Source organism: Vespa crabro, chromosome 18 (genome assembly GCF_910589235.1).
Source record: "Vespa crabro chromosome 18, iyVesCrab1.2, whole genome shotgun sequence".
Lineage (NCBI taxonomy): Eukaryota > Metazoa > Arthropoda > Insecta > Hymenoptera > Vespidae > Vespa > Vespa crabro.
The window spans coordinates 3,502,334-3,574,422 of NC_060972.1; the positions used below are offsets into that span (position 1 = coordinate 3,502,334).

At 35.3% G+C, this 72,089-nt stretch overlaps 1 protein-coding gene across 1 annotated transcript; it reads right to left on the bottom strand.

Moving 5' to 3' along the window:
- Positions 1–42,088: 42,088 nt before the first annotated feature.
- On the bottom strand, positions 42,089–43,190 carry LOC124430462 (EF-hand calcium-binding domain-containing protein 1-like). Its single transcript, XM_046977054.1, has 5 exons — positions 43,064–43,190; positions 42,673–42,833; positions 42,513–42,593; positions 42,337–42,447; positions 42,089–42,271 (listed from the first exon to the last, which is right to left on the bottom strand). Exons 1-5 carry the CDS (start codon positions 43,188–43,190, stop codon positions 42,089–42,091), a joined length of 663 nt encoding a protein of 220 aa, XP_046833010.1.
- Positions 43,191–72,089: the final 28,899 nt, after the last annotated feature.

Genomic DNA, 72,089 nt, shown 5'->3' on the forward strand with positions numbered 1-72,089 from the left:
GAAAAATGGGCCAGGCTGCTCGTCGAGAAGCAGCAGTCCAGAAGACCGGTTTTTCGTGTTTAGACGTTCTTGGGACTCGCGATTGTCTGGCATTAGATCTTCCATGGTAGATCGAACGAATCGGTTACCTCTTTTATCACAATCGCCTTTTCGTGATATCGGAACATAATAATAATTTTCAGCATGAAAGTGATGTCTACATTTAATGGGAGGAAACCTCTTTTTAATTTAATCTGAATTCGATAATCTTTCATTAGAGATATAACGTGCAAATCTAAGAGCTTGATATTATCGTTTAATCGTACATATTAAAAGTGAATTTAATAAGAACGTTAATCGTTAAAAATATACTTATTAATTGTATCGAATTTTAAACGCATGTGCGTTTAATAAATTTGCGTATTTTTTACATTCTCTTTTTTTTCATTTTTCTTTTATTTTTCTTTTTTTTTTCTTTCTTTTTTTTTTTTTTTAATCCAATCATATCTATCCTTTTAGTCGAAGGGCAATCTCTTACATGTACATTTCATTGGTACCGGTAGTCCAACATGATCATAAGTTTTAAGCGAAACGATGGGATACAAGTCCCTACTGACTCTTACTAATTATGATTCCTCGTACGGGTAAAGATATTTGGGATATATCGAATAAACTTTAAGCGATAAGACGTTGCGAATGTAGACGATAGCAATTTGTAGTTTTTGTGTAATGCTCGTTCAAGAAGAGAGGAAAAGAGGAGAAGAAAAGAAATATATTCGGTGGGTTTTAAAAGCACGCGCCGAAGATACTGTTGAATTAGTCTTATTTTATTCAGTTTTTTTTTTTATTTCTTTTTTTTTGTTCTTTTTTTGTTTGTTTTTGTACTTCTTTTTTTTTTTTTTTTTTGTTCAAACTCGCTTCCACCGAAAAGTCCGACTGAAATTCTATCGTCTTTAATTTATTGACCATTAACGATCCTTCGATCGACCGTTCGCAAAAGCTGCTAATTATCGCAACGGACTTTTATTCGATAAACAACCGAAAAGCACTTAGCACCTATATACCGAACGATCGCCGATATTCACCCACCAATCTATGTCCAATCTTCCAGTCAATGAAAACCATAAAAATCGGCATGGCGTAACCATCGATATAGGAACCTAATTACACTCCGCGCCAATCCGTAAAGCCGCAGCTAATGACAGCCTTGCGGCCATCGAATTGGTCGAATATTACGAGAGTGAACGATCGATGCCTCGATCGTGATCCAGTCTCTTTTATATCTTGACTCACGTGTTCTCTATTAAAAAGCAATAATAATATCGAGGTACGACTTCGAGAGCCGAACATCGATCTTTTGGTATAACAATCCAGACGATTCTTAATAATTTCAAGTATCCGATCTCTATCGCTGAGAACGATAAGCACCCTTTTAAAATGGAACTTGGTGCTTGTGTCTTCATTACCAGCCAATTACCTTATTGGGGGGAAAAAAAAAAAAGAAAAAAAAAAAAAAAAGAAAAAACAAAAAAGAAACGACTAAGTCGTCGTAAAAGAAACTCGAGAAGATTTTCAATCTTTCGATGAAAGATGATTATAAATTAAAATAGATAATTTATTTGTAGATATCTACAATAGATATTGGACTCGATAATCTTAAATTTTAATGAATCAAGCTTCTATAATTTTTCCTTCGTTGAAAATATTGTTTTTTTCTCGATTAAATCGTTGAACATACAACGCGAGACTCAACGTATGAAAGCGATTAATATCTAAAAGCGTATTCTCGTAAATTGAAAGCTCGCTTAATACGATTTCGGGAAAAACGTTTCCGCTAACTGCTTTAATTTTCGATTAATTCAACGTGGTTGATTGGAAAGAGGATAGGAATGGAGAGAGGAGAGTAAGAGAGAGAGAGAGAGAGAGAGAGAGAGAGAGAGAGAGAGAGAGAGAGAGAGAGATGTGGAAACTATACGATTTATTGCGCCCACGATATTAGCATTACGCTTCGCAAATGCGACACGTTTATGGTCGTTTAAATCGTGCAATCAGGACAGGATTAACAGAACCAGGAAATTACGTTTGCAATTCGGACGCTTCCAAAAGGGTTCTTTATCCTATTTCTACGCTATATTCAAAGGCAATTCCAAATATTTATCTTATATATAAAAATATAAAATTATTTTGTATGAGGAGGGAGGATTTATACTTTTCTTCCAAGATACGTAAAATATTTTAGCAATCATTTATCGAAAAACAACACAAAGAACTTTAGATAAAGAATCCTTAAAGTAAAATTCTCTTATGTATAAGTTTTATCAAAATAATGGTCCAGCGCTCTTTAGTTTCTGAAAATTACTTTCAGAAATTGGCCATTTAATCGAAATCACGAGTCTATAGAGATTGGAGAAATGCCATTGAAATTTGTTTAGAGTTTGAATCGTTATCGTTTGTGAGAAAAATAGCTTGTGGATCTTTACGATTATTTTGTTAAGAATTGCAATACTTTTCTGAAGATCATTCTGTAGACCACTTTCAAAGGTATTCTCGTATACGGAGAATAAAGAGCCAATGGTGGAGAGGTCGAGTTCGAAGAATGGCGTACACGATCGAAAAAACGATAGCGATCGAGATCGCGATACCCGATATCGTTAAACTGAAGAAAATCGATAATCTTTGGGTCCTACGCACGTATACGTACTTAATGAAGTGGTGGATCCTCTTTATAAAAGTCTCTTATTTCAATTACCTTCTCGACCTGATCTTTCTTTAAACACATGCGTTTAATCGAACTTGTGGTAGGTACTATCCCTTTTTTTTTTCCTTCTTGGACAAAGAATCCTTTTATCGTGATCGCTGATCTCCAAGCAATCGTTGGGAGGTTTCTTCGATACCTTTCAGCACTTACTTTGAACGTCATGGTTCTACAAACCAAAGTTTATCTTATCGACAACGTTCCAAGGATTTTCGATTTTTCTCATTGCCCCTTCCTTCGACTTTAACGATCCATTTTTTTTTTTTTTTTTATATTCTATCAAATATTCGATGTACGATAACGATCTATAAGGGTGAGTCAATATATTTATCTATACCTCCTAAAAATGATTATAGTTTTGTAAGATATTATTATTTTTAGAGATTGTAAGAACTAGTTGTGACAAATATATGACTCACGTTTGTGCCTTGGCAAAGCTATAATAGAAGATGTCGTCTTGCAAGTTCATTACCGTCGTAAGAGTTGAACGGACGACCGGTTGATCCACATAAATTCTTGGAAAACGCGTCCGACGACGAGGGAATACTTACTTGAAGAAAAAAAACACAAAAAAAAAAAAATACTAACCAGTACGTGCCGCTATCTTGAAAACCAAGCACGTTCCAAGACTTACGAACGAAGCTGGTTAGAGTTACCTTCGTGAATGGACGCCGACTTAAGTTGATCCGAGTAGCACTTTTAAAGACGGATATTCCCTTAAGGCTGTACACTACCCCTGCTTTTATAATGATTTACGCCATCAATGTGAACAGGCGTAATTCTTGAACGATTTTGATGAACGAGGTCTCATTTTAAAGGCGAAGGTTTAATCTAAGACATATCTTTTTTGAATTGAATTCATTTTTGGTGTGAACTATTCTAAAATCAGTGATGATTAATAACCTTAAGCAAACAGTGCAGAACGAATTTATTCTCGAATAAATGGAATAAGTGGAAATAATATCGATTTAATGGATGAATGCATTCGATTTTTTGAAGTTAATTAAACAAAAAATGATAAAAATTGCAAGAGGAGGAAACGCAATTACGTTTTAGGTGATTAAGCAATTAAATGAGAAATATCACACGTATTTTCGTATTGAGTTCTCTCTCTCTCTCTCTCTCTCTCTCTCTCTCTCTCTCTTTCTCTTTCTCTTTCTCTCTGTATCTGTCTGTCTCTCTTTCCCGTTGAAATTTAAAACCATCGGCGATTTATCGTCCGATTATCATTCGAATACGCTAAATATAGACCGGTGCTCACATATGTTGAGACAAAATAATTGCGACAATTAAAAAGGTGGCTTCTTAATCTCCGTGCTTGTCCATGTCGCATTTTAAGGATATGCGAGTGAGATAAAGACGTCATGTAAATTATGGAAATCGTATATTACGTATAAACGCATAGTATTTTAACGAACCACATGGAATTAATATGAATAATTATCATAAACATCGTAAACGCAAAGTTACGTATATAATACATATGTAACAACGTTCGTTAAATTATATTGATTAAAGGAAAATAACATATAAATACATTTAATTTAGTAATTAATATTAACGTTAATGGATATGTTACGAAATATTTAAATATGATAAATTAGTATAAATCCTTTCTTTTTTTCTCTTTTTTTTTTTTTTTTCGTTTTCTCGAAGGATCGTACTTTCAAGCAAATAATAACGTTTCAACGTTTACCATCGTTAAACTCGAAATATCAAGTCATATCGAAAATATGACCATTAAAGGCAAATCTCACGTATACGATAAAAAAATAACGAAGTAATTTTGTTCTTCGGATATCAAAATTGATCTTTGATGGTAGTGAGGGATATCTCGAAAGTTATCTCCTGAATTACGAATAGCCATACACAGCGGGATACGCCATTACATTCTCTACGTATGATCGCAGAATCTTTACGATTCAATTCGATCGAGAAAGGCCGTCTCGAATTCAAAAAAAAAAAAATAAAAAAATAAAAAAAAATAAATAGAAAAAGAAAAAAAAAGGAAAGAAAAAAGGAAAAAAAGAAGAAGAGACAAACGATTTTGACAAGACTATTGATCCTTTAGAATCTCTATAGGAACATCTTCGATGGAAGGAATAAAAGGATATGTGAAACTTTATGGTAAAAAAAGGACTCTTTTGTGTGTTCGTCGAATCCATCAAAATCTTTGATAAATAGTTGAGAGAATAATTCTTAAGATAAATTCCGACAAAAAAGAAAATAAAAATGTGATAATTCAATTGCAAAAAAAAAAAAAAAAGAAAAAAAAAGAAAAAAAAAAGAAGAAAAAAAGGAAGAAAGAGGAAAAGAAAATGAAAATGGAAAAATATTAATCGACATTCAAATACACGATATTTCTTTCGTCACGAATGAGATCGAAGGTATTGTTTTGTTGTTCGACTAAAAGCTAAGCAAAAGGGACTCTTTCTGAGGCTTATACGAGAGGGTACCTTAATTGGGTTTGCGCCTCGTCGAAACGGCAAAGTTAATCTAAAACGCGTTTACGATCGCAAAAAACTATCGAGTGAAATTGGAGACGCACATATTAGAGAGTGGCTTGCCTAGCTATACGTATCACGGATAGAATATTGGCGGTATCCGATCAAAAGACAAGGGCCAACGAGGCCAAGGGTTGTAAAATTCTTTTCATTTTCTTTTCTTTTACTTTTTATTCCATTTCTTTTTCTTTATTCCCTTTTTCTCTTCTTCTTCCTTCCCTTCTCCGATTTATCCTTCACTCCTTCTTCTTCGTCTTTTTCACCTTCTTCTTTTTCCTTGTCTTTTATCAAAGCACCGGTCTCCTTCGCAGAATGAGTTTTCAGTATGGGATACTCGTTCCAGTGATAATCTCCTAACAGCTACTGGTTATTGGTCCACCACTCCCTCTCGTCTTCGACACGGAAAGCAACGTAATCGGAGCCGGGCACTCTCCGGATTATGCCATTCGACCTCTTTCCAAGATACTACCAACCGTCCAACGTTCTTGTTCAAGGTAATCACCTTTTTATTGCTTATTCTAATAATCCAAGCATACTCGTTTTTGCTAATTTATGACGTGGTATCAAGGGAAGGTATTATAAAACGTGTTCGGCCGCAAAATCGATACGATTATCGAGATGGTATAAGAAGGATCGATAGAATTTTATTTGTATAATTTATAACGAATTTTTACATAATTCTTTAACTTTAATAAAAGAACGAATAAAAATTAATTGCTCATAATTTTACGTATACATCTATATGTATATATATATATATATATATATATATATCTACTGCTTGTTTCATTTATATACATATATGAAACTTCAATAATGACTTTACAAAAAGGATTAATTTCTTCGAATAGAAAGGAATAAGATTTTTTTTTTTTTTTTTTTTTTCTAAATAGCAGAAGATCTCTAATCTAAACTGAGAGACGAGAGTTAGAAGTGCCGATGGGAAGATCGAAAGAACTCAAAAGGTCTTTTCTTTTCGAGTAACGAGTTTTCGATCGATGAAGGAACATTTGTAGACCATCGTCCGATCGACCAACTGGCCATCGCTACGCTTTAACATCGTTACATTGACTTTCTAGAAATGGTGCATTGCGTTTTCTAAACACATAACTTATCAACTTGGGTAACGCCTATGCCAACTGACTTACGCCCGAGAAATTATCTACGATTTTTTCGAACCTTTTTCCACTTCCCCTTCTCTTCGAAGGGTGTTGCAGGTACTCGTGCGAACACATTGGCCCTTTTCCTCTTTTTTTGCCTTGTCACATAAAGCATAGAAACGCTTTGTTTGGGTCTACTCTAATTTTCCGAAGAGTATTTCGACCGTGAAAACATATCGTTTATGTCACATAATTCAGAATAGGTTGAATTCTGAGAAGAAAGAAAATCTAAAGATTCTCCCCTTCTACCCCAAGAAGATCATAAACAAACGTGGTGTTATTAAAGATTAAGAAATACCGATGCAACACAGAAGAAAAAGTTTTCGTTCCGCTTAAATCACTCCCGGTCTAAAATCGAATAACTTATAACAAAGAAAGCGTCAGACTTTATTTTTCTATTATATTTTTTCTTTCTTCTTTTTCTCTTCCCCCCCCCCTCTCCCCCACCTCCACTCATCCCAATGTAAATTAATTTTTAAATCAACAAATTTATAATAAATATTCTCGTTCAATATGAATATGTAAAAGTTATTAAAAGAAAATACGAATTTCTTTGTTGATCCTTAATTCGAAATCTGAGATCTCTCTCGTTCTTGAAAGGATTTCTTTTCGTCTAGGATCGTTCGTTCGATCGATCGATCGATCGATCGATCGGGCGAACGATCGATCGATCGCCACTCGAGATCGTAGGGATTCTTTATGTTAGGGCCGGCGTGTTCCTCTCGTGCCGCTTACGAGCGCTGCCATCAAAGGGCTCCCCTCGAAGCGACCTGTCTGTAATTACAGACACGAGGCGTGGCCCCCGTGGAAGAACAATAGGGGCCGCTTCTTTTCTCTCTTCTCCCCCACCCCTTTCTTCTTTCTACCAGAAGCAGCACCACGCGTCTTTCTCTCCTTTTTCTCTCTTTTTCTTCCTCAGATCCCATCTCTTCAATCCTTTCGGCTTCTCTGCGATCTCATCTCGATGCTGAGGAATATCGATCGAGTATCGATCGCCGATAAGAAGGTTTTAGGCGCTAAGGAGTTTCCATTCGGAGCAAGGCTGCATATATTAAGAAGACCATGTTCACTTTTTCTTCTTCTTCTTCTTCTTCTTTTTCTTTTTCTTTTCTTCCTGTTGCCCTTCTTTCCTGTCTCGCACTTTCGAGACGAACATTTGTCGAGATAAACGTCTCGACGGACATTAAATCCTCTCCCGTATGTATCTTCTTTTTTTTTTTCTTTTTCACGAACTTTCATGTTCATGCAATTGAAAATATTAAATGTTGTATACTTCTTTATAATAATTTCTTCGTATTTTTGATGAATTATTTTAAAATTGCTTAGTATCTATCTAGACGGATTTTGTTATCTTTTCTTTTTCTTCCTTTCTTTCTTTTGTTTTTTTTTTCTTTTTTTCGTTTTTTGTTTTGTGTTTTTACAGAGTTTCATTATGATAAATATTTATTCTTCGTACGTACACACATGTATTGATGTTATACATATCTCGTTACGTGACTCAATCGATTCCTTTTTAGGGTCTTATCTCCACGTGCCGCCGCCCAGAAAGTCGATTCCTACCACGGCTACTGTAGTTATAAATTGGAGGATAATTATCGTTGTTGTGTCCGGGATTCATACCGGTATCATGTCCCATCCGTTCGTTTCACTTTCGAACGGCCTCGTTACGCCCGTACAATCCCATGCAGTCATTTTTATCGAAATGATATTAAACGAACGTAGAAAATTTTCATATAGGATTTCAAATCGAACAACAATTATCTTACGATATACGATTTAACATTTAATTTATTAAATACGTTTAAAATATTTAATTGAATTAAATCGAAAGAAGTTAAGAATTTGATACGTTCTTTGTCTTTAAAAACGAATAATTTTGATAGAAAAAAGTACGGAGAACTCGTTAACGATGTACTTTAAATGAAATGAAGGAGAACGTTTAAGATTCGATACTCGATGATCGACACTCTTGAGCCCTTTACTACAACCATATGTATATTCAAAAGGTTCGCTAATTAATGATCCGCGAACAAAAAGTGAAGTACAAGAGAGATGGATAGACAGAGAGAGAGAGAGAGAGAGAGAGAGAGAGAGAGAGAGAGAGAGAGACAGAGAGAGAGAGATGGTTGATCAGATGAGCCGAGCAGCGTATCGAGCGTCATATCGCGCTCAATTTAGATAGCCATCGAATGGATCAAAAATTTGAATGGACGAGAGAGAGTGTAATAGACCCCCGTCAGGACGATAATTAATGAACTCTTGGCCGACGACGAAAAGAAATAGAAGGAGAAGAAGAAGAAGAAGAAGAAGAAGAGGAAGAAGAAGAGGAAGAAGATGAAGAGGAAGAAGACGTGGATAAATAAGAAGAAGATAGTTGAAAAGAAAAGTAAGGGACGTCGGCACAATTCTTTTTACTCTTTTTTTTACCCTTATTTCGCTCGTCACTAAGACATTGTCCAACCCTTGATAATCTCCTCCCTCCTTGCTTCTCGATAAATCTTTCTCTACCTCGTAGAAAAAATTTCATCTAAAACAAGGTCACTCAATGACGCGACTCTTTCCAAACAAAGAACTTCGAGGAGGAGTCTCATTAGGCGAGACAATGGTTAACGGAATGTTGTTCTCGGCTACCGGCTGAGATGCGACGTGATTGAATATTTTAATATATAGGCTACGAGATCTGAACGTCGACTTCGTCACGAGCTCTTCTTTCCAATTAGAGTTTGATAGGGTCCTCGTAACAGAGAAATACTTCTCTCTTTCTCGATGAAGTTGATTTTTCAAAAGGGCAGGTGTTCCTTATCGTCGTTCGTCACGCCATTTCTTTTTGCGTTTATTAACTAGTTAAGAAAGAGAGCAGGAGTATTATTACCGTTCATTCGATTCGGATCGTTAATCCGTCGAGAGGTCGTATCTTTGAACGTAACTAGCAAAATCGAAGAATCGAGACGTTCGATTTGGCAACGGGAAGAAGAAGTTTCGCCGAAAGGGTTTTTTTTTCTTTTTTTCTCGTTCGAAGATAAAGTCCTTTAGACTTTCTTGCGAAATGTCCAGTCACGGTATAAAATTGACGTACGAACTATAAGTTCTTTTATGAAAGACGAGGAGGGTGAGATATTCGAGGCAAGGAAACCGTTATCCTGGCGCCCAGGATATATGGATAAAAGGATAAGAGAAAGAGGAAGAGCTTTTCAACGCTCGCGAAAATATCGATTTTATTCTTTTTCTTTCTAACGTACATATGTATCGAGAGAAGCAAATATCAAATCGAGTGGCTATCTCATTCGTCACTTTCCTTAAATAAAACATTTCGCGTTCTCGTAGAACGTACATACATAAATCGTCGATCGGTAAATTATCTCTCTCTCTCTCTCTCTCTCTCTCTCTCTCGTTTGTATGTGTATGCGTCTGTGCGTACGCGCCTTCGAACGTTCATGAAATATACATGACGAAGCATTGTGAAAGTGTTGAGATCGATCGAATTTTTGACAAATCTCTTCTCACCAAGTCGAAGCGAGAGAGAAAGGGTTTAAAAAAATGTGTCACGAAAGGGATCCAAGGTTTTAGGATTTCAGGATATCAGTCTTCTTTAAAAGATGTGTCGTGAAAAATTCGATCATTTATTTAGGACGAATTAAACGATAATGATCATAGGTTTTCATAATTTAATATTTTTTAAAATAAATTATATAAAAGGATATTGATAATTGTAAATGTATAGAATTCATATTTATCTAATATTTTATTGTATTTTTATCTGTCACAATAATACAGATAGAATTATGATACATGTTATCATAACCACGTTATAGAACGTCCAAATATTTATGCGAAAGAGATGGAGAAAGATAGATAGATAGATATATAGAGAGAGAAAGAGGATGTATAGGGGACTTTATATCTTTCCATTTTAGCTACGACTACTCTTGGGATTTACGTAATAACATTCAGCACTGAGGATTCATTACCGCTGCCACACTCAACCATAAAATCCGTCAGTGCTCTGGGCATCTCTAAGTTTCATCAAAGCTCTCCGTTCATATACGGCATCGTCAAATTTTAAACAGGTCTCATTTGAATTATTCACAATTAACAAGTTCACAGGAAACTGCTTTTAATTATAAACTAAGTAAAATTAAATTATGATATATGTTCGATAAGAAAGAAATTTCAACGATATTATGAAGAATTCATTAAGATTCTTTTCATTCTTTTTGTAAATGAAAAGGAAATAATAAAAAAAAAAAAAAAAAAAAAAAAAAAAAAAAGAAAAGAAAAAAAAAGAGGAAAGAAAGGAAAAAAGGAAGAAAAAGAAAAGAAAAAACGGAAAAAGAGAAAAAAGAGGAGAAAAGAAGAGAACAGTTTTGGAAGATGATCCAGACGGTGAAAGTAAGCTGGCACCGTCTGGCTCTTCTCTCATCCGTTTTCATAAGTCTCTCCTTCATTCAACCCCGCGAGAGTTAAAGACGACGAGCTTGGACTACCGTCGGCTTCCCCTCGTTGTTGCTTCTCGCGCGCGTGTGCGTCTTTGGTATAAAAAAGCAGTGGCACGAAATGATCTACCCACGAAGGTAGCCTCGTAATAACAGCTAAGTAGGATCTTTATATTCTTAGCCGTGAGGCAGACCAAGAGAGTTGGCTTGTGGAAGAGACGAGGAGGTGGTGGTAGAAGGGAAAGAAGACGAAGACGAAAGACAGAAGGCGAAAAGAAATGGAGAGAAAGAGAGAGAGAGAGAGAGAGAGAAAGAGAGAGAACGAGAGAACGAGCAGCCAAAGTGAGCCTCATTTTAATTAGCATCAGTTGGTGCGACGTGTACTTAACAACTCCCGCTGCCAAGAAGCTCAAGCTGTCTCTCTCTCTCTCTCTCTCTCTCTCTCTTTCTCTCTTTCTCCGTCTCTTTTCCTTTCTCTTTCTCTTTCTCTATCTCACTTATTTCTTTTCCTTCGGCCTCATCCCTCACGCGTTCCTTCCCTCTCACGGACTGAAATTCCGCGCGAGATGTTTTATTCAGAGACACCGCGGGCTTCTGCCAGCTCAGAAACGAGCTGCCTTACTACGGTCGCTCAAATGCGGCGGCTCAAGTAGCCGCTACCGCAATTTGCATACAATCCACCTTGATTCAGCTTTCTACGTTGCAGCAGCTCTGTGAAACAAGGGAAGGTTTCGCCCATTTTCTCTACCACTCGGTGTTCCCCTATATTTTTTGTTTTTTTTTCTTTCCCTTTACAATGGACGCGAAACGTTAGATTCACTCGAAGAAATTCGCCAAATTGAAGGAACACAGTTCGAAGATTTCTCGAAGGAAAACTTCTTTTCTCGATTCGACTTTGCATCCTTTCTTATATCCAATGTTACAATCCTTCGGTGTATGTGTACGCGAAAGTGTGAGTGACAGAGAGAGAAAGAGAGAGAGAGAGAGAGAGAGAGAAAGAGAGAGGGAGAGAAAGAAAAGAGAGCAAATTATCCTATCGGAATAATTTTTTTCTATCGAATCGAGAAAGCTCCTCGAACTCTCTGAAATGGAAATGTCTTTAAAGTTTTCCCTTTGCAATTTCGAGAGTTTCTCACTGAGAACGTGAAAATCCTTCCTTTCGGGGTTTCTATTCCTTCCTTTATCGAATCGAAACGATTAGTTCACGGAAATTATATTACTTCGTGGAATTTATTCGACTTGGAAAATGAAGTGGAAGAAACGTTTTTATGGTTTCTCTTGAGGAAAGAGTGAAAAAGTAAAAAGTGTGAGCAAGAATGAAAAAGAGAGAATGCGAATTTAAGATCAAAGGAACGGGAGAGAAAATATTTTATTGTTTATCTCGCATTCTGAGAGCACAAGTCTCTCGCAATTTTTCTTGTTGTCGGCGAGACACTCAGATATGAAAAACGGATCTTCTTGGAGATTCCTCGGAATTTTTATTTTGTAGTTTTCTTATTGTTGGCCTTCTTCCTCCAAAAGAAAACTTCTCGTAATTCATAACTTTAGTTTGCTGTTGTATATACCGATTTAATATTTCGAATTAACAAAAATATCGTAATACATATATATATATATATATATATATATATATATATATATATATTACGATAAATTTGAAATAGTTTTATACATTTTAATAGAAATAATTTTCTTTATCGATCGAATTGAAATAATCCTAAGAACGTGTTAACGTATCATTAAAATTTTCATATGTATCAAAGCGTCCATAATTAAGAAACAAATGTATTCTTAAACGAAATATAGCCGATCTAACGACGCGTCCTCGTAAAAATTGCCTAATGCGAAAGAAGGGCAACAGGAATTGGACGCAGAAGAAGACGGCGGCGTGCCATCTATGCATTATTCATTTCCGCTTTTGCCCTGAAGGGAGCTCGCTCCGGATTGGATTTTGATGAATTTAATCTCGAATTTGCTCAAGGCTGAGGCGAACGCAAAAGCGCTGAGTGGGATTAACGAGTTCCAACGCGTTTCGACGGTTCCCGTGTTCTTTAGCCACGAGCTATCCACCCTCAAATCCATGTGTATTTTTTCCACATAATTTTCTGAGACTTCCAACTTCTTCTCCGTCGAAGTTAAGTAGTTTCGAAATTTATTTATCCTCGTTCAAAGATTATACTTTTCTCTTAAATAAGTTCGAACGTGAAAATCATTTCTTTTCTTTTTTTTTTTTTTCTTTTTTTTTATATATACACATACATATATACATATATATATATATATATATATATATATATATATATATATAGAGAGAGAGAGAGAGAGAGAGGAAGAGAGAGCTTCGAGTGTTTCTTATCTCGTTAATTAATCAGTATCTTCTCTAGTCGGACTTTCGAACGAGATTTCAACTTCTTCTTTCGATCTTCACCTCGCCAGGAATCCACGACAAAGATTAGAAAGCGTGGGTGTAAGGTTTACGATCAGCTTCGCGTGGCGTCCATTCGTTATCCAGCTTAAACCACAGCTATAACGGGCTGCTGGAGCTAACATCATCCCACAGCTTCTCCCCGAGTCTTCGATCTTCTCTCTCTCTCTCTCTCTCTCTCTCTCTATCTCTCTCTTCTTCTCTCGCCGGTGTATCGACGGCAAAAAGGAGCACACGAGGAATTATTCGAAGAACGAAAAAAATTGAGCGTCCAGAGCGCGCGTGGGTAATTGGGACAGGTATAAATCTCATTCGGGGACAATAGTTTTTCTGGGTGTAGTGTATTTACAATGCATCTCGGTATCTGCAGCTGCCGCGTACGTCTCATTAATTAAGCCCCCTTCGTTCTCTCTCTTCTCTCTTTCTCTCTCTCTCTCTCTCTCCTTCTCTTATTCTCTCCCTCTGGACACTCGTTGGCATCCTCTCCTTTTCCGCCGGCTCGTCCTTCGAACCAAGCCAACGGACTCTCTCCGCCTACACCATTCACCGTCCAAAGACTTTCGTCTCTTTTGCTTTCTTCTTCTCGATACTATAACTACCTTCTTCTCGGATTTTAAATCTTCGATTATTTTAACTTTTACTTTTCCATCATTTTTCGAATACTTACGTGGAATTTATTTTTATTTTCCTATGATATCGTATTTCCTCCTTTCCCCCCCCCCTCCCTCCACCCTCTTCCTCCACCCCTCAAAGAATTTCTTCGTTCGTTTCTTTAAATCGAAATTTCTCGCATAGTTCATTCTTATATTGTATATTTCTCTTGAATTATTTACAAAGAAATTCCTTACGGAATAACATTAATTTACTCTCCTTTCTCATTCCTCGTGAAAACATTTTAAACGTCTTCTCGTCGATCATCTTTCCTTAGCGCACAGAAATTTTAGTGACGCGGTAAGGACCCATGCCGTTCTTCATCTCTCTCGCTTTCTCTTCTTTCGTTCCCATAAAAGGGCGATAATTTCTTTGGCGTTTCTCAGTGGCGCACCGCTGTCAGCGCGTAATGATGGCCTTAAACACCGCAAGTGATAGCCCCGGAGACACGATAATACCATGCTATTACGTCCTCGGCGTACTTTACGCGACACGCGCTTTACGAATACGCTTTTAACTGTGATATTATTAGGTGGTAGCTTGTGCTACGACTTTGTCGGTATATAATCCTTCCATTTATCTTTGCAAATCTTTCGTTAAAGTAAACGTGGTATATATATATATATATATAAAATGTATAATTTATTCATTAGTAGTTATATTCATTTTTATATTGTTAATTATAATTGTAAAAAATTCTTTTATTTCCCATAAATTAATATTATTTTTCTTTCGAATCTTTTTAAAAACCTTTCGAACGAATTGAAAACTTTTGGCATCCTCTGTACAACCGGATGTTCCCGACTCATCCTATCTACGTATAAGTTCGAGTCGACACCTTTAATCCATACTTCGCGAGAGCAATATCATTGGCACTCTGATAAGCAATTAACGTCGGTCGAGCGTGCAACTAACGAGATACACGTTAATTGGTGAAATCGTATAAAAGACGCCCACGAAGAAATGTTCGCCGATTGTAAGAAGATTAATATTTACGAGCCCATGAGATTTCTTGTGAAATATAAGGCTCCTCTGCCCTCTATCCTCCCTTCTTCCCTCCCTCCCTCTCTCTCTCTCTTTTTCTCCCTTCTTCATCATCACAAAGAGATAATAGCTACGAAAAAATACATGTTGAACATTCTCTTTTTCTATTCTTTATTTTATTTTCAACATATTATCTCTTTCTCTTTCTTACTCTTGGCAGCTGGTCGATACGCCGCCAAAGTGTTCTCCTTATTGATTTACGTTGATAGCTTCTTGGATCTTTAGAATGTTGTTCGGTGAGTGCCTCCCATACGTTGCTGACCACTTCGTACTCAGTGTAAACATTGCGTAAAATTACTTTCCAAGGGGCCTCCGACAACTTGCACGTTGAAGCAAATTACTCGTCCCATGAGATTTACAGGGATAGATCGTTCTCCGACGTTTTACATTCACCAAATTTCGTCTTCCCTTGTTCTATCTATATCTTTCTCTTTTTTGTAATTTTTTTTTTTTTTGTTTCTTTCTCGTGCGATCAAGAGGATTTTCTAAGTAGAAACTGTTTACTTAATTTTATAACAAATTTTCATGAATAAATTTCATTATTTTTGAATCGAATTTATGTCCCATTCTTATTGGAAAGAACAAGTAGTCTTTCTCGTTTTACAATTACACGTTCCTTAATTTGTATTCTGTCCTCGTTATCGGTTTTCTTCTTTCTCTCTCTCTCTCTCACTCTCTCTCTCTCTCTCTCTCTCTCTCTCTCTTTCTCTTTCTTTTCTTCTCTCAGAAGAAGAATCGATTTTTTTTTAAGCGGTATTTTCTACGACATACCGTTGTCGATTCTCTCGAAGCAAAGTAAGTCCAGAGAGAGAAGTCTCTCTCAGTAGTAGCCAAAATGTTCTCCTCGTCTCACCGGATTTTTCGAGTTCCAACTAATTACGCCTTGTAAACACGAGAACACGAGAGACGGATAAGAATTTATGTACCTATTTACCTTGTTTCGTTGTAACAGAGGAAGTTACGTACGATTGTATAGTTTACGTCTTACTCGTTTCTTCTTTCTTTTATTTTCAAGGTTTCAACGAGAGAAGAACGCTTTTAGTAAGATCTTATATTTCTACTTTATATCTTTCCTTTTCTTTTTATTTTTTAAAAATTAAATAATATCATTTTTCTTGTTTTTTTTCTTTTTTGTTTTTTTTTTTATTGTTTAAATAATATCTTAAAATTTATATATTTTTCTCTAAACAAATTAATTTCTTCGTAAATGTTTTTATCTCGTAATAATATGGAGATATAAGAGAGAAGTCTTTTAAAATAAAATAATATCCATTATATAATTTGCTTTAATGTTTTTGTTAATCATATCTTTATTTCATTTCAATGAATCAATATATCCTCTTATCCATTGTTGAATGGTAACATCTATACAGTGAATAATAACATATAAACAAACGTAAGACACGCATTGATATATTCCAACAACTGTTTTTCCATTTGTTTATATGCCGAAGCTGTTTACAGAAGGTGACTTCTACTCGTCGTAACGAGCAGGAGGGCAAGGTCGTGACTCATTGATTTATACATTCAGTCGTTCGAGGTCTTTCGTTCCGTTCATATCGTTCTCGTAAAGGAAGCCGTGTCGTACGCTATTAAATTAATTTACGTGTACTTACGTTACATTAATATTATAAAATCGTTAAGGATTATTATTATAATAAAAACATCTTCAATGGATTATATCATAGTTCCTGGGATATATTTTTATTCGATTCGACGTCATTAATATCATAAGTTATTATCAATTAATTGTATATTATTATCGACATTTTACAATGATATTTTATAATATTATTTTCAATACTTGACGATATAATATTTCCGAAGAAAATATCGCTGAGACCGATCGAAGACCTTTACAGTTCATTTAAAAGGGATGTCAGAATTTGAAAAGCCATTCGGCGGTAGCTTCGTGCGTGGCGTACAAAGGGCTTAAATTACGTCACACAATAAATTGTCTGCTCTCTCTCTCTCTCTCTCTCTCTCTCTCTCTCTCTCTTTTTCTCTCTCTTTTTCTCCCTTCCTCGAAGATATTGGTAGCAGCAATCTGTATGCATAGAGTAGCCACAGCCACGTTGAGTTACACGCCGGAGGTGCCGACTGCGTGTTCTCTCGCACTGGAAGCATCAAAACCGCAAAATCTTTTTTTTCATTCTAAAAAATCGAAACCTGTTCTTAAAAAGGTATATTAATATATTATCGATTTATCTAACGATTTCTAAATAATATATTCCTTTCTAATTCGATCAATGTTTTCATCAAAAGTGTTCTTATTGATTCGTTAAAAAATGTTTAATGACTTCAATTTTAATACTCATCTCTGTCTCATCTATATATATATATATATATATATATATATATATATATATATATATATATATATATAATCATTTTATTGATATTTACTTTATATAATGTATCTATTAAAGAAACATTTATTCAATCTTTTTCAAAGCAATGACTAATATGTAATGACGGAAGAAATATTTCTTTTTCTTTTTATTAAATTAATATTAGAAACAGTTAATTAGGTTTATTCAAGTCAAGAAGAGAATAATATATGAAAGAACGCAGAAGATCAACCATTGTCCGAGAAGATATTCAACTGCTAAAGTGATAATTTGCAGAAGGCGAATTAAGACGTGGGATTATAAAGCACGTCGTGGCACTTTTCGTGTGTGTCTCCCATCGCGTGACTCATCGACCATTAAAGCTAACGTCGAAATCACGCGAGAGGTGCCGGGTTAATTTGTGAATCGTGTTATCCTTCAGGACCAGGACCAGACTCCAAAATTATTTCACGACTACCTATTCACACGCTACCTTCTACCAATCTTTCTCTCTCTCCCTCCCTCTCTCTCTCTCTCTCTCTTTCTTTCTTTCTTTCATTTTCATTCAAACTCACGAATTTTTACTTTTAGAATGAAGACAAGCTGACGTTTGAGTTATTATAAAGAAACTGAGAGATAAAGTCGACGTGTAAATTCAATGTTTCATCGGCGTTTCCATTTAAAATTATATAGACATACGATGACATTAAATTTTTCAAGCAAATATTACTCATAGAAATATAAATGTATTACAGAAATTTATTATACCAATTTCGAACTCGAATTAATACATTAGATATACGAGATACAGAGTCAATATGGATTTTTTTTTATTTCATACTCGTAATTAGGAAATATCATAAGTAATTATTTTTTAATAATTCACATTAAATTCTATATGAAAACGAACTAATGTTATAATGAAATAATATTGTATTTTAATATATATATATATATATAAAACAATGTGTACAATCGATATATTTTATTTAAATTTAATGTTAAAGATCGTTCTTTCAATTGAAATTCATTCTCGTGTCGAATAGCACGTGCCATGGAGAATGAAGTATTTCAATTATTTCTTTAGAATTACATCGAAATAATACTTACATTGATAATGCAATCGAAATATTTATAAAAACGTCCAATTAATCTTATTCTCTCTCTCTCTCTCTCTCTCTCTCTCTCTCTCTCTCTCTCTCTCTCTCTCTCTCTCTCTCTCTCTCTTTCTCTGTTAAACAGTATCTTATAGAAGGCAATTGACTTTGTTCTCTCCTTTTAACATTTTAACAGGATCATTTAACAAAACTACGTTCTCGGAGTTAACACGTTAGGAAAAAGAAATAATAAATAAAATACAAGAAGAAAGCCGAAAACAAAATGAATATGGGATAGCGAGAATCGATCATTATTTCAACTGCGGCGTTCACGCGAACGAAGGAACGCGTGCGTGACGTGATATTCCGATTGGCTTATTCGCTTCAAAGTTTCGCCGCCTGGTTCAACCGATCGCGAACGTAATCCCATGACATCTGGCAAGCTCTCCGTAGGAGCTCCGAGCTCGTTTGTCTCGTTGAAATCGACGTAATTGGATAATCAGCGCGCAAGGCGAAGAACTTTCACGCTCGACGCTTCTTCCTCTTTCTCTCTCTCTCTCCTTCTCTTTATCTCTCTTCTTCACTCTCTCTCTCTCTCTCTATCTTTTTTTTCTCTCTCCCTCTTTCTCTCTTTCTCTTCTTATGTTTGACGTAGCGAAATCGTATCGCCTTTTTCGCATATCGAATCGACGTCCAAAGAAAGCCTGTCCTTTCGACGACCATGATCGACCAAGAATTCTCACCACCTTTTCTCTTACCTCGCCCTTTTACCAAGCAAGCAAATTAACGAGATACTTTTTATCATCGTTTCTTACCGTCACTTTCGTAATTTCTCGAGCAAACGACAGGAACGTGAGAATCCTAATTTGGACATAACCTTATCGGTCCTCTCTAATCGTTCCACTTACAACCGGTATAATTTGCTCGATTTTTATATACAATTATTCGCACTGAACCTCATACGAATTTTTTTTTCTCTCTTCTTTTTTTTTTCTTCTTTCTTTTTTTTTTTTTTTTTGTTTCATTCCGTACGGGAATATTAAAATTTCATAATGATAACAAGTTATTCCTTTAAATAGGTCATTCCTTATCTAAAGTCGTTAATTATAATTATTATACATTGAGACGTTAAAACATTTGGGATGTAATTTGTTCGGCTTGCGATTAAAGTGTGAGGACGACAGTATGTAATTAATAAAGAGCACATCATTTAAGTATATATGTATATACATACATACGTACATATATATATATACATACTACATATATACATATATATATATGTATAAATATATATATATATATATATATATATATATTTAATCGTCGTATTTGTGAGATCAATTAACAAACTTGATACGCGGTTCATTAACCGATTTCAACTCGTACCTAAAACGATCCCATATAACAGCAATACAAGGAAATTCATTAGTCGGTCGGTACAGTTCGGTTATACGGACTTCTTCTTTCGTGTGCTCGTTTGAAAAGCGACAAGATAAAAAGAGAAATTTTATTCGTATGATTATAACAGAATCGCGTCGCGTGGCTTCATTCGAATGAGTTCGATGGTAGAGGTAACGGAAGAAGAAGATCGAGCTCGTCGTCGTACAATTTACGCATCATTATGCCAGGCATACGTTGCTAACAAGGGAAAAAAAGAGAAAAAGAAGAGAGAGAGAGAGAGAGAGAGAGAGAGAGAGAGAGAGAAAAGAGAACAGTACATGTATATATATATATATATATATATATATAGATATATTTTATTACACACAGAGAAGGAGCTTCACTGTTGAATATTATAAACGCATTCGGTTTTTTTAAAGCCGGTACCAAAATCGAGGAAGGTAGTCCGCGTTAAAATCCACGTGCGATGAATTCGTCGGATTATGGTCGTCCTTAGAAAGGGATTTTGTGAAAAAAAGGGTGGGCCCTTTGGAAGAGCGAGAACGAGTTCATGCTGTGATATTTCGAACGTACGAGGGCTATCCTTCGAAAATTACGAAGTAATTTCCATGGGATTCTTCTTTCGATGAACGTTTACGGTCGCGAGTTGGAATTTTTTGGTGAATTGCGAAAGAAAGAGAGAAAAAGAGAGATGAGGGAGAGAAAGAGAGAGAAAGAGAGAGTAGGGGAAGATCGAAATCTAGTTTCGATTACGATGCAATCATATTCCAGAGTCGATGTCTTTACGATTCGTTTACAGCTGCTTCTCCACAGTATTTGGTATTTTTTATTATTTTTCTTCAGTATACATATAAATATGATTTTTAATTACCATCTCAAAGTTTATGTTCTCTCGTAAAGTTTTCGGCGATATGATTTCGTTCCATGCCAAAAGTTTAATTTATCGTCCTTTCATTTTTTTTCCCATTTTTTTTTTCATCATATCACATTTTTCATCTTTTAGGATCATATTGGCGAAGATTTTTTTATAGAGTTTCATTATCTCGATAGTATAAATATAATATTTGGAAAAGAAAGTTTTTTTTTCAATTTCGAATCGAGATATTCATTATTCTGATAGAATGTAAAATTTATTATATTACTTTTCCTTTTATTTTTTTTTTTTGTTTCTTTTTTTTATACTAATAAGTCGGATACGTTTACGTTATATTAAAAATCCAATATTCGATGAAAAATAAATATATTAGCTGAAACTAAAGGAACGCTTTTTATCTCTAGTATAAGTGATTCGTTACTTTGTACTTTCTCGTATCAGTTTAAATTAGCTCGCGAGCACAATGGGGAAGAGTCGGCTGGGTGAGAGGGCTGGGTTTGTGAAATGTGAGAAAAAGAGGAAGGAAATGAAACGAAAAAAAAAAAGAAAAAGATGGTTTTTTTCTTTTCTTTTTTTTTTTCGTAAAAAGAGAAAAAGAGAGGATAGAGAAAAATATCGTGGAGAGAGCCATTGCGTTTCATGCGAAACGAAATCGTCAGACGGCTCGAACTTTTCACAAATTTAAACTCACGACTCGGTTCTGTGAACATGGACGAGAAAACGAGTGGGCAGCAATGATCCAGCACAGCAGCAGTAGCAGCGGCAGCAACAGCAGCAGCAACAGCAGCAGAAGCAGCAGCAGTAGCAACATCCAGAAAGAGAAAGAGAAAGAGAAAGAGAAAGAGAGAGAGAAAAAGAGAGAAAGAGAGAGCCAACCAACGGGTTGATGCATCTCGAAAAGATTCCTTGTTAGCTAGTTCGCTTGTTGCTGGCTTTTATACTATAGCTTTCTGCTCGTGTACGCGATTTTATGAACCGTAGAACATACCATAGAACGTTTTGATATAAGGTGGGAGTATTGAGATACGGATAAAGTGCAATCATTTTATCTTTTTCTATTTTCAAAGGAGATAAAATGACTTTTTTTTTCTTTTAACGGGATCCTTTGATTAGTTTTTTTTCTCTTCTTCTTCTTCTCTCTTTTTTTTCTTTTCTTTTTTTTTTTTTTTTTGGTAACAGATCAAATACGTATCCAATTATAATACATTATAATTTTTATAGATCTTCTCTAAATGTTTTAACTCGTTACTATTGATTTTCATTAATCTTCTTTCTATAATATAAATTGTCGACAGATCAATCTTATTAAGTGTAAAATGTTCTTTCATCGATTATTAGTAAATATATATGTATATGTTACTTGTATATATTTATATTAATTGAATAGAATGTCTTAATTAAGAGTTCGCTAATAGTTATCTAAAATGTCAACGTTAATTAGAATTTTTCTTTAAGATCAATAGATATATGAAATGAGATTATTTCATGGGAGATCACGAAACGTTAAACGAAACGAAGTCTCCTTGTTATTTAATCGATCGAGTCGAACGCATTTGGCTTTCCCCCATGATTAGTATAGTATGTATGTTGTACGTCCAAGGAGATTTCTCGTTTTCTAATGCCGTCTCTGCGGGTACCAGGCGATAAATTAATGCCGATACGGTCTACGATAAAGTGGGAGAACTCGATCGAGAACCTAAGCGAAGTCTTGAAGCGGAGCTGAGAATGAATTGCAGGCGCGTGTTCCTTCGCGGAAAACGAAGAAGGATGGGGCGCAGGTGTAAATGCCAATAGGCCTAACTAGCTGGACGAACGTAAATACCGTCGGTAGCTGAGTTCGAGTATCGTAATAACTCGAAATTATATTTTCCATATGGATTTATTGCCTAACATGTATTTATCTTTCTTTCATTAATCGTCCAATAATTTATGTACTGTTATGATTTTTTAGAATTCAAGCTAACTGGATTAGAATTCAATGATTTATCGAACGTTTAATAAATTTTTTTCTTTTTTTTTTTCTTCTTTTTTTTTTTTTTTTTTTCTTTTTTTTAAATACGTTTAAGCCTTTATTTTTCTCAATTTTTTGTCATGCTTATAATAAAATTTTACAATAGATATTATTTCTGTTTTCCATTTGCGAATCTAATCCAATCGTGATTTATACAGAAGAGATATCAAAAAAAAAAAAAAAACAAAACAAAACAAAACAAAACTCTTGAAAAACAATTGGAATTTTTTTTTCACGTTGAAGGATGAGGAGAAAGAAGAAGAAGAAGAAGAAGAAGAAGAAAAGAAGGAAATAGGAAGAAGAAAGAAGAAGGCAGGCCCTTCTCGTTCGTTCTCGGCGAAGCATGACGGCCGTGGCAGGACCACCAAGGCTTAACTCTTCTTTCAACCTCAGCGAGTCTTCAAAATCGATTAGTTAGCGTCGAACGGGACGATTTTCACGGACCTCGTGCGCCCTCAGCGTGGGAGAATTAATCCGATCCTATTGTTAAGAGAAATTTTATTCGTTTCACATTCGTTCGATGTACCCCCGTGATTCCTTTTCAGTTCTAATAAAAAAGTCATTCGTTATTAAGTAAACCAATTGTCACGGCGCACACTTGTGCTACACCCATGATAATCACGATTACTACTAGTTCTTTCATTTTATTCGATAGATTTGAACACATTTTGTTTTTGTTTTTGTTTTTTTTTTTTTGTTTTTTTTTTTTTTTTAATAGTCATTAAATAAAAACAAAAAAAAAAAAGAAAATTCTTTTACTTTTAATCTAAGAACAAAACAAATCGTGACAAATATTTATGATAAACGTTTCGTGAAAATTCGATCGTCAATATATTAATTTTAAATTTCATAAGTTTATAATAAATTTGACATGGGTCAAATATTTAATATAGTATTTGTAATTCTGACGATATTTGAGAAACTAAAGAAATTCTTTCTGAGTATATTCGAAATATATAATTCTAAATTCTGTTTAGTAACGAGGATATATAAGAAAAAAATCTTTTCTTAGCCATCACGAATGTTCCCTCTCGTAGAACAGAAAAGGGCGTTTGGCGAAAAAAAAGTAGGCCGCTGTGAAATCTGAAATTATGCAGATTGCAGCCTCGTAACCGTGAATTTTGATGGCTCTGTGCTCTAGATTAATATTAATTTAATTCTCGACTTGCGGCTATAAGGGAGTTCGTAACCATCCGACTACTTTCAAAAAGGGATTCATCTATTTTTTTTTTTTTTTTTTTTTTTTTTTTTTTTTTCATTTCGCGAAAAGACTAATGATTAAGTGAGCGTACGTCGGCCAGTTGTTCAGAAACGATGGAAGAACCACCTTTGTGAATTCTTAAATTTTGACTTCGCGTCTATTCAACATTAAACTTTCTTTATTCCTTTTTTGAAGGAAAAAAAAGAAAAAGAAAGAAAAAGTAAAGAAAAAAATACGAAAGAAAAATAAAGTTAAATTTCAAAGAATTTATTGAGATCTGATTCGTTGAGTTGAATTCGAAGCTGAACGATTTTCCATGGCGTTTCTCACGGCGAATCGTAGGGGCAACGGAGGCCGTTGAGATCGATTAATCGAAGTCCGTGGTGGTACGCGCGAGACTGGACGGTGTGGGAACGAGGAAGTGAAACTTGTAGATCACGAGCTCATGACTAACAGCGTCGGCATTAAGATCCGATTCGTGGTGTTGGATACCTTGGGCCATAAGTGAGCCGTCTATCGTAGTTAACTAGACATCTACTATTTTATAATGAATACTTATGCAGTATCATTGCATTCATTAAGCTTTCTCAACGAAAATTTGCATTTATTATAGTCTCGATTTTAAATAATGATTAAATTAATACCTTAGTTCGAATTATTTATACAATTTTTCTCATTAATTTAATTGTCACATTTATTATTGATAAATATAAATGTGAAAGTAGTCAAATTTCGATGAGAATGATCTAAGCTCCTATAAGCAGTCCACCCGACTATCGAGCTTGCATTTCGTTGTTCGAAACCTAACTTGAGAATAATCTATACGAGATATTTGGTATTATCAAAATTATTAGAAATAATATTGATTTTCCCATAAAGATTTATAATTATCGCAGCAGCATTTATGTTAAATATTAAAAAAAAAAAAAAAAAATATAACATTATCGACAAGAAAGTAATAATTAATAGAAAAATTTTTAAATGATATGTACATAAATAATAAGAGAATTCCTTTCGAAATGGAACATTTTCTTTATCGGCTGGTTTGCAAACTATCTAAAGATAAAAAAAATGGTGATTGCAAAAGAGGAATGCGAACGAGCTGCGGTGTAAACGGAATCTCATTAGCCATTGCGAGGTAAATCTCGTTTGTTGGTGGTGGTACAGAGTAGAGGGGTTGGGTAGAGGGGCGTAAATGCGTAAAAGCGCTGAGTACACTTGGACACGCGAGATGCGTGAGCCGTGACAGTGCAGGTTCGTAGCGTGACCCCAACGGACGCACCTGCCTGACCTCGACTTGCCTTCCAACCACGTCCAGTGACTTGACTATGGTAGAGAGGGAAGAGAGGATTGAGAGGAAGAGGAAGGAGAGGGAGAGAGAGAGAGAGAGAGAGAGAGAGAGATCTGTACATACGCTCGATGCAAGCACCTCCTGCAATTTTCAGCTACCCACGCGAGTCTTTTCTCTCTATCTCTCTATCTCTTTCTCTCTCTTTTGCACTCTCGCACTCTCGCACTCTCTCTTTCTCACTCTCTACGCAATGCTTATGCAATTCCAAGAAGTATCCCTGAGGGCTCGTGACCTGGACGTTCTTCATCTCCTCAGAGAAAGGGCACGATTTCATCTCCGATATATTTTTCTTCATCTCTTTTCTTTATTAAATTTAATTTCTTCTTTCGTAATCCTATCAAATATTGATACACAAGAAAATTTGGAATCTTGGAAAATTTATTATTCAAATATAAGTAACTCCTTTAATTTTGATCATTCTTTGAATATTATTAACACGTTTGTATCAATTAACTCGAAAGAAATTATATGAATTTTAACGTGATCTGAAAATATGTCACAGGATTATTATAAAATTGTTATCTATTTATAAAAATTGGTTTAATGTGCCAAAAAAAATTCAATAATGTTCGTGTAATAACTGTGTTATTGCCGTAGAAATGAAAATTCGAGGATTAATTGACTAAAAGCATTGATTACAAAAATTTAATCAAAATTAAATACCTACAACGTTATAATGGCTTTTAATGGAACTTGAAAATGATTCGCATCGCGTCCTACATACTATGATATAATTGATTTATGAAAATAATTCATTTTGGTTTTACATTGAAATTGAAAAAAATATTTATATTAATTGTTTCATTTTTCCTTTCCTTTTTTTTTCAAATTAATCACTGATTCCATTTCTCTGATTCTTCACTCTTTTCAACTATTATTTGTATATATATATATATATATATATATATATATATATGTGTGTATGTACATACATAAAATATTGTCATTGTAATATTGTTACTTGTATAAAGAATTTTAAAAAACGTCATTACAGAATATTGTTAACAATCTTTAATAACAAAATGATTTTTCGTTTGAATGAAATTAATTATCGAGTATTACTAAATGAAACGTACATTCGTCTAACAAGGATAGCAAAAAAAAATAGGAAGAGAGAGAGAGAGAGAGAGAGAGAGAGAAAGAGGGAGAGAAAGATAAAGAAGAAAGATTTAGTTGTACTCGAATTACAACGAGCGGCATATTTTTAATGTTTCCACATTTTTTCATCTTTGTAACGCAACACCGTCACACGACTCCGACATACGTTTCTTTCTTATTTTTCGTAAATTATAAAATTACATCTTGAAGAATTCAACCCTTTCATTTTATCGATAATTCTCTCACAAGATTGATTCAAAATTTTACAAGAAATTTCTTAGACGATTCGAATAGAATATAGAAAATTTATCGTCATAGACGATAATGCCTGATGTTATCCCTGTATAATTAATTAACATCGAAATTAACGTTCCTCTTTTATGAGGTTCGAACTATGAATTTCATTTCATATAATATCATAACGATCGGTTTGCGAAGTCGATTAATCTGAAATTCAAGGCCTTCAATCTCGACTAATAGAAAAATTTTAATTAACGACGTATCATGTTCACGATAATCTTGGATGTTGAAGAGAAAAGCGAGTCTTTAATTCGGCACGCAACCTAAGGTACCAAAGTGGTAATTCTTCGCACTTCAACAGGGAGCTCCTGCTTGAAAGGATAAAATGAAAAAGAAAAAAAAAAAAAAACAAAACAAAACAAAAAAATAAGAAAAAAACAAAAAGAGAAAAGAAAAAAGAAAACAAAAGAGAAAGAAAGAAAAAAAGGAAAAGAAAAAGAAAAAAAGAAAACAAGAACGAAAAGAAAGAAAGGAAAAAAAAAAGAAAGACGTGAATTGATACGCCGCTGAAGGCAAGGAACGTAAAATTGATTTAAGTTCGGCAACGTTAAAAAGTGAAGAAAGGGTGCGTTCGATCGAACCAGACGCAACCCAGACGCTTTATGATGATTGGAATTTTACGGGACACAGTGTATATATCGTCGTCACACCCTCGTCTGGTACAAGCTAAGAATCCTTTTGCGAACATCAAGCGTGCGAAGATTATTAAGGTTTCTTGGTAATTATCCGGCAGATTGTCTCTCGGATTAGAAAATCTTAATTAAAATTTTACAGCCACTAATTTTTGCTGGATGCCGCGTGACGGGGATATTGACGACTTCGTTAAGAGTATTCATTAAAAACGTTCTTATTACGTATTCTAATACTATTAATTAATCAAGATCGAATTATTAATGATCGTTTTTAAAAATCTACAAATAACTCAATTTTGTAATTATTATTGAGAATATCTTTATTATATTTGACAATAATAATCGTTATATTTATTGTTAATATAATAACATATTGTTATTTGATATAGTAGATTTTGAAGATCTTAGATGTTTTACGCCTATGACATGCAACCGGACGAGCACGGATGTATCATACATTTCTTAAGATATAGTCAAAGAATGTTAAATGAATTATTAGAGATTCGATCGATTATTTTCTTTTTTCCTTTTTTTTTTTTTTAGTTTAACTAACTCGTTCGCGTTAATCATTAAAGTATCTGTTATTATAAATAAACGAATTATTCTAAATGATAAGAAAATTTTTTGAATATATCGAAGTGTCGCTTTATAAATTTATATATCATGGTGAAACTCGATAAAGAAAGCATCGATTACCATATCATTGAATTCAAGGGAATAAACTAGGACGCATCAAGTAGAGGAAGAAAGGAGAGAATCGAACGGGCAACCTTAATTCTGCAGGTAAAAGAAATTCTCTCACGAAAAAATCGATGTAACGAAGATCGTGCATCGATCGGTTTGGATCTCTCGGCTCGGCGTACTTTTGATTTTCGAGCGTTTCACCTGGTGCTCGGTTGACCCATTGACTCCCCACGTCAAGTACGTCCGGAGAAGGAAGCGAACGAGATGGAAAGAGATGGAGAGAGGGAGAGAGAGAGAGAGAGAGAGAGAGAGAGAGAGAGGGAAAGAAAGAAAGAAAGAGAAGGGTTGGAGAGAAGGCTATGAAGCAGCCGAGGAACAGGAAAATAAGAAGAGGGCATGATTTATAATGGTGTAATGGGAGCGTCGAGATGATACGGCTGTTATTGTTGCTCCGGGGCGTTATTGCAGCGGGTCTGACCTCGAACTGCATCTCGACGTGAACGAGACTAGATGATCTCTCTTCATAAGATCGAACCATGATCCACGTCGTCGAGTAGATCCTCGATCTTCCTCAAGAGAACCGAGGACATCTTCCTTTTTTATTACTTTTTCCCTTCTTCCAACAACAAAATAATATATGTATGATAATTATGATGGTTTATCATTATGTTTATTATTATAATGAGTTTAAGAGTTTTAATTTAACATTTTCTTTTTTGTCCTCTCAATATTTATACTTAAATACTTTGAAGAGTTTAATTTCGTAGAAGGTCGTTTTTTATTCGATGGTACTTTTACATGAAAACATGAGGAAGCATCAGACGTATTACAGGGATGTTGGAAGCAACGGTGTATCGCAATTCCGAGGTCGAAAATTAATTTTAAAGTACCGGATACTACCACGCCGTAGGCTTTTACTATTTCTCTTCCGTAAACGCGTTCGCGACGAAGGTTATTACCGTAATGACGTGGCCCACGTACAATTAAGTACATTTATTATTGGGTAAGTAGCGTTCGCTTTAAAGAGCACGCTTTAACATCCACGTAAGCGCAATTTCTCCGAGTAAATCGCAAAGAAAAAGAGAGAGAGAGAGAGAGAGAGAGAGGGAGGGTAGTAGGGAGAGAGAGGGTCCTCATCGAACCTTCGGAAATTATTTTGCAGTCGATTCTCGTCTACCGAACGAGTACTGTAATTTATCGAATAATTTATAGAAGGAGGAGGATGAGGAAAGGGCCTTCCGTGGTTTTCAAATATTTCTCGCTGGTATTTACGCATTTAATAAATTAGCCTTACGCTGTAATCAAGTCGATCATTTCCAGTGGACTGAAATTATCCGATGATCCACGCGATCAATACATTGCGGCGTTGTGCCGGTTAGGACGCGTACAGTTTTTCGAATTAGTTTGTAGCTCGAGTTGGGCCAACTTTTTTTTAACGGTTCTAACGTGCCAGTGGTTCCTGGATAATGTGAAATTCGATTTTATTTCGAACGAGTAAACGTGAGTAGATTTCGAGAAAATCGAAACGCGATGTTACATGTTATCGTTTAGATTTCAAGAAAGTCGTACGCTTGCCAATCTAATCGTAATGATTGTTTTCCTAAATGAACGAGTTTTGATCCTATATTTAACTATACTTTATCAATCTCATTGTTGAACCTTCGAAATATGAATTATAATATCAATGTTATTATTTATTTTCCATTAATATAAATCATTCTCTAGGCAAGTCGGTCTCTAACGTCTGTATTTAGACTAGAAATTACGATTCCATTATTCACGATCTCGGCAGCTGGGTGCTCCTTCGAATGTGAAAACTTTTCAGGTAATAACCCGCGGCACTTGAAACGTCGAGAGACTCATAGAGGACCATAAGTTTGCAATTTTCATTTTTTCCTTTACTCTAGTGATCGTCGGTATATTTCTTTTGGAAAGAGGAGACGAGTCTCACGAATCGTCGTTTTTCTATGCCGCATCCCCTTTCCGCTATATTGAGCAATGTTCCGCATCGAGGACATTGTCCATTCGACTATTTCATAAATAACTATTATTACAACGTTTTTAGAAGAGACGACGAACCCTTGGCTTTCCTTCTTTTTTTCATGTTTTACATTGGGAGAACGAGCCATCATATTTTTCGAGGACGTTGTTGGATTACGCATTTTTCTTAGAACACGTTTTGGCCTCTTGTCAAGTGTCATTCTACGCTCGGTCGATTCTACAATCGACGTGAAAGAAAAATTTACTATGATTGTATAAGAAAGTATGAAACAGGCAGACAGACAGATAAAGAGAGAGAGAGAGAGAGAGAGAGAGAAAGAGAGAGAAAAGTGGTTCGTAAAAATAGACGAGCATGAACTTTACGGATTCCACTCTAGTATTTTGATATTAGTTACGAACAGTTGATATTGTATTCCAACTTTAGCATTCTAATGGAATGCGAACAATGCGGCTGAAGGAAACCGTAGTAGGTATATCAGCTTTTTCGTTTCGGATGAAATTCACGTTCCGAGAATAAGGGAATCATACAAATGCGATTAACCGTCGTAAATTTATTACTTGCTAGGTACGAGGAAGTTAACGTTGCCGGAATTGTTTTCGCAGAAATATTCATACCGATAGGAGAGTTAGTACCAACCTTTACGTTAAAATAAAAAAGAGAGGAAGAAAGGAAGAAAATGAAAAGGGAAGAATGAAAAAACGGGAAACCGTTTAAACACAGAGAAAGGTACAAAACCGTAGGAATTTTTTGTCTAACGTCCATTATACCCATAGATAGTTCGATCGATCACAGTGTTAAAATTCCGACCTTTTCCATCGCCTTTTATCTATCTGAATTATTATACAAACTTGAAGAAAGATATCTACTCGGCGAATGAAATTCTTTGGATTTCATACTGACTGGGAAATATCTTGAATAATCCTATCGTCATTTTCTCAGATAACCCGACTTGTTTGTAGACTAGAATATTACAGTCTTCAATATTATAGTCGATCATTCTAGCTGACAAGACATTCTAATAACTATGATTGATAAGTTGCCATATCACTGTCCTACGAGGTATCAAGATTGAGTCATTTTCATGCTTTTTCAAGATATTCATCCGAAGTATATTCAGTCTTGTCTTGAACATCCTGGAATGCCGTATCAATCCCAGGGACCGATCATTTTCGAGCTTGCGAGAAAATTACACATTCCACCCTGGCCGTCGGGTGAGCACGCACGAGCTCCCCCTCCCTCACCCTCTCTTTCTCTCTCTCTCTTTTTTTTATTTCAGTACTCTATCTTCCTTTCTTTCTCTCTCTCTCTTTCTCTCGGTCGGTCGGTCGGTCGGTCGGTACGGTAGGCTACGTGATTACCAGCAGCCTCCGTGGCAGTGGACCCACAAGGGCCCAAAGGTCGAAGGTCGGCCCGCCTCGGCTTACCGGGTAGACTGCGCGAGTAATTGCAGCAAACTGCAATCCCAGGAAACCGCATCCTGCCCTGACTACACGAAAAATCGAACGTGCCACGTGAATGGGCACGGTATACGTTACTAGAGTTCTTTACTAACTCTCACAGATTACTACGAGGGTTCAAATAGATTTAAAAAAACAAAAAAAAAAAAAAACAAAAAAAAAAGAAAAAAGAAAAGAAGAAAAAAGATCGAACGATTCGTTTTAATCTCTCACGATCGTTGTGGACCAAAAAGAAAAAAGAAGAAAAAACAAAGAGAAAAAAAAAAAAAAAAAAGAAAAAAGGAAATTGTTCATCGATGAATCAGGAATTTTAGAAGAAAATTGAAATAATTGTTTCTTTTGTGAGAACAGATTGATGTATTGATGTCCAATATTCGAGGCACGTCATATCCAAGTATAATCATACACTTCTAAGGGATATCAAAAAAGTGTAAGATACCTTATCTAATTGGAATCGATGGGAGATGATCATAAGGAAATGCTATATCATTTATGATATCCTGTTATGTAGAAGTCGCGGCAAATCGCGGCAATAGGGTATGAACGTTAAGTAACGAGCTCCCGATGAAGAGTAATGTAGTAAGGCGTATTGTAATCATGTAATTCGCGCGAGGCGAATCGCTTGTGGGTAAGGCTCGTGTTGGCATCCATCTTTCTCACTCCTTCCTTCGTATTTCACTCTCTTTTTCCAGTTTTACCATCGAGCTAATCGAGCTCTCTTCTCTCCGATATCTCCCTTTTCTTCGTGGCCTCGATATCCGGTAAGGCGTATACATATACTCTTCTGACGTCGGTAATAATAATTATCGATCGTTTCCGTGCGATCAACTCGACCGACGAGGTCTCCCCTTGTCGAGGTCAAAAGTTAACGCAAAACCAACCTCTCGGTTCGCTCGAGAAAGACCGGAGAGAGAGAGAGAGAGAGAGAGAGAGAGAGAGAGAGAGGAGAGAGAGAGGATTAGCAGCATGCTTTCAACAAAATTATAATATTCATGTTTCGTATACATATTTAAATGATCTTTAATTATTTTAAATATAACTATTAGGGTGTCTTGATAATATCGATAGAATCGAATAATCGATTATATAAAAATTATTTATATCGTCACTCGTTCATTACATGTCTCGTGCAAAAGAAGAAGAAGAAGAAGAAGAAAAAGAAAAAGAAAAAAAAATATTGTGAAACTTTCGAGGTGTGGAAAAGAGCTTTATAAAGAGAGAGAATAATATTTGTAAAATCAAGATTTCGTTCGTGACGCCTCGAAGGCATCACGCGAACATTCGAACCATCACCTGCTGTAATTTACGTAAGTGAAACCTTAAAAAGGAATTATTAATAACAAGTTCATATATGAGCACTGAATTGTTATTGTAAGTACTTATCCCTTCGAATGGGATCACGTTATTGCTAAAAATCATTAAGAAAGTTATTTCTTCTTTTCACTGATTATAAATTTTATCATTATTCAAATGACTCTAGAAATTTTTATAATTCTTTTTTTTCTACCTAACTCGAGAAACTCCCGTAAATATTCCCCATAGGAGCATAGAAAATATATAAGAAATAGATAATAATACTTTTTTGGAAAATCCTCAGAACGTTGATTCGTTCCGCGAGTCTGTTAAAGTTACGGAAAGTTTTGATGTTGAACTCGTGTCACCGTGAATAGAAACATTTTGTAAAGTTTGCCTCAAATCTATTGTCGAATAGTCGAATCGATAGATTTTTGCTAGAAATGCGTGACGACATCGGCATAATGCATTGCTAACGATTCCGACGTTCTTTCGTTCATTCGTTCGTTCTTTCGTTCGTCGCATCTCGCAGGAACTTGAAAATAAATGACGTAGTTCGTGGCACCCTGCAGAGTGACGTACAGATAGAGGGATGAGTTTTAGGGGGCAGGCCGGACGCTATATTTAACGTGTTGCACGTGTCAGCCGACAAGTCTGGCTTATTATACACGATTAGCGTTTTAGAGAAAGAACAAAAAAAAAAAAAAGAAAAAAAAGAAAAATAAAAAATAAAATAAAATAGAAAAAGAGATGAACGATGAGTTATTCAAATTAAACAAAATATTAATCTTGTCACACGTACTTTTTTAAAATATTATTTTTAATCGTTCGCATCATTTCCTTTCCTTTCTCCTTTTTCTTTTTCCTTTTCATTTTTGTTTTCTTTCTTTCTTTTCTCTTTCTTTCCTTCCTTTCCCCCCGTCCCCTACCCCAATAATTTCACAAAACATTTCAATCGATCATATTCATATTCGAATAAACTTAGGCAAACAATATTAATGCACAACTTGGAATATACATTTAAACTCGATAGAAATCTTGTCATGTTAGTCTTCGTAATATTTCAGAAATTCAATCAGTATAAGCTTTGAAATTTTTCTATACCGCGCGATAGATATTTCAATCGAACAACGATTGCTTTGATATTCAGAGATAGCTAATCTTAGAAATAGATAGATATTTAAATTGAAATAGTTTTCTTCGGTATCTCTGAATTTCTGAAGTACTTTGATGGAAACTTTGGTATCCCTTGAGAGACTGCGGAAGTCTGCGTAACAAGATCTTATTCGAGTAAGAAGAGAGAAAAGTTTGGCGAACGTAGAAGGAATAAAGGTAGGGAGGTTGATACGTAGGTAGGTAGGTAGGAAGGTAGGTAGATTGGTAGGTAGGTTGGTAGGTAGGTAGGTAGATGGTGGACAACGGCGACGGAGGCCGGTCTAAATCGCGATTGATATGCAAATCGTTGGCATCATTAGCACCATGGTTGGCACGAACGAGTGAGCGGCAAGGAGTAAAAGAAAGAAGGAAAGGAGATACGAAGTAGAAGGTGTGACCGTTCGTTGGAGCGGAGGATTCAAAGGGTGGCCTCCCGCGTATTCATCGTGCCACCGAATAAAGAAAGAAAGTGTAGTGTGAAGGAGGTAGCCCTCCTTCTTTCTCTTCTCTCTCATTCTCTCATTCTCTCTTTCTTTCTTTCTTTGGCGGTGGTCATCGGTCGTTAAAGTGAAAAATTACACTTTCATACGATTGTCGTCATCCTTCCATCCGTCGAGACTCAGTGCCGACATCGAAACTGTTGCATCTGCAGGAGAACGATGATGATAATGATGATGATGATGGTCAGCTGTAGGGTCAAACCAATTAGATTCTCTCGTGAGAAAGCGTAGGGGAAGGGGGTTGAGACTACTACTACTACTACTACTACTACTACTACTACTACTACTATTACTACTACTGCTGTAACTGCTTCTGTTTGCTGCTACCGAGTACAATGCCTCTAGAATATAAATAGCCTCTGACGAGAAATTCCTAGAGATTAATAATCGGCCTAACTGGTCAGCTTGTCGCTGACTAGTGAACGGTTTTGTCATTTTCACACGATCTCTGAGTTTTCCTCGATGTAAATCACTTGTTTGTTTTTTGTTTCTTTTTTTTGTTTTCTTTTGTTTTTTTTTTTCTCTTAACGTCTGTTCTAAGTATGAACCAGTTTCTATATATAGTTACATGTAATATATTCGATTGGCTCATAAATAAATTGCATTTTATTTCTGTAATACATTCCTTACTAATGACGATACCTATATTTATGAATCAACAATAGAATGTAGAACAAATTATTCGTAATAAGACACTATTTTTAATGGCTAGAAATTCTATGAAAAGCCAATACTTTAAAGTATGTACTTAAAAGGTTCCTATTACAAAGTGAAAGGTAATCGATCTTAGTTATCCATTCTCTGACACAAAAAAAAAAAGAAAGAAAGGAAGAAAAAGAAAAAAAAACGAAAAAGAAGAAAATAGGAAACAGGTAGAATCCTTTTTACGATAGAATCGATATATAGGAAAAGGAATAGAAGCAAGGTAAGATTCGATGTTTGGATCGTAGAATATTAGGAGAATCCTTGGCTCGTCTTCGATCTACAGATTCTTTAGTAATTATCGCGTTAGTTGCGCTCGAGCAAACGAAGCACAGCTTCATTCTGTATCCGGGCTACGGCAGGGACACGCAGCGGGAATAATGAACGTACTTCTGGTATTTAGCGTGAGGAATGGCTCATGTCAGGGTGATAAATAAACTTGGTTTCTCACTGTATTTTATTGCGAACTAGCCCGCGCGCGCGCGATTATATAGAGAAAGAGAGGGGTTGGGGATTATTGCGGAGGCGAAAACACAGATGGTTTGCTACACGAGAAAATATTCGGACTTCCGAGCGAGAATATTCTCTTGGGAATAATTAGAGTCATTCGTTTTGTCACTAGAGAACTGTAGACAGAGAGAAAGTAAGAGAGAGAGAGAGAGAGAGAGAGAGGAAGAGATAAAAAAAAAGAAATAGAGGAAAGCTTCATTTATTTCTCTCTAGTACGTTAATTGCGCACCTACACCTAGAGAAAAGTTCATTTTACCTATTTACAGTGTAATATCTACATAATTGTGAAAAAGTTATGTTAAATGTGTAGGTATAAAACATCTTCGTTTTAAAATATAAATTTTTCAGCGTAAGCACGTTTAATCCATTTATATGATTGCGATAAGCATAATTTTGAAAATTCTATTAAATATAATAGTTACGTAATAATCGTAAATTATCATCATTGTTGGTGAAATTCGAAATTTTTTGAAAAGGATTAAAGAAAGATATACGATCGATTTTTGAAATTTTTAAGATCTCGTATGTTATTAGGGTATGGAGTAACGAGGATTGAGTAAAGAATGAAAAAAAGAAAGAGAGAGAATTATCTTTATTCCTAGATTATCAAATGACTTTAAGAACTTGTGCTAGGAAAGACGTCGTTCATCCTTTTTACCTAAAACCATAAAACTAAGTCGAGACGTATTTCAAGATGATGAAGGAAAGAAGGTCAGACGCGTCATCTCTTCTACCCGAGTCAAAATGTTTCTTCTTCTTCTTCTTCTTCTTCTTCTTCTTCTTCCTCCTCCTTTTTTTTCCTCTTTTTTTTTTTTCTTTCAACGTATCCTCCTCATTATGCTAATCCTCCGTATTTTAAATCTCATGCCAGACACAGTCGACCTACATCGTCAAATCCTGTCGTTTTCCCTTTTCGAAGTTATCCTGACAAGATAATGAGCCATCTTAGGAGACTCCGATTACATTGAAAAAATGTTAAGTTGGTTGGACTTTCTCTTAAATCATTTTTCTTCCTTCCCGTTCGTCTTATATCAAAGAAATTTGATTTTCTCTTTGGAATAAATGAAATAAATGACATATCATAGGCAATATCTCGATTAAATTTGATACGATTTGAGATATTCTCAATGTACTTTAGATCTTTTTCAAATAACTTTGATCTAGGTGGCATAGCTTTGCGAAACAGTCGTTTCTTTCGAAAATTTTTTTTTCTCTCTACGGAAATGTAAAGAAGAAAAAAGAAAGAGAAGAAAAGAGAGATGAAATTCTTCTGCAAAATGTACGTAAGAATCTTCCTTTCTTCAATGGGAGCCATTCGAGGAGGGAACCGATCGTGTGAATAGTCCTCCTCTCCGTTTTGTAGATCGATAAAAAGCACTTGATATCTTTGAATGGTGAGAGCTAGGTGAGGTAGGTGGGCTAAGCAAGACGAAGGAAAAAAAAAAAATGAGACAAAAATGACCGGATGTGGATGACGTTAGACGTTAGTGGAAAAATAGATCCTTCGCGTTTCGCAGATTTCGAGGGTAAAGAAATAGAATTGGAGATCCGATGAGAGACGCGATAATCCTATTTTGAAAACTCAGAGCTTATTGTAAAACCGTGACAAACTCGACACGATTAGATAGTTTATGGCTGTTTCTTTCTTCGTATAATTGTATCTGCGACGTTTCGTTCATCATCAAAACTTTGGACTTTATTGAAAACGAAACTACGTTTCTTTTCTCTTAACGAACTTTTTCCTTTCCACCAAATTGTATATACTACCCTCGTCTTCATTAATTGACTTTGCGAAGTCGAAGATAACTTATTGTACTTTGAAGAACAAAGATAACTTCGGACGAAGAAAAATAATTAATTGGATTGAAAAGTCCAAAGTAATCGAGTTTTATTAAACGAATTTATTTGCTTTTCTTTCTTACAATCCAATTATGTGATAAAATATTCGTGATGTCTTGTTGTTCCTGTTGTCAAATAAAAATATATGTTCAAGAATTTGATTACAATTATTATCAAAATTTTTTACTCTTACGAATCTTACTTATGATTTATTTTTCATTCGAATAAAAAAGTCTCTCTCTCTCTCTCTCTCTCTTTAATTAAATTCATCGTCGAGATGTTCAAATTTATCATTAAATTTATTTAATTTCGTAACGAATTTAAACAAATGACTTCATTTGCAATGACCAACTTTCCCATAGGGAAGATGAAAACAAACGGAGCTTGAAGATAACGTCGAGGAGGAAGTGAAGCCTCCGTTTGTGGTCCAAGCGAGAAGGCGGGCATTATGTCAGTCGTCGCGAGGCGTCTTGGGTGAGGCTCGCTTATATCCACCGATTTGCGAGACGTCGGGGAGAAAATTGAATCTGTTCTGCGAAGAAACAAACAGCTGGAAGAGCCGCTGCTTGATTTAATGTGGCCGTCCGTCACGGTGCAACGTAACTTTAGTTTCTACGTTGAGAGAAAGAAAGAAAGAGAGAGAGAGAGAGAGAGAGAGAAAGAGAAAGAGAGAAAGAGAGAGAGAGAGACAGTAAGAGAAAAGGAAAGAAAAAGTTTTACATTTTGATTTTGTTCTCTCTCTCTCTGTCTCTCTCTCTCTCTCTCTCTTTCACAAACTCTTAACACAATCTCCCGGACTATCGACTTCGATTTAAATCCACGGAACAAACCTTTCTCTTCGAATTCGTTCCCCACACATATGATCGATTCATTTTCATGTGCAGCGAGTCGCGATCTCATGGTTGAGAAATCACGTTCATAGTACGTATATCTTTTTCTTCTTCATTATAGCAAAGAGAACGACGCGGGTGAGTTCTCGTTAAATCCGCAAAATAAAAGAAAAAAAAAAAGAACGTACGACTCGTTATAGAAAGAAAAAATTAAAAAAAAAAAAAAAAAAAAAAGAAAAAGAAAAGAAAAAAAATGAAAAAAGAAAAGATAGAAAGAAAATCATTATCGATGAAATCATTTCCGTTCGAAGGGAGACTCGAAGGGGGATAGAAAAAAAGGGGGAACAAAAAAAGATAGTTGGAGAGAGAGAGAGAGAGAGAGAGAGAGAGAGAGAGAACAAGGGATGGAAAATCTCTGGCAAATTGGAATAATTGAGGGGGATAAAAAAAAAAAAAAAAAAAAAAAAAGAAAAAAAATAAAAAAGGAAAAAAAAAGAAAAGCAGAAGAGGAAGAAAAAGTAGGAACGCGATAAATCAGCGGATTCGTTAGCGGGATCTTCCTGAATCCATTTGTCCCAGAGCTCGTGTCAGAGCAGATCCCGCTGTTTCGACAAGACGGTGTCGTGTTCGAACGGGTGACCTCATGCTGCTGTTGCTTGCCTGGCTGCTGCCTTCTTCTTCTCCTTCTTCTTCTACTTCTTCTTCTCTTTCTTATTCTCCTTCATCTTCTCTTTCTTCTTCTTTTTCTTCTTCTTTTCCTGTTCGATTCCAACCAACAGAACACGTGGGTTCCTCGTGCGAAGTGAAACCGAGTTAAAAGAGGAGAATGAAAGAGAGAGAGAGAGAGAGAGAGAGAGAGAGAGAGAGAGAGAGAGAGAGATGAAGAGAAGGAGAGAGAAAGGATGAGGGAGAGGGGAAATGTAGAGGGAACGCATCTGCACGCTTCATTGAACATTCCACGCGCGAAACATTGTGCAAGCTTGGCCCTCTCTCACCCTTCTCTCTCTCTCTTTCTCTCTCTCTCACTATCTATCTATCTATCTATCTATCTCTTTCTCTCTCTTACCTCTTCGAAAAGCATCGTGCGAGCTCTCGTCGTCGTCCTCGTCGTCGTATTTATGGATGCGATTCCGAAAGGCAAACTACACGAGGCCCGTGGCGGGACACGGTAAACAATATTCTCCTTTAATAAATCAAACGATCTCGCACGATCCACGAGTATATAGGTGTAGGTAATGTATATTCCTTGAATTATTCGCGATATCGAGCTGGCTCGTTTCTGATATCTCACTTCTTTCCTTTTGATTTTCTCCAAGATGATTTCTTCGATCGGTTGCGGATCGTTAAATTTCTCATTTCCTTTCAAAGATCTATATATATATATATATATATATATATATATATATATATATATATATATAATTTCTTTTTTTTTTTTTTTATTATATCACACTTTTATAAATGTTGTTTATGATTTGTTGGCATTTTAATTAAATTGTAAGGTATCTTAATGCATTTTGTAGATACACCTATGATCGTAAGAAAAGATAAAAAGAATAGACAAAGAAAGAAACGTTTAATTATATTATATTTCGAATAAGAAAATTTTTATCCTTTCATCGAATAGAAATGATCTTTATAATATCGTATTTGATTTTTTTTTTCTTCTTTTTTTTTTTTCTTTAACACAGACATTGAACTATTCAATGTTATGCTTTATATTAATGTTAAATCAAATGTTAATAATACGTGGAATTTTTAATCATTAGAAGAATTTAATTCTTTTTCTTTCCGTTTGCTTCTTTTTTTTTCTTTTTGTTTTCTTTTTTTTGCTCTCGCCAGTCTTGGATTTTCGAGGGATCCATTCCGAAACGAATCAGGATCAGGGATTTACCATCCTGGAGAGATATATCTGTATCAATATAAATATCTCTCGCAAAAGATACTTTCGTAATCGTTCCACACAAGACGAATCGTGCCGGTCGGGTTCCTTTGATGCGTGGGCGTGGGCCACGCAAATCGAATCGGAGCTCGCGTCTCATCATCGCGTTCCGTTCAAATCAACGGTTATCCTCCTTCACCCGAAGCAAGCATGTACACACTTTCTCCCTCTCTCTCTCTCTCTCTCTCTCTCTCTCTCTCTCTTTCTCTCTCTGATTATAATTTATGTAGATACATATATATGTATGTATATACTTATACCATTGGACCTTTCAAGAATTTATTTTTTTTATCACATGACGAAATCGACCTTAACGAGGGAAAAAAAGTTCGGTATTTAACCTTTCGAATTTTCATTTTATAAATAATCAAATTTCTACGTCATTATTATTTTAATATATATATATAAGAAATTTGGCTCTGGGCGTTTGAGGTTGTCATCGTCTATGAATATCTATACCAGATAATAATCAAATTTTCTGGTAAACCAAATTTCTCAAGCCCCGGTTTCCTATCGATAGATTCGTAAGGTACATAAGTACGAAAAGAGAACATTATATACACGTCACGTAGGGTCGCGTAGATAGGGTGTTTCATCGTCGACACGCCACGGGCATGTTTTCTCAGCTGGTGCCCTAACTCTCCGGCGATCATTCCGCGTTGCTCTCACTCTCTTTCTTTCTCCCACACGCACCAGATCCTTTCAGGACACGGTCGGCTACCCACAAAGGATTTCGCCTTTCATACGCACGTTATTATACTCTTTACACAATATCGTTCCACCTCCAACCCCGAAAAAAAGACTTCGTGAAGAGGCGAACACAGAGAAGACACTTATACATAGAGAAATACTACTCATACATTTACACCACCCACGCTAACGCATCTTCTTACGAACTCCTTGTAAGTGGAATTTACGGTTGTGTGTTGGTACTACAACGAGTATATAGTGTTTGAGGCCACGTTGTTACACGACGAAAGCTTCGAGAGATTTTCTACCTTTAATTTGTTGTTATAGCTGCTTGAGACGTGTCTGTGTGCTTCGGCTCGTTCAAACCTCAGCGGATCGTCAAACATTCATTATGTTTTTCCGTAACACGTTCAACGTACGGATTTCGCCAGCCAAGATCGAAATGCCCGAAGGGTTTGAAACGGCGTTAGACGTTCCTTTTGATTCCTCGATTTTGTGTTTACCTCAAATCCTTTACTCATGATATTAAACCTAAACGACAAGAGAGAGCCTGAAACATATTGTCGGAAAGAAATTGTTTTGTCGTCTAATAATACGTGATGAAAAGTAATAGCTAGATAATAAAAGAAAAAAAAAAAAAAAAAAAAAAAGAAAATTATTTGTCAATGTATATTTGATTTTTATTTTGTTATTAGCGTATATTTTATCATCGAATATTTTTTCTTTCATTTTTTTTTCTTTTGTTTTTTTTTTCTTTCTTTTTTTAATAAAACACGGAATACAGAATACATTAAAGCATTGTATTAATAATTATTTTCAAAAGTACAAAGAAATTTACATTAATACAGAACGACAAAAAGTATAAACGTACAATTTAATATCGATTGATTTAATATATTTAAAAAACACTATTATAATGCTTTATTGATGATTGTTTACTTAGGTAAACGTTGCTACTTTCGATCTACTTTCCTAAATCCCTAAGATACGCTCGTAGATTAGATCGATGACTTGGAAAACTTAATGGAGCGTTTAGACGGATATCTTCTGTCTGATTTGAGCGAATTGATGCGTTCATTGGCGTGAAAAAGAGACGTACTTTTGGATTCGTCGATTATATATCTCTTGACAAACATAATAGAATCTATTATCTTCTATTTATATTATATCGACGGTATAAAAGAATTTTTATTTCCCATCATTTTTCTTATTATTAATCTAATGAAAGTTCAAATTCATTCGACATTATCGGTGAATGTAGTTAAAAATGCGTGTTGTGCTTCTCTCGAAGGAAAAACAGGACCCATGCATTCCAAAAAGAATTCTCCTCTTTCTTTAACTGCCGTTCGAAAATCATTTTCAGAAACGAATCCGTCGCGATCTACGTCGAGTTTCTTGATCATTAATTCTATCAAATCCTATAGAAAAAATATTCAAAATTATGCAGCCTTTTTTGATAATATAGAAAAATTGAAATATTAACCTTTACTCCATCATCTGGATCTTCGTCGGGTAAATGAGCGATCAAGCATCCTCTCATCATTGGAAACATTTGTTCTTTTCTTAATCTATTTGTTCTTAATAAATCGTAGACCTGTTGAAATTTACATTAATTTACAAATGAAAAGATATTTCGTATTAAAATGTTAATAACTATACTTTATAAGCAAAGTTTATTCTTTCGTCCAAAGTTCCACGAAGGATAATAGAGAGAGCTTCGATCCAATGATCCATACGTATCTAAAAATTAATTATCATCAATAGAAAATTTTGTGTTTCTTTAAAAAAAAAAAACAAATATATATGATTATTATCTCACTTGAAGAGAATTCGTTTTGTCGATAACGGCAAATAATCTATCTATATGTTGATGACGTTTATTTTCGGTAAAATCGAATCCAGAATGAAATATGTCGCGTAAAATTGAACGATTTATTGGACCGCAAGTTCGTAAAATTTTTCGATGTATCACACCCAGAGCTGTGAGAAAATAATCGTTAATAAATTTTAAATTCAAAATGTTTGTCGTTTAATCCATTCGGGACCGCAAATTTTTTCGAAAACGGTCCCCAGGATCCAAATTTTTTTTTTCATCATTACTATTGCACCCCCGGTGTGCAACCGGTCTCATAGCCTCGTAAAGGCATTGCACACACTGCGTGCAATTGGTCTCAAATGGGTTAATATTGTAGAATTAGTATTTACTTAACCTTCCACTTCTCTGTACGTGAAATGTGTTCTCTCAGCGATTTTTTTAAAATTATTCTTATTTTTACTTCGAAAAGAGTATTCAATCGATGGAGAATTTAGAGCACAAATAGGAATTTCGGCTGGCATTTTGTATACACTTTTTTTTTTTTTTATTTTTTAATAAAACTCACGAATAATTTTTCAGCTTGTTCTAAATAAATGTTAACCTAAAATGAACATATCGAATGATCGATTGTTCTCATTCTTTTATTCTCATAGTTATGAATTTTTTGATATGCGTAAAAAAATTGTCCCATTTAATGTAAATAAAATATTTAATACAGTTAAAGGATCGTGATGTATGAACAAAGGATTGTAAAAAAAAAAAAAAAAAAAAAAAAAAACAATTTATACCTTTTAATTTCATTTTTGAAAGCTGTTAAAATTTATATATAAACATTTATGGTTTCCTAAAAAAGTAATAAAAAGTGAATAGCCGGTTCTTTTTCGCGTAGCTGTTTCCAGAAAGAGACTAAACTGAAATGTTCAGTATACCGAAGGACGACGATGACTCGTGAACCATAAGTTTCTTAAATTCGTTTCACCCGGGAGCCGTTCGACCAGCATAAAGGACGACTATAAAGTCTCGCCTAAGTATATCTAATGACATCATTTGCTCGGGAAACGTAATAAACAGGCACAAAGACCTCGAGGAGGATTTCGTCGAGAATGTAAAAACGTAGGAACGGCTTAAAGAAGAATCGTTTTCGTTTTCGAAAAAAAGAACACAAAGTTATGTCTCTTTTTTTCCCCATTTTTTTTTCCTTTTAGATTCTCTGTTTCGTTGTATCCAGAAATGAAATGAATTTAAAGGTGTTTGATAACGTTTGAAGATTTTAGAAAAAAGTTAGAGTTAAGAACGCTATCAAAATTTCTGCCGAATCGTACAAGGAAATCCTTTAAAAGTTGTTTCAATATATCTTCAATTTGATTTCATTGAAATCGAATGAAATTTAAGATCGATCGGATAAAAAAATGTTAATGCAATTTTTTTTTCCTTTCTTTCTTTCTTTTTTTTCTGTTTTTTTTTTTTTTTTTTTTGAAAAAGAATATCATTCGAAAGAAATTGAATTTTTAATCCTCGAAAATGTTTTATTGTTAGACCAAATTTGATTTGGAGGTTCGAAAGGTGGAATAGAAGGTACGGGTTGCAACCTAAGATCCTGTGTCGTACATCAACTTTTAACAAAAGGTGGGCGGACGTCGTGTCAGCCGCTGACGCCCCGCGAAATTGAATCTAAAGGTCCGAGTTGGAGTCACCACCCTCTTTACCCGTTCCTTACCTTATGGGTATCTTCTCTCTGTCTTTATCTTTCTACCAGCCCGCTCCAGGGAGGTCGCAAATCATCACCTCGCTACGTTCGCTACGTTAGATAGCCTAAGATTACAGTCATACTGTGCTCGAGGAAGCTTGGGAAGAGAAGAGAAGAGGAAGAGTTCTGCTTTCCTTTTACTTTCGACCCACGCCGTTGATATTTTGTTACGTGCACGGAGAATATTCTTTAGTTATGCAAAAAATTAAATGTCGTCTTTCAAGCATCACGACTAAACGATATCAGAAAATATCATTTGTGAATTTTCCTTTCTCCTTTTTGCTAAGTTCTTAACATATCTAATACGTAATTTGATTTTTGAGTGATGAAAATTGATGATAAAGTAATTTTGTTAAAATTTAATCTAACATATTTGAGTATAGGTTCAATAATATTTGCCTGAAAAGATAGTCGAAAGGAGAAATATAATTTGTTTTGATATTAATCGTCGAGGGAGAAAGAATTTTTTTGTGCTTTTTTCTTTTTTTTTTTTTTTCTTTTCTTGTTTTGTTTTTTTTCTTTTACTATAAAAATTGCTGAGTTGTATCAAACGGTATAGTTTTAGTGGTCCTATTCAGAAGGCAATGAGAGGAATGAGTTTGAAGAAAGATTCATATGAGACGGGTGTGTGCCAAGTCCAGACGTTCAAGTCCAGCATCATTTGCAAGCGGCAGCGGTCCATCATAAATTTAACTCGGCTATCACCGGCTACGATCGTATTTATCTAACGAATAATTATTTCCGATTATCTTGTGCCCGATGAGGGTGCTTCGGCAAACAGAGATGAAAGATATGTCGAGCAGACCGACGTACCGTTTGGCCCTTTGTTTTAACATTGGACCAGCCAAAAGGCAATGCAGCAACGATTTCGATTTTATTTACGACTTTACGGCCGCGGTGGCGCGTGATAATCACCGATGATGGCTGCCGACTATGATGGTGGTGTTGGTGATGGTGGTTCGCGTGGGTGGAATGCTTGAATGTTCAACGTCGTCTTGTTTCAGAGCCTGAGATACTATCGAATTCGATTTCGATATGTAAATTTCCGAATTTCTCATACGTATCATAAATAATGAACTAATAATTTATGATATTGTGTATTGAGATACGCGATTTGAAAAATAATCAGATATATATATATATATCCACTTCGAATACGTGCAATACATTTTAATTCTTTTCATCTATTCGATTTATTCACGATTTCTTTCAATATCGTTAATACATTTCTCACTTCGTAAAATTACTTTTCTTTTTCTTTTCTTTTTCTTTTCTTTTTTTTTTTTTATCATCATTATTTTCTTAAGGATAGAAACAGCATCGGAACTTGCACATACATATCCATTTCCTTTTCCTTTCATATCCCTTCGATAAAATATTTTCATTTAAAGTGAGAATAACGATACTATCCATATCCGTAGTCCTGGAAAATAAATGATAATCAAACATGGTTCGGACTAAGTGACAACTGATTAATCGTTGAAGTCGAGTGAGCAAAGTGTTTCCTCAGACACTTTGAAAAAACACGTTTCAATCTACGCGCTTTCACGTGTAAAATTCATCAGCAAGGAGAACCCCGCTTTGAAATGAATAAAACAACACGGAAGATCTTACAGTTTTGGTGATAATTTTCGATCGATCGTTGAAAACCTGTCGATGGAAATTGTCACCCTTAAGCAATGCGAATAAAAGGTTGCGTACTTAGCTCGAGGCAATGATTGCTGTCTCTTTTGGCGACCGGTTTTTACCTCACAAACATTTTCAACGACGTAGAAGGAGAAATCGTTATGTAACGATACCGAACTGAATCGTATAATATATAGACACGTAAATACGTATGTACATACACATGTACAACAAACGTTGAAATAAGCGAACCGTGAATTGATCCGATCCTTTTGCATTTGAAGCACGTTTAGGATAACTTCGTGTGTAGCTGAACGATCTTGTTCGGACCGCATGCAGCGATTTTGTCCAGCAACGTGAAAATCCAGAGAGGGAGAAAAAGATGTAGTAAGCAGATTCTAAAGTATATTTTTTTTTCTCTTTCTTTTTTTTTTTTTTTTTTTTTTTTCTTTGCTTCTTTCTTTTCGGAAAATTGAACACGTGACCGGTAGCTCTGAAATTGTCCAATCATCCTTACAACAAAAAGATTACTATTGGTCATTTTTTTATTTTTTTTTTATTTTTTATTTTTTTTGTTGATGTGCCACATAAATAATAATTTAGTTACTTCAATTAATTCGCAGTAATATTTTTTCATTGATAAATAAAACTTGAAAGAGGATAAATAATCCCTTTTCGGATATTATTTTAGAATTGATCAATATTAAAATTTTACAAATGATCATTTCTTTATTTAGGCAAAAATTTAGCAAAAATTCATAATTTATCAAGATCAAATGATAAATCCATTTCAAATGATTTGAAATAAGAAAAGGACGGTTGTATAAACGATAGGCGATTTCCAAGAATATATTTTTATCTCTTAGTGAAACGGCACAGCTTTAATCTTCTTATAAATGAGAGGTTCCAACAAATGGGGTGTTAGGTCGTTCCTATCTTCGAGAGAAGACGACCGTCTATCTCATTCGTCCGTTTGCGCATATGTTGCTCGTCTTGCATGTCGGATATCACCCCTCTATCGACGCGCCATGAAAGACTTGAAAAATCACGTCAGCTTTATCACGAAACGCTTGACGCGCTTTAAACCCCGTGTACCTCTTAAGAGCTCGTGGGCGTTGAAAATCAACGCGTCTCTTCTTCGTTCGAGAGTTTGGTCTCTTCGAAAGCAGAGATAAATCGACCTAAGACGTTAAGAAAAATTTAACTATTATTTTTGGCCTTCTTTGCGGAGAACCATCCGTGATAGAAAAAAATTAGGCGATTAGTTTTTTCATATATTACATTTATTTTACGTTGAAAATTTTCCCATAGTCGTTATCGCGTATTATAATTTTTATAATACACCATTACGTATATTTTTATTGATATAATCTTTCAAATCTAAATCTTGAAATGAAATTACGATACTATTAATATTTTAATTCTTATCATTACAGTTCGGTATCGATAACAATTTCTACCATTTACTATTTGTTATTATAATTGTACGAATTAAAAAATAATATTATTGATATGAATTTATTATTAATATTTAAATATTAATATTTATATCTCTTTAATCGAGAAATGAAAAAGGAAAGAAAAATATTAATAAGTTAGAATAAATATGAAGAGAGAAACCATATGAGAGATAAGAAAAGAAGGAAGGACCTTTTCGTTATTTTCATTTTGACCATCGTCTGCTACCGAATTTGTAACAAGCAGCTGCATTCCCCACTCCTCTTCATCCACCATACACCAAAAGAGGTATAGAAAATATTTAACATATAGGAACGCGACGAGGAGCACCTTCCTAATTTTTAGCTCTACCATCCGTGTTCAATCTCTCTGGTTTTGGAAGCTAACAATACCGCTCTATTTCCTTGACGCTGCTACAATCGTGCAAAGGTAATCCTGTTAGATGACGCTTCGTTGGTCAGAAGACGTCCTGCTGAGAATTCGAAGGATACCCGTCTCTTCCTTCGAATTTTTCTTACCGATCAAGGCGATTCGTAAAGCGGAAGAATAAGAAAATGAAGAAGACCAAAAAAAAAAAGAAGGAACACAAGAAAAAGAAAAGAAAAAAACATCGATTTCCTTAAGAAAACAAAAGAAAATTGTACATTTGTTCGTAAAAAAAAAAAAAAATACAAAAATTAATTATTATCAGACATTAAACTTTTCTAAGAATAAAGTCGATGAATATACCAAAAAAAAAAAAAAAAAAAAAAAAAAAAATGATAAAAAATTAATAATCGAAAATTTACTGGAGTATACGAGGAAGAAGATACGCAATAATCCATAGAGAAATACATTGGCTAAGATCTTTATCGACGAAGAAGTATCCGATCGTAAGGATTCTTACGTGCGTATGGTCGATGATAAAACCGAGGAAAGATTTCTGGCAGAAGGTATCTGCCAGAGTTGAATAAAAAAAATTTATTCCAAAGTTTCGCAAGATGTTCGGTGTCCCTTCAGAAACTTCGAAAGGTATTCGGCAACCGGTCGACTCCAAGCGAATCGCGATAATTCGCGCATTGTACGAGCGTAAAGAACGAGTTTGGCAGAAGACGTCTCGCGCACCAGGACGAACGGATTTCGGCTCTGGACGGATCCCGCTGCGAGTAATCCTTTCGTAGTAAATTACACTTTAGAGCGTGAGAGGAAGGAAGAAACGGCGAGAAGAGAGAGAGAGAGAGAGAGAGAGAGAGAGAGAGAGAGAGGGTGGAAGAGAAGAAAAAGAAGGAAGAGGAGGATGTGGAAGAGCTGGACACGAGAAGGACTTTCGCGAAGGATCCACCTAAATCCCTTATACCCCCGTATTATAGAATTTGCTTGTAAACAAGATTTAGGGATTTATCCTGTGGCAAACGAAAATATGATAAGCCTTTCGTTCTTTCCTCTTCTCTAACCATCTCTTTTCGACTACCCCCTCCTCTCTCTTTCTCTCTCTCTCTCCTTCTCTTCTTTTCTGATCCAACGACGATCTCCTCTTTCTCCGCGATCTCCTTCTTCTTATTTCCTCCAACCTCACCGACGGGGTTTACCTTCGTGTTTATGAAACGTAAAACCGTGAAAATGCGCGCAAAGAGGATTTCGAATTTAACCTCGGCTTCGACCAACCACGGCCAAGAAATCGCGAGTATAGTAACCACTCCCTCTTTACTCCTTCTTTCGAGAAAGATGATGGTGTAATATCGTGAAACATAATATTTTTAATCCACTTTTCTTACTTTTTCTTACTTTCTTCTATTTTTTCTTTTTCCTTTTCTTCTTATCGTCTCTTTTTTCTTTTCCCCTTCTTTTCTCTCTCTCTCTCTCTCTCTCTCTCTCTCTCTTTTTCTTTTTTTTCTTTTTCTTTTTATATCCTTCATTCCTACTCCATCTTGTTACTCATCCTCTTTTTGTTTTTATCGGTACATCAACACAAGCCAAGCTCGTACCAATTCAGTCTGGAACTCGATATTCGATCGAGCCTCTCGTGTTCCGTCATTCGTGTATTATTTTCTCAAGTAAGCATAGGATTAATTCTATGGAACGGTTATATTTTTAATCCTTAACGTCTTTTACGTTAAACGTGAAGGAAGATATAAGGTAAAAGATGGTAATCGGATATCATTCGATAGATCGATTTATAGTTCTTAAATTACCTATATCTACGTCTTTCGAAGTAATACCTTAATGTAAGTATATACGTACTTACGTATATATCTAATGTAAAATTAATCGTCAATTATATTGTAATAATTTTTCTTATGGTTCTTTTATTGCCTTTAAATATTTCAGAAAAATAATATCATTGATCAATTTGAAGGAAAAGAAAATCGAATGAAAAATATATATATATATATATTTATTTATTTATTTATTTATTTATTTATTTCTCTCTTTATTCTCTCTTTTTATGCATCGTATATAAATTCACGTAACGCACTATTTTCGACTGAAAGTTTTTTAATTAATGGTTACCCTGTGACGCCTTACCTGGCATGAGTGAATCGATGAACGAATGGTCGAACCTTTGCCACTTGGACTATTCATCAAAGCGAACATATGCGATCGAGTCTTTAATTAAACCTATGGCTTCACGCGTCAATAAACGAGAAAGAACGAATTTCCAGATTGTTACGATTACTTAGATAAAAACCAAAAAAATAAAAAAAGAAAAAAAAAGACAAGGTGTTCTTATCTCTTTCTCTTTTTTCTTTCGTAAAAAAAAAATATATATATATATATATGTGTGTGTGTATATAAAGGGGAGAAAGAAATAAAAATAAAATATGTATCGTTTCGTTTCTCTAGGATAGTATGCATTACGAAACGAATTGGAAGGATCTGGAGCACGAAGATAAAAACGAATGAGAATGAAAAAATATTCAAACCATAGATCGGGCCATAATCGCGATATGGATCTTTAATTTCGTCTCGATCCCGTTTTAATTGAGCCACATGCCGATAACGTTCGTTCGACATCCAAAACCGATCGATCGATCCGTGTTTGCTTTCTTAATGCGTTCCTATTGACGCATCGAAAAGTCCATTGTTCGAGTATAATTCTATCTAGATCCCTTCAAAAGGATTGAAACTTTGGTATACAAAAGACTTCTATTATTATCATGATAATACTTATTTACCATCCCTGTTGTTCACCTGATAATCAAATTTCTTTATCAATGTAAAGTGTTGATCGAGGTAGATTAGAAGAGAGTTTTTTTCTTTTTATCGATCATGAATATGCAATTTTTAAGAGAAACTCTTTTCCTCCTTTTTTTCTTCTCTTCTTTTCATTTTTTTTTTTTTTTGTTTTTTTTTTAATATTGTCCCGGTATAACTAATTCAGAGGAAGAGAGAAAGTAGTTATAATTTATAGAATATATAAAAAAAGTAAATAATTTGTTCAATGATTCATTTGATAATCATTATTAATGTATGTATGTATGTTATTTCTGTACGATGCAATAATCGTATGAACGTGAATTAAGAATTTTATTATATGGCACAATTTGCGATCGTGTCCGCTCGGCCAGCCGAATGACCTCAGCCATTAAAACGATCGGAACGTTTATAAGCGACGGGGAAGAAACACTCGAGCTGACGTAATCGTTCGTTTGGTCGAGAACGATAAATAAATCAAAAGTGAAACCGTGAGAGAAGACAAGCTCTACCTGTGGCCCCTTTTTTTCTTTAACATTTCCGTATTGGCAATCACTGGTTCAGTTGGTTGGATCTTTCTCACAAAGAACGCCAAGAGTAGCGGCTTCCATTGATTGCCTCCAAAAAAAAAAAAAGAAAAAAGAAAAAAAAAGAAATCCCCGTGTTGCCTTTAGTCTTGGCTATCGCGTTATATGCCGCGAATTCGAAGAGAGTGCCATCTTGATAATTTCGAAATTAATGCTTTTTGATTCGGTCGGCATGGATCATGATTTTGATTATTTTTAAATTCAGAGAAATGAGAGAAGATTTTCGATTCGATTCCAGTGGTACTCATTATAAGACAAATTCTATCTCTATCTATGTAAATGTTAAATAAAATTTTATAATAGAGACATACCAATTTTATATTGTACTATTGATTTTGCAAAAATTTCTTGGATATTATATTATTTTTATTCATCTCATCATGAAAAGAAATTGTGTTGACGTTATCGTCAAATAAAGATTTTCCTTCTTTATTCATAATAATCCAAATGAAATCTTTAAATTTAATTCTTATAGAGAATAATATAAAACAAGATAGATATCAAATCACGATATATCTAAAGTCATGAAAAATGAGGAGAAAGAGAACCCCTGAAGTAACTCAAGAACCTTAGTGCAACCTTAGTATTACGTCTCTGGGTGTAGTACTATAATGCAGCTTTATTGACCGTATTAAACAATAATAACCTTCAATCTTATGGTACATGACCGCTCAACAATGGATTTCAATCGTATCGGGTAGAATGCGTGGGTTGTCAGTATTGTTCCGATCGTATCGCGGAGATTTTCTCAATCGGATGAGACGAGATGAAATGGGAGAGGAAGAAATCTGTGATGGTATTAAAAGAATCGAGAAGTTGAAAACCAAACTTTTTGTGTTATCTTTCAACATACCATTGCAGCTTGAAATTACATTGCAAAAATAAATGTTTTATAATAATAATAATAATAATAATAATAAATTCATAGCCGCAAGTTTGAAAGGAACAATTGACAGTTCGGAAGGCCATTTTAGAGTGGACACCGAAAAAGAACAATTCGGAGTCGTATCGAAGGTCCATCGTGGTCCAGATCGATCGTTGTCCTTTTCTTTTTACTTCTTTCTCTTCCTTTCATCTTGTCTTAAGATTTACCTTTAACGTAAAGAAAAGAAACGGTAAAGAAAAGAAAAGAGAGTGAGAGGGAGGGACAGAAGATGCTGCGATGGACGAATCGCGCGTGAGATTTTTAACGAGCCAACTATCGCGAACAAAGCAGTCGAGTTGGAAATGTATGGATGAATTTCAGAAGTACGAGATCGTCGATACGAGAGGACAATAGTTTCTCTTTTCCATGATATCTACGATCCAGCATCCGACGTTCCTTTTGCAATGGAGCACCGAACTACGAAGAGACTGTAATAACCGAAAAATCGAAAAAAATCCCTTTGGTTTGTACGAACCTCCATCCCATTGAAAATATTCTAAAAGCTTTGTATGTGGAAACAACGAGGACAATGCATTTATTTTTAAGAAAATCCTCTTCTTTTAGCCCCGGATATTTTTCTTCCTCTTACTTTCCTACTATTTCTTGGTGGTCATGTTTTTTAAGTTTGACATTTGTTTCGAAACTTTCGGCGTACCAAAGTGCGTATGTGGAGGACCGCATAAGAAAATCCGATAATATTTTGGAATCGTGTTTCTTCGCTAACGTGAGACCTTCTTTTCAGTTTGTTTCTTTTTATTTCACTCGAGTAGACTGTAGAGTGTATGCTTTATTTTTATATCTCGAAGGAAAAACTCGAAAGTATTTCTTCCTTTTTCTTTTCTTTTTCCTTTTATTCAATTACATTGAATTAATTATTACTATTATTATTATTATTATTATTATTATTATTATTATTATTATTATTATTAGTAGTAGTAGTAGTAGTAGTAGTAGTAGTAGTAATATAAATAATTATTTATTTATTTTGAAAAAGAAAAAACTTGTCGCTTTTATGTAGAAAAGTTTGATCGAATTTATCGAAGAATGGGAATACTTATTATTGCTGGAAGTTGTTGGTTGAGCAAGGAGTTAAGGTGGATGAGAGAGAGGAGGTGATGGAGAAGAAGGAGAAGACATTGTTTGCGCTCGACGAAGAAACAGGTTTTAGCATTGGAAGAAGCGCAACGCGTGACGCGCGTGCCAGTCGCGTGTGTCACGCGTCCCTTAGCCGGTCAGGGGTAAATGGCGCGTTGCAGAGGAACGTTTAAGAGGCCGACTTCAGGTAGAAATTCAAACCAAGGAGAAAGGTACGCTTTCTTAGACGGACGTCATTGCTCGTCACGCTTTTTCAATTGGTTTTGCATTTTTGAAAAAATATCATTTGCTTAGAATTTGATATATAGTTATATACATATACATATACATATATATATATACTCTTTTTAAATTAATTATTAATTCGTTTGACTGAAAAAAAAATTAAAGTCGGATGGGATTTAAATCATTTTTATTGTCTTTTAGTATCAAAAAAAAAGAAAAAAATAATAATAATTTACATAATTTCATTTATTCTATTGGACTATTTTTCACTTAAGGATTATCAAAAAAAAAAGAAGAAGAAAAAAAAAAACAAGATAGTTTATTTTTGATATCGTACGTTGTTATGTGACAATAAAGGTGAGAAGATCTTGTTAGAGAACAAGTATCTACCTACATATGAACTACTAGAAATGAAATGGACAGAGAAGGAGAAGACCGACGGTAGATTCGGTCGGCCTCGCTCTTATCTCGATTCTTTCCTTCTGCATGTACATTCGACAAGCAATTCTCGAAGAAGATTTCGCGAAGCGTGTAGGGTTTTGAAAAAGAGAGACGAGTGGTATTCGAATGCAGGATATTCGATTCGAGGAAGCGATGCATCGAGGATGCTCCTTATTATTCCAGGCGGGTTAGTCGCGAGAGAAGAAGGAGGAGGAGTGATAGGCTCGTAGTTAGGTCCGTGTCGGTCCGCGTGTACCGTGGGAAGCAACGTAAGCCTTAGAAAATGCTAATTTTATGCGATTCCTTAGAGAGTTTCTCTCTTCGAGTCGCTCCTACGCTGTGATCGTTTTCTGAACATGCCTTCTTCATTCTTACTATTTCCTTACTTTATATACGTATGTATGAGTATCTGCATGTATACGGAATTTTCTTTTTTTCTTTCTTTTTTTTCTTTTCTTTTTATTTTCTCCTTTTTTCTTTTTTTTCTTTTTTTTTTTACATGCATACAAACGCACGTACGTGTTCGCAAAAAATAAATGTATATAGACATACATACGTATAAATATATACGAATGTTTATACGTGTTAAAATATGTTTGTGTAAATGCGTTCATACATGCATTCCTATAGACGAAAAGGAAAAATGTTCTTGTTGGTTGCGCAATAAAGCCGGGCAATAATTATGAGAACATTCCGATAGCGATTGTGGTTAGGGCAAATTGCAAAGCAAGCCATGGAAAAGTGGTACGTCGTTCGAGGTGCGTGACAAGACGCCGTGTCCTCTCTAACAGAGGAAAAGGAAAGAGAGAGAGAGAGAGAGAGAGAGAGAGAGAGAGAGAGAGAGAGAAAGAGAGATGTGCCTTCATTTTTCTCAGCGAGAAGGAAAGCCAACAAGCAAGCAAGCAAGCAAGCAAGTACGCGGCAAACACGCTCGTTCTCTGCCTTGTAAAGGAGGTAACACTGATGGAAGCTCCTGCGAGTTCTCGACGATACACGATCTTAAGAGGCTATTAACGTCCTTCCTTCTTTCTTCGATGTCTTCTCGTCCATTTCGATTCGATCCGTGACTGTTTTACTTTCTATCCCTTTTTCATGAACTTATATATACCGTTCAATTTTTAATTTCCCTCGTTACAATTATCAAGTGATTTGAGAATGATAAAGTTTAAATATATTATTTCAAATTGTATATAAATATACGTAATATACATAGAAAGATGTATTGTATGGTTAAAAGATTCATTGGAATCATCGATAATAATAATACAATTTTTTCGATCGTAAGAATATCAATAATGTTATAAAATAATTCGATAAAGAATATTTAAAAAGAGAAAGAAATAACCATTTACTAATCCCCGAAGATCTTTTCTTGATCTTCGAATACGAATGAATTCATAGTGGATAAATAAATTGCGGATCGTTCGAGCTTCTACGAAACATCCATCTACTTATGAATATTCATAAGTTCGAAAAAGGAACATTAAGAGGGAGAGGAGGAGAGAGAGAGAGAGAGAGAGAGACAGACAGAGAGAGATGAAAGAGGATGCTAGATCTATAAAGCTTCTTTCTTGCCACGTCGTTCGATCCGCGCGCGCGCGCTCGCGCTTACTCGGGGACAGTTTTATTTTTCTATAATAATAGTGTCCTGCAGTCATTTGCCACGCGAAAGGAGAAAAAGACAGAGACAGAAAGATGTATACACGCACACGCATACAAAATAAAAAGATAAAGAGAACGACGGACTCTTAAACATTTTATCAGATCATTTATATCTCATGAAGAGCCATAAAGACACGCATGGTCCACAGGGAGGGGGTGCATTTGCATGGGAAGTGGCTGAGAACACATAGGAATTAATTAGACCGCCATAAATAGCAATCCCCATGCTTGTTTATGACCACGCCTCGGCGCATTCGCTTTTGCACATTCGAACATTTCTTTCCCTCCTCCCCTTTCCTTCTTTCTTTTTTCCTTTCTTTCTTTATTTATTTATTTGTCGCACGCTCTCTCTCTCTCTCTCTCTCTCTCTCTCTCTCTCTCTTTCTTTTTCCTCTCTCTAATTATTTTTTTTTTTTTAGTATTTTTATTTTTTTATTTGATACACCATTTAAAGGGGAAAGTAGAAATATCATATTTCGAGGGAAACAAGCTAACGACCCTTATAGTTTTATAAAATACGAGCTCGAAAAAACGAGACGATGTTTTGCGAGGCCGATTAGAAATCAGTTCGTTGGATATTCAAAATGAAAAAGTCATTGAAATTTTTAGATATTTATTATATATATATATATATATATATTTTTTTTTTGGTATGTTTCGGTGATATCCAAAAAGTTTTTTTTTCCTTTTTTTTCCTTCTCTTTTTTTCTTTTTTTTCCTCCTTTTTTTTGATGGAAGTTTAATAATAAACTCTTTTTTTGGATTACAAATTATCGAAACATGTGCTTGAAAATACATAAAATGGTTCATTAAAATAATACAATTCAATTTACCTTAAATCGATGTTAATTGATTCATTAATTGGCTCGTTTCATTTTCCATAAAAGTCAAAGCCGAAAACCTGAATTATCTTGGAACAATCCGAAGATTTAATCGGGCATGCTCGCCAATACGTGATTTCGTGCTGGTGCATTTGCAGCTGCCGATGCATTCTTCATCAACGTTCTTTTGAACATCAATACCATCTCTTGTCTTCGCTAATGTCGTTAATTACAGGCTACCATTTTTGAACTCTTTCCATTCCTTTTATCGAAACTTTGAATCGCACGTTTGCGCAGACCCAAATCAACGATGACAGCAGTGACGCCTACGATTTTCATTTTCAATGATTTCGTTCAACTGTATGTACAATCTATGCAAGTATGAATTTGTATCTACGTGTTCTCTAAGGTGTGGCCAGAAGAACTTGGTCGACTTTATAAGAAAGAAAAAAAAAAAAGTCGATCTGCTCGAAGATATGCAAACGTTCGGTGTTTCAAAGTCATCGTGACGCAGGTTATTTAAACGAGGGAAAGAGAAAGACAGAAAAAGGAAGAAAGAGAGAGAGAGAAAGAAAGAGAGAAAAAGAGCATCTTTTCTCGTCTGCTTTCCTCGTTAATTATAGGTCGTTCCGCCGTTCGAACGCTTACCTAATTATCGAAACGTCAGATCTTAACGAAGAGTCAGATCAAAGTCGATGGAATTTCTTCGGTACTACGAACGGATTTTTATCTCTCTTTCTATCCGAACGGCCGACTATCATTTTCGTTTTCAAATCTGACAAGAGCTATTCCGTATTTTCGAACAAGTTTTGTATATTTTATAAAATAAAGGGTTAGTCATATATAACTCGTTATAATTTGATGTTTCGGTAAATTAGTTTAAGTGAATTGAAATGAATTATTCGTTTAAAATATATTTCCATATAAATAAAATATTTAAAAAATGATAAGGAAAAAAGAAAAAGAGAGATGCTTACGACGAAAGCTTTTCTTTATTTTTTTTCTTTTTTGCATGTATTAAAAGAGGCCTTTCATAAAAATTCTCGACATCGATTCGAGAAAGATTACGCTCAATAAACGTAGCCAAGAGAGAAAAAAAGAATTGAAAAAAAAAAAAAAACCAGAAAAAAGGAAGACGCGAAATAAAAATAAAAAATATACTCGAAAGTTCAGCCGGAGGAACGAAGCTGAAGTTTACGAAGCAGGCGGCCCTTCGAAGGGCCCGTAGGCTTTCGAGAGCTATCGCGTTACTAAACAAACGGGCTGGCCATTCTTATTCTATTTTTTAGACTCACTCTCAAGGAGTATATAGGTGCCACAGAACGTGTCATTATTGAGCCACGTAAAAGAAAGGAGAAGGAGATCGTGGTGAGAGAATGTATGAGAGAGTGAGAGAGAAAGACAAGATCGATAAGAAAAGGTGTTGAGAGGGTAGATCGACGATATGAAAGCTCGTCTCGAGCGTGAGATGATCGCAAGAGGTGTTAAGAGACCGGCTCTTACGGATAGACGCGTTTCCTTCCATCTTTCTCTCTCTCTCTCTCTCTCTCTCTCCCACTCTATCTTTCAAGTCTCACCAAACGAGAAAGAGAGAAGGATGAATATAATGGTGAAACGGTAGGCGTTTGCAACGTGCGATTTCCTTTATATCTCAACTCACAAATCATTCATAAAGTCGACAATCTACAACGTTTCAGATGATCGCAGAGACAGGTGTATAGCGAAATTCTAAATTGTCCGTTCTCAAATGACTTAAACGATTGATCTCAAATCTGTGACGATAATAATTGAGATAATCCAATTGAATCGAATAAAATCTATGCACGTTTATCGAGGAACATAATAATGTTAAATCTTCGTAATTCTACCTCTTTTGTTAAAAAAAAAAAAAAAAAGAATTACATATAATATAATGTAAATGTTTATAATATAACTAAAAATATAACTTGTACTTAGGAAACCTTTGGATGTGGTATCATCGGATAATAAATTGTCGGATGATAACATGTAATACGATGGACGTATGAGTGTGTTAGTTTAAAATTACATTGAGTTATGGAGGATTAAGGTGTTCCTTTTCGACCCTGTCCTTTATTATTAGCGATTGATCGAATTGGATAAGGAAGAAGAAAAAGATTAAAAAAAAAAAAAAAAGAAAATATAAAGAAATAAAGGAATAAAAGTTACATTACATTTAGCTTCACATTTGTATGCAGGGAACGTGTACGATCAAATATATAAATATAGGTGTAGGAACAGTCATCAATCGTATTCGAAAGGGACGTCAAAAAAAAAAAAAAAAAAAGAAAAAAAAAGAGAAAAAACGAATAAAAAAAAGGAAACGAGAAGCGAATCGAAACGTCCAAAGGTTATTAAAATTCTCATCGCGTACGCTCTCGGATTCATTCCAAAGAGTGAACCGAGTTTGGCTGGGAGCAAAGAGGAGACCAACCATGGAGGACGCGAGTGGTAAATGGCGACCTTTTTGCACAGGACAGCCGGTGTAGAATTAACCGGTGCTTCCTCCCCTTTTTCTAAAACCAACACGTAATTATCTCACCCGTCCGTTATTAGGTAATTTTCTTTTAGAAAGGGAAGAAAGAGAAGGTGGGCCCTTTTCCGCCGACAGGTAGGGCCCCACGGCGATACCCGATATTTACATGGCAGGTGATATCAATTATCGTTCGAGAGGCGCCTTACCTTCTCTCCTCCATCTTTGATATTTTTTTATTCCTTTTCTCTACTTCTATCGTCTTCTATCGAAATAGATCGCTCGACATCCATGAAATTTTATTCTGGCCTGATCGCTGCAATTTGGATTGAAACACAACCTAAGATTTAAGAAAAATTTTGTTTCTATGGACGTGGGGGAAGGGGGTGGGATGAGAGGGATAAAACGTTTCTATGGGGGAGAAAAGAAAAATGTACGTCTATTGTATTTCAAATGGTTATAGGTAAATCCTATTTAAATATTTATTCGAACAAATATAATATTGTTATGAAATATAAGATTATAATATATTTTCTTAAATTATCGAAAGGATGTAAAAAAATTAAAATTTATAATTGATATGGGAAATAGAGAAAGTTTGATTGGTATGATAGGTGATAGAGCATAACGAAAGAACACGATTATACCATATATATCCTATTGGATAAATTGCAAAGAAGCGAGACGAATTCCGATCCGGTCCTCCTCCACAAAGAATCGGCCGTGACCGTCGAATAGAGAGAGAGAGAGAGAGAGAGAGAGAGAGGGAGAGGGAGGAAGGGATAGGGGCCCTTTGCCTCTTTGGCAAACGTCGACGCGATAACTACCGTGAGGATTTCTCCTCCCTTTACCTCCACCCCCCAGAGGCAAAAACAAATAATAATTTCGACGAAAGGACGAACGAACGAAGGATGAAGGGAAAGGGAAGAGGAAGTTTAAAGAAAAAAAAAAAAAAAAGGAAAGAAGAAAAAAGGAAAAAATAGGGGGAGGGCGGGAGGGTAGAAAAAATGGCAAATCGTCGGAACGTCCTGTGGGACGTCGTTCGAACCAATCTCGGCTTATTTCGAGACGACTATCGCAATTTTCGAAAATGCTTGGAGTCGGCCAGGGAACCGAAAAGGGCAAGGATTACAGGGCGCGCTACTCTCCGTCGTATTACGGTGTTGGTTTTCGAGCCTTTTGTGTTAAAAAGACACATGTAATCATCCCCTCCCCTTTCGTTTCTCTCTTCCACGGCTCCTATTTCTCTCTTTCTCTTTTAGTCGATAAAAAATAGAAGATAGAAAGAAATGGAGAAGCGGATCAATGAGCTGCAGTCGAGGGTTGGCCACCGTCTGCCCCTTTTTCGCTCGTTCCAAGGAAGCCCAAGGGCAACCGAACGAGAATCGCAAGCAAGATTGTAGAAGTTTCTTCTAGGTATCCTTTTTCCTCTCTCTCTCTCTCTCTCTCTCTCTCTCTCTCTCTCTCTCTCTCTCTATTACCATCTTCCCGTTGGTACCTCTGTGTGTTTCGTGAGTTTGCATAGAAATTGACGAAAGTTCGGCGAAGGATGGTTCGATCCTTCGATCGATCGGTCGATCGTCAAATGGGGTTGATCGAAGGTAGCAAAATCATAGCTTGTATTTTCGAACTCTTGATTTTTCTTATTTTCAACGGCTACTTTATCCTTCACATGAGATAGATTATTTGGGAAGATTTTTTTCAGACGGTATCGAGATTTTTATCACGAAAGGATAGGAAAAAGGAAAAAAAGGAGATATAATTTTATGGTATCAACTAGTATGATAACTTATGAAAATGTTAGTAAAATGGATTGAAAATAAATCATAAATTACGAGAAACAACGTCATCAAAATTTGGCAGGTGCTCCTTCTTCTTCTTCTTCTTCTTCTTCTTCTTCCAAATGGATAAAGAAAGAAAGAGAAAGAAAATGTTCACTGGACGACTCTCTAAACGTGCTCTTTGACTTGAACATTTTGTACAATTTATCTTCGAGCGATGGCGTGCGTCAGAGTGAAGGTGTTAACTCGAAGCGCCGACAAAAGGAACGTTTTATACGAATATCCTCTTGTTGCGTGCATCTAAAGTAAAAGAGAGAGAGAAAGAGAGAGTTAGAGAAATACAATGAGAGAGAGAGAGAGAGAGAGAGAGAGAGAGAGAGAGAGAAAGGGAGATCAAGAATGAAAATTGCCAAAGCTTTTTTCGTACCAAGTCCAAGTATGTTTTTAAGGGATACGATTTGTTTTTGCCAGGCCAATCGATTAGGCTCGGAAACATTCTTGGAGATATAAATTCCAATCTTTCGTGTGTCGGAAGATGAGAAAGAAATAAAAGAGGATAGTATGAAAGAAAGAAAGAGACAAAATGATCGCAGTCCTGTTCGCAGCACAAATTCATTTCTGGCCAAACTGGCAGCTGTGAGGTTCGCTCGTGCGATCGCGTAGCCTCTTTGGTAGCTTTTCGAGGCTTACTACTGGCACGATTATGTCGTGTGACGAAATCCTTTCGGTAGGTGGGATGAGAGAAAGAGAAAAAGAAAAAGGAAAAGAAAAAAAAAAGAGAAGAAGAAGGAACGAAGGAAAGAAAGAAAAAGAAAAGGAAAAGGATCGACGGCCATCGTTGGTTCGCTCTCGTTTCATTTAGCATTTTCTCGCCTGCTTAAATAACATCGAAGAATAAGATGAAAAGGACAGAGAGAAAAAGAGTAAGGGACAAAATAAGAAAGAAAAATATAGACTGGAGCACCTGCTGAACGGAAGGAGAGACAACGACGACGAAGATTCGGAGTGCTGCTGCGGCCATTAAGCCGAATCGTGGGTTAATCGCCGTTGCTGATGGAGCCACTTCTTGAAATCACGCATCGACGTGAAACGAAAGGTCCTTCTCTTCTTCTTCTTCTTCTTCATCTTCTTATTTTTCTTCTTCTCACACCGGCTAAAATATTCTCGAATATCGAGACACACAGTCGAGAGATCGTTTCAATCCGGATTCATCTTCGGTATATTTAATAATGAGAAGAACGGAAGTTCTATTCCCAATTTTTTTTTTTTTTTTTTTTTTTTTTCATTTTGATTTCGATGAATAATACAAATTTCAAATGTCAACTTTATATTTGTATTTTGTCAGATCTATTTGTATTTTATTTCTAATTGCGTAAATGTATTTTATTCGTCTATTGAGAAAAAAAAAAAAACAAGTAGATAATCAATATGAAGAACAAGGACAATAATAATGATTCATTGGTTATATTTATGTCCATTAATTTTTTGTTTTTTTTTTCTTTTTTTTCTTTTTTTTTTTTTTTTTATTCTTATTCATTGAGAACAAGAGAAAGTTGTTGTGATGGATAATTCGATCAACACAAGTAATATTTTCCAGTCATCATGAAAGGAATGGATAAGCACATTAAATTTAGCCGATCGGAGATCGAAACATAGAATTTAAAAAATGATCTTGCGTATCACGCAAGCAGAAGATTGCTCAAGCTTATTTGAGGCTGCCACTTTGTTGATAAAGATCTTACGTACTTTGGAAAAATCGCTCGACGTCCTGACGAAGACGGAACAGTGATCGATGGAAGGTATGGCGCTAAAGTAACGCCCACTTCGTTCGGTTAATTAAGGGTTAAGAGAACGATACAAAGTTACTCGTGTGAGCCTAAATAATTGTATATCGTATGAAATATTGTTACGTCTTTCATTATCGAAAAATAACAGTGTTCTGCATCGGAATATTTTTACTTTTATCTAAGAAGGGAGGAAAAATAATATCAGGAGTAACTTTAAATAATTTTATAATCGTTCATAGATATTCGAATAAATTCTAAATTGAATAGTTTCGAAGGAGAATAAAATATTTATACGTCAAGTTATTAAAATGGATAAGAAATTTTGGTGAAATCGTTGGTCGAACCTTCGACAGACAGGGTCATCACGATATCATAGCGATAAATTAAAACAAAAAAATAAGTAAAAAAAGAATGAAGAAGTTTGTGAAAAATTTTAAATAACTTTATAATACATTCCAAATCGAAATCGTACGACATAGAAGTAGATAAATTTGTATACGTCGAGCTAGAAAAATAAGTAACAGATTTTCATAAAAATCCTTTTTCAAACCTTCGACACGTAGGGTGGCACGATATCACAGCGATAAATCATGTAAGAGAAAAAAATGGGGTAGCATCGATCCTCCACGCCCTCTTCCAACGCATAGATCATCGTCGATGGCTCGGAGCGATCCTCGAGGTGACGCGAAATCGTCCACGATCAAACAGCAGACACCATGGAACGTTCCATGGGTTAACACAATTTCGCAGACCAACTGCCTTTCAAGACGCCCTCATTCTCGCACTACGTAGATCGCATTTAGGGCAAGCTGCATGTTGCTCTTCCTTCTTCCTTCGAAAGAAAAAAAGAAAAAAACGAAGGAGCCTAAGGACAGCGATTCGCTCAAGATGAGCATCTCGAGAGTGCACTACCAACATGATCGAGTGCATCGCTTCGGGCTTGCTTGCATAGTCGCACCAAATTCCATTTCGAGTTCTCTCTCTCTCTCTCTCTCTCTCTCTCTCTCTCTCTCTCTCATCTCTCATTTTTTTTCCTTTCTTTATTTAGTCCGAAAATAAAGTTCCCGAAAATATTATTGCAAAAAATATATTTGCGTTAATTTATATTACTTTAATAACATTAATTAAAGTAAAAGGATTTAAGTTTAATGATTTTAATCATACATGTTTGCAAATCAAAAGAAGAAGTTTTCCGGATGATATTCTTGAGAAAAAAAAAAAAATAAAAAACACCTCTCGTGCGTTAATTTATATTACTGTAATAACACTAATTGAAATTATGCATCATTTATGTTTGATAATTGTAATAATACTTGTCCGTCACTCGATAATAAAATATCAATTTGCAATAATGAATTTTGTGATCAATTGCAACGCTTAACATAATTAAGTTCTTGTCGATGATCTCAGAGATAGATCCTATAGATTCTTTTTTTTTTTTTTGTTTTTTCTATAAGAGACGAAGATCGATCGTTAGAGAATAGTCAATAAAAAAAAAAAAAGAAGAAGAAGAAGAAAAAAAAAAAGAGAAAAGAAAAAAAGGAGGAGTAAAATTTTTTACATTGATCGGCGGCCACAACGGACAAACGAGAAAGAACTGAGCTCGTTCCGTTAACGGGTTGCAATTAAGTCGTTTGGAAATTGCAAGAATACCAGAAGAAGTGGGTCGATTATCCGACATTCTTTGGCGGCTCGTATCGCTACTCGTACGCCAATGCGACTTAATTGACCGTACTGTTTGATTTTACGATATGGCTTAATTGTCGGCGCCGAGTTACGAACTACCAACGATAAATGGCAAAGGACAACGATCGCCGTTAACTTTAGATTGAAATCGCAATGCCGACAAGTCTTGCGCGCAAACTAAACGGGAATTTGCGAACGCGCGAACAATTTACAGAATTTAATAGATACTAACGTCGATTTCATTTATTGAAAGATTTTATCCAAGTATACGTTTTGGTCTATAAATTAATCTAAATAGCCATGAATAATCGTCGTTTATGAATGATATTCATTTTCATAACATGAAATTATATTATTACTTGATAAGTTTCAAACATATCGTACATATGTTTTTAAATAAATTTAAATAAATTAATTTTCTCTCATAAATTTATTTATACTTTGATAACTATTATAAGATTTAATTTATTAATATAAGAAAGTGTATAAATTGAAAATATTCGATTCTTGATATTTTTACATTTATGCATATATAAGAATATTGAGAGAAACATAGATAATTAATCTTTCGTAGAGTTAACTAGAACATTAATAATGCTTTACGAGTTTCGATTCGTAGCAGAGTCATCGAGAAGCATCGAAGTAGGGAGAAACTCAACTTCATTAATGCATTCTCATGAAGAGTACTCGGTATTCGAATTACTCGATCCAGTATCCTCGATCTCGTTTATTTCCTTTTAACAAACGATGAGATCTCATTAAGGCTGTTCATTATACCTGGTTTTATAATGGTTTACGCCAACAATTAGTACAGGTATAATTCTTGAACGATTTTGATGAACAAAATCTGATTTTAAGGAGGATGATTCAAGCGAGGATATGCCTATATAGAATATTTCATGAAGCTTTATTCTCTGTGAAAAAAAAGTCTCAAAAAGAAAATAATATTTTTTCGACAAAATACTTTATGAGTAAAATATGGAAGCTTTTGAAAAGTTAATAAAAACGAATGTTCTCATTGTTCTCATCAAAAAAAAAAAAAAAGAAAAAAAAAAAAAAAAAATCCTTTAATCTAATTTTAATTAAATATCATAGTGCCAACGCTTTACATTGTTAATAATACTATTAGAAATAAATAAATTCGATATAGTGAAATTCTATGATGGAATATTAAGTATACAAATATTGCGAAAATGAAGATTTTGTCGATAATATGATAATTAATTGACGAAGTAATAATTAATGAATGATATAGCTTATAATTTTAATTCACAATTAGTCAATATGAGTCGTATAATACGTGGTTTAAATGAAAAGTGACGAATCTGTTGTCTTGAAAGTCTTGATCAAATGTGTGATTTGATTAAATGATGGAATACTTTTTTTTTTTTCTTTTTTTTATTTTCTTTTGAAATCATTCACTTTTTTTTTTTCCTTTAAACGTAACTCGAAAGAGTAGAAGTCGTCTCAGAGTGAACTCGCGTCTTGGCACTCCTCCGCTCTGCCAATTATTCCTTGCCACACGTCGAGAGAATGGGCACTGATGGTGAGCAGGGCACCGCGAAAGAGGCGTAGGGTCGTGATAAATCTCCCTCGAGGAGAGAAAAAACTAGCTGCCCAAAAATATATGCACGCCGGAGATGGATGGGTGGAGTGCAAGGGCGGTGCCATGCCAGCAGCGAACTCTTTCGTCTCAGTTTGTTTCTCAACATTCTTCTTTCCTTCTTCTACCCAACCTTCCTCTACTTCGAGATAGATAGAGAAAGAGAGAGAGAAAGAGAGAGAGAGAGGAGGAGAAGGAGGAGAACGTGTCTACTTTTTGTAAATTTTTTAGCGATTGAGCGATTAGAGAAGGCAGACGCTCTCGTCGACTTTTTTATCTCTCTCTCTCTCTCTCTCTCTCTCTCTCTCCCTTTCTTTTTTTCTCTTATTCAGAATAGTTTCTTACCATCAAATTATTTCCTCCAAAGTTCACGATATATTCGTTTCTTAATATGAATTGAATGCAAGAAGCAAAAAGAGAGAACGAGAGAGAGAGAGAGAGAGAGAGAGAGAGAGAGAGAGAAAAGTTCTTCAATGAAAATTTAAATACTCAGCAGTCTGACGAGAGTATCTTTTTAAGTATTTCAAATAAAGGTACTCGTGAAAGGAATCTCTATCTTTATTTTTTTTTTTCATTCATATATATCGTGCCTAAACGTCGTTCATCGCCAGCTGCCTTGGTTAATGGGCAGAAGCGCGTCAGGATGGTCTTAAAATCGTCTCGTTAGTCGGTGATAACGGAGGGACTGTATATCGATTTGAACGCATAAAGAGAGAAAGAGGAAGAGAGAGAGAGAGAGAGAGAGAGAGAGAGAGAGAGTAAGAATGAGAACAAATAAAAAGAGAAAAAGAAAGAAAGAGAAAGAGAACGAGTAGGTGAGGAAGTGAGAATACAGAAGAAGATACTTAAAAGTCGCTCGTAAACGCGTTATAAATACGTGAAGCAGTCTCGTGGTTACTACATGAGATGTTCTTCATTCTATCTCTTTCTCTCTCTCTCTCTCTCTCTCTCTCTCTCTCTCTCTCTTTCTCTTTCTGTTTTTCTGTTCACTTTTGAAAAATCCCACTCGTTATGTATTTCGTTGGCACACCTGTATTTAACTTTTGCTCCGAGCGAAACATTTTTACCGGAAGCTCGAAAGGCTTTTCGTTCAACGCTTTTCCCAAATGTCGCTACCTCCTACAAACTAATTTTGAGCTTGTTCTTACAAATGAAAGGGTTTGCCGCATCCTCGTTCTGCCGTGACCACCGCCTGTGTTTAAATATTTATCCTACTTGAGAATGGAAAGGGTAAGAAGGAAGTGGGATTTTTACTTAGGAAAATTTCTAAGCTTTTCTCTTTTATGATGAACAATTTTCGAAGCTTTCGAGAACAATTTATTTATTCCTTTCGAAGTATAAGAATATCTCATTTTTATTATTTTATTATTTTATCTTTATGAAAAATAATGTATTGAAAATGGAAGCTTACAAAATTCTATATATATATATATATATTTTTTTTTTTTTGTAAATTATATTATCACTTTTAAAGTAAAAAATTTACATTTTGTTTCAATATCGATTTATTAATATTCGCGTTAAAATAATTTCATACAAAATCAAATTAACAATGTCCGAAAATTATTTTATTGACGTTGATTGTAATCAAGTTATCAAGAAACATTTAATCGATTGTATCTGCATTTTAATTTTTATTATTTTAAATGAAATAAGCAATCGACATATCGACAGTTTTTACAATAATCAATGTAACCTCGTTCTTTATTCAAATTCTGAGTACTTCAGATGTGTTTGAATACCGGTCATTGTCTTCACAACGTCCTTCCACTTCTTCTTCTTCTTCTTCTTCTTCTTCTTCTTCTTCTTCTTTTTTTCTTCTTCTTATTTTCTTCTTCTTATTTTCTTTTTTCTTTTTTTTTCTCCTTTGTTTCTCTTTCTCATCGCTACCGCAAGAAAGGATGAGAGGACGGAAGAAGGCGAGTCGTTTCGTTTGGAGATAAGAAGTCGACGAAGTTAAAAGCCTACCGGTGCCTCGTCTCGACTTGACTTGCCTTGCGAAAAGCACTTTTTACAATTTCGTTCGTGAAAAGAGGCGAGACGAGTCGAGTGCTTTCCTTCTTCGAACAATTCTTTCTTTTCTGTAAACAGGTGCTGTTGAATTGTTAACAACTTTTATGGAAATTAATTCGCAGGAAGATTAAAAAGAAAGAAGGAAAAAAAAATAAAAAAAAAAAAAACCAAAAGACAGAAGAAGAAGAAAAAAGAAGAAGGAAAGAAAGAAGAAGGAAGCAAGAAGAAAAAGAAAAAGAAAAATCAGAGAGAGAGAGAGATTCTTTATACGATTGATTCTATGAAATTTTATAAATATTAATATTATGCACGAATAATTCAAGACAAATTTCAAATTGTATTTCTCTATATGTTTATTTATTTTATTAGACTTAAAAAAAAAAAAACAAAAAAAGTTTTATTAATTTAATACGAATAATATCAATAGAGATCGTTGGAACTATCGTATCATCGGATGAAATAATTGATTATATTTGAATAGAAATCGAGTAGTCGCTAAATTATCTCGAAACTGGTGTCGGAAACTTCGTGGAACATCGAGAATCGCTCCATTTAGTTGCAACGATTCGAAGAGACCGCTAAGAACGTCTTATTTGGATAGCCAATATTTGACTTTTGACAGATTCGAGCGGGAACCGTGGTACTTCGACAGAGACTGCCGCCGTATGTTTGCAGTCGGCCTTCGGTTTCGCCTGCCGGCAGGTTGATTTAGGATTTAAGGATTTTTGCGTTTGTTGTTCAAAGATCACGTGAATAAATATACTCGAGATGATTCCACTATTTAGACTTTCTAGAGGGTGGTCCGTACTAAGGAACATTTCAAAGATCATAACTTTGTTGAAGCTCTTATTGTTATTATAGTTGTGTGTATAATTAAATAACAATAACAATAATAATAATAATAATAATAATAATAATAATAATAATAATAATAACAATAACATTTCATTCAATTTTACGTTCATACAAATGAAATTTTGGATTTTGCACATTGCATAAAAGTACTACTTTATATTTAATATTTAACAAAAGAAATAAGTTTAGCGAGAGACAAAATAACATGGGACGAATGAGGAGAGTTCAGGATGAAGGACTTCGAAAAGAGATAAAAATCTTCATCGAGGAGGAAACCGGTGGTAGGTCTTGATGTTTGGATAGTCTTTAACTGACCATTACACCTGAATGGAAGATCCTAAAAATGATGGAAAGGGCATTCGCTCCGTCCGGCTCTACTTCCTGTGAAACTCGAATAGTAAGATCTACGTAGGGTCGAAACGAAATATAACAGTTCCTTCCTACCGTTTCTCTTCATAATTTTTCCATCTTAGTGAATGAAAAAAAAAAAAAGAAAAAAAAATAAGAAGAAAAAGATTTCCACGTATAGTCTCCGACGTAAATTCCTTTTGATTCCTATTCATGAATGAATTCAAAATGAATGAATTTGAAAGAACGTGCAAAAACTAAAAAAATATCTCTCGTCGATGTTACCATTTCGAAATATTTTAAAACCTATCATCCTGATTTAAAATTATTCATTGTAGAAAAAAAGATCAAACAATGTAATCTTCTATCTCACTCTTCGTCCCTTATGATTCTTGAATATTACAAAGAATTTATTCTACCGTATATTTTACAAAAAGAATATTTGCAACGTCAGGGAACTTGCAAATTGTAGAAAAGTTTCGTTGTCACTGTAAGGATCGTTTCCATGAAATCTTCAATCGATCATTCGAAAGGATCAGTGTCGTGGACCGTTGCTCCGTTTTCGTCGCTTGGAAAAGCGAGGCTGAAAATACGGTGACATAACGCAGCCTGTAAACGTTGAAAAGGCATTCATGAATGAGGGGTATAGGAAAGAGAGAGAGAGAGAGAGAGAGAGAGAGAGATGGTGGAGCGGGGGAAAAAAGAGGGCGGTTGAAGGCACACCACCTTCTTTCATCTTCGTCCTACTCCTACGAATTCATCCTTTTTTTTTTCCCTCTCCTTAGCAACGAAGGAACGAGGACGACCTGCTGCCATTGCCTTTACCCTCGACAATGCGTACTCATTGTAAAGATCCTGTTTGTTGAGAAGGCTGCCGCTGCCGCTGCTGATGCCGATGCCAATGCCAATGCTGCTGCTTACCGAGGACGTTTCCCTATAAGAAGAAGGAAAAATTCTACGAGCTGAACCTATTTTCATGAGTAGTGGTAGGGATGAGGGTCGTGTGGCCGCACGCGTGTTTATTTAGGATCATCCCTCGGTGGGCCATCGGCTAATTCTACCGAACCCGTGCAAATCCTACGAGAAAAGGACTGATACGGATTAAAGTTCTTCCAGTACGGTGGTTACGCTGCTTAAAATCGATTGAAAGTTGCAACCTTGCGAATTTTCTATACCAATGTCGAATCGTACCAATTTTTTAAATACGACTGAAATAACATACAATCTTATAATACAATAATGTAATATTATTTGTAATTGAAATAATCGAATAAAAATTTTATCTATCTTCGTACATTTGGAAACAACTTAACCATGGTATAGCGTTACTTTGGATTTTCTTTGCAACGAGCTGTTAGATTGAGCCTAATCGACTTCCGTTCGATAAATCAGCGGCGTCGGTAACAAGAGGAACCTAACTCCGCCCTTTTTCAGTTCCTGTTTGACGTCCGATCACATTTGCTTGGTGTCCAGTTTCGGACATCCCACTTGTGGTCCAGAAGTTCGCCAGTAACGCTGGTCGAGTCGAATTTTTCACCGGAATGTTCCTTTTTTTCTCTTCTGTTTCTTATTTCTCTTTCTTAACTGACGTTGTCCAGATCATTCGAGATGTGGTGGTTCATTAGAAATGTTCGAAGGACACTTGTGGCTTCGCACACCTGCCTTTCTTTCTCTCTTCCTTTTCTTTTTTGTCATACGTTTCTTTTTCCAATCCAAATAAATATATTCGTTTTAAAAATCATCTGCATGGGAACAGGGCGCATATAACTTTTGTATAACGAATCTCAAACGAGATACACGATAAGCGAATCTTTCGCCGATCATTTCCGTTCGATTAAAATCACGTTCGCGGCTCGTAACAATCGCTAACACGATTCCAAACAATTTCATTGGTGAACACCTACGTACGTTTGTCGTAAAATCGTATCCGTTCGAACCCTTTTTTACAGTGAATCGTTTGCAATAAAATGAAATCGCTATCCAACGAGAACGAGAGAAGGAGAGAGACAACGAAAGAAAGGTGGACACACAAAGCCAATGAAATTGCAATATTCTTATCTTCTCTCTCTCTCTCTCTCTCTCTCTCACTCCTTCTCTCTTTCTCTGTATTTTCGCTTATCGAAGCGAGCCACGTGCAACGAGAAACGATCTTTTCGTTTGAGACATTTAAAAGATGTCGACTCAAGAGTTCTGATCTTTTAAAGGCGTTGTTAGAACCTTTGTCAAAAAAAATAATAATAATATTTCTTTAATTAAATCGTTAAAAAAATTTTGTGAACTCTTCAAGTACTGACTAGACGATCGAACATCAAAATTTTATGTATTTCATCTTTCCTTTTCTCATCGAAAGATATCTAGTTTCTTTTATTGCAAGTTATATCTCACGCAAAGAAAATATATATATATATATATATTTTCTTCGGTCGGTTGTATGCAGATTAAATCGTGAAACTCATTGTCATTCGTACTCGATACGAGAAATATCGAATTCGATCTCGTTGTCTCGTAGAGATCGAAACGTATAATAGATATTTTACAATGAACGAGTCATAATAACGCTCGTTCACACTCACTTATCGTTGGACATAAGTTTCACCATAGTGGTTGCAATGATATCACGTACTTAAGTTGTTATTGTAGTATCAGTAGTAGTAGTAGTAGTAGTAGTAGTAGATGATGGTAATGGTGATGGTGGTGGTGGTCTTTTCGTTTTCTTCAAGGCACATATGTTTTCATACATATAGTCGCAAAAGTGTCGAGTGTCCTTTCGAGAAAATAACGCGTCCGTTTAACTTCTTACGGCCTAAGGTATCCCGTAACTGAGTTTGAAGGAGAGGGAAGTGGGTGTTACGGGGTGTGCCTGAATCTTATACGTGATCCTTCGAATAACCGTAATAAAAGCCCACCAAGAATATCCGTTCGCGTTTCTGTGGAAGAAGCGTGTCTGCTAGGGTTGAAAAAAATTTCTCTGCCACGAGCGAAAGAGAAAGAGAGAAACTTGTGATACGCGTGGGTGTATGCTCAAGAGAATCCTCATTCTTTTTACGAAGGTGAATGGTCCTTACGTATATCCCGGAACGAAATAAATTCGAAGG

Excerpts from the sequence above, each read along its gene's own strand:
- LOC124430462 (XM_046977054.1), bottom strand. The coding sequence starts at position 43,190 with ATGCCAGCCGAAATTCCTATTTGTGCTCTAAATTCTCCATCGATTGAA. Across the intron at positions 42,594-42,672 it reads ACAAAACGAATTCTCTTCAA|ATACGTATGGATCATTGGAT; the intron begins GTGAGATAATAA and ends ATTAATTTTTAG. Across the intron at positions 42,448-42,512 it reads GAATAAACTTTGCTTATAAA|GTCTACGATTTATTAAGAAC; the intron begins GTATAGTTATTA and ends AAATTTCAACAG.